Raw genomic sequence first — 72,089 nt, 5'->3', positions numbered from 1 at the left:
TTTTTTATTAATTTGATTTAAAAAAAAAATTGTAATTTGTTTTTAATATTATTTTTATTTATGTGCGCAGCAGGATGTGTGCCGCAGGATGTGCAAGCACAGTTTTTTTATTAATTTGATTTAAAAAAAATTTTTTGTAAAAATGTTTTAATATTATTTTGATTTATGTGCGCAGCAGGATGTGCGCCGCAGGATGTGCGCCCCACATAATTTGTCCCCCACAGGATGTGCAAGGACAGTTTTTTTATTAATTTGATTTAAAAAAAAAAAATTGTAATTTGTTTTTAATATTATTTTTATTTATGTGCGCAGCAGGATGTGCGCCGCAGGATGTGCGCCCCACAGGATGTGCAAGGACAGTTTTTTTATTAATTTGATTTTAAAAAAAAATTGTAATTTGTTTTTAATATTATTTTCATTTATGTGCGCAGCAGGATGTGCGCCGCAGGATGTGCGCCCCACAGAATTTGCGCCCCACAGGATGTGCAAGCACAGTTTTTTTATTAATTTGATTTAAATATTTTTTTTTGTAAAAATGTTTTAATATTATTTTCATTTATGTGCGCAGCAGGATGTGCGCCACAGGATGTGCGCCCCACAGAATTTGTGCCCCACAGGATGTGCAAGCACAGTTGTTTTATTAATTTGATTTAAATATATTTTTTTGTAAAAATGTTTTAATATTATTTTTATTCATGTGCGCAGCAGGATGTGCGCCGCAGGATGTGCGCCCCAAAGGATGTGCAAGCACAGTTTTTTTATTAAGTTGGTTTAAATATTTTTTTTTGTAAAAAAGTTTTAATATTATTTTTATTTATGTGCGCAGCAGGATGTGCGCCGCATGATGTGTTCCCCACAGAATTTGCGCCCCACAGGATGTACAAGCACAGTTTTTTTATTAATTTGATTTAAAAAAAAATAATTGTAAATTGTTGTTAATATTATTTTTATTTATGTGCGCAGCAGGATGTGCGCTGCAGGATGTGCGCCCCACAGAATTTGCGCCCCACAGGATGTGCAAGCACAGTTTTTTTATTAATTTGATTTAAATATTTTTTTTTGTAAAAATGTTTTAATATTATTTTTATTCATGTGCGCAGCAGGATATGCGCCGCAGGATGTGCGCCCCACAGAATTTGCGCCCCACATAATTTGCGCCCCACAGGACGTGCAAGGACAGTTTTTTTATTAATTTGATTTAAAAAAAAAAATTGTATTTTGTTTTTAATATTATTTTTATTTATGTGCGCAGCAGGATGTGCGCCGCAGGATGTGCGCCCCACAGAATTTGCGCCCCACAGGATGTGCAAGCACAGTTTTTTTATTAATTTGATTTAAATATTTTTTTTGTAAAAATGTTTTAATATTATTTTTATTTATGTGCGCAGCAGGATGTGCGCCGCAGGATGTGCGCCCCACATAATTTGCGCCCCACAGGATGTGCAAGGACAGTTTTTTTATTAATTTGATTTAAAAAAAAAAATTGTAATTTGTTTTTAATATTATTTTTATTTATGTGCGCAGCAGGATGTGCGCGGCAGGATGTGCGCCCCACAGAATTTGCGCCCCACAGGATGTGCAAGCACAGTTTTTTTATTAATTTGATTTAAAAAAAAAATTGTAAATTGTTTTTAATATTATTTTTATTTATGTGCGCAGCAGGATGTGCGCCCCACAGAATTTGCGCCCCACAGGATGTTCAAGCACAGTTTTTTTATTAATTTGATTTAAAAAAAAATAATTGTAAATTGTTTTTAATATTATTTTTATTTATGTGCGCAGCAGGAAGTGCGCCACAGGATGTGCGCCCCACATAATTTGCGCCCCACAGGATGTGCAAGCACAGTTTTTTTATTAATTTGATTTAAATATTTTTTTTTGTAAAAATGTTTTAATATTATTTTTATTTATGTGCGCAGCAGGATGTGCGCCGCAGGATGTGCGCCCCACATAATTTGCGCCACACAGGATGTGCAAGGACAGTTTTTTTATTAATTTGATTTAAAAAAAAAAAATTGTAATTTGTTTTTAATATTATTTTTATTTATGTGCGCAGCAGGATGTGCGCCGCAGGATGTGCGCCCCACAGAATTTGCGCCCCACAGGATGTGCAAGGACAGTTTTTTTATTAATTGTTTTAAATATTTTTTTTGTAAAGATGTTTTAATATTATTTTTATTAATGTGCGCAGCTGGATGTGCGCCGCAGTCTGTGCGCCCCACATAATTTGCGCCCCACAGGATGTGCAACCACAGTTTTTTATTAATTTGATTTAAATATTTTTTTCTGTAAAAATGTTTTAATATTATTTTTATTTATGTGCGCAGCAGGATGTGCGCCGCATGATGTGCGCCCCACATAATTTGCGCCCCACAGGATGTGCAAGCACAGTTTTTTTTTTAATTTGATTTAAAAAAAAAATAATTGTAAATTGTTTTTAATATTATTTTTATTTATGTGCGCAGCAGGATGTGCGCCGCAGGATGTGCGCCCCACAGAATTTGCGCCCCACAGGATGTGCAAGGACAGTTTTTTTATTAATTAGATTTTTAAAAAAAAATTGTAATTTGTTTTTAATATTATTTTTATTTATGTGCGCAGCAGGATGTGCGCCCCACATAATTTGCGCCCCACAGGATGTGCAACCACAGTTTTTTATTAATTTGATTTAAATATTTTTTTCTGTAAAAATGTTTTCATATTATTTTTATTTATGTGCGCAGCAGGATGTGCGCCGCATGATGTGCGCCCCACATAATTTGCGCCCCACAGGATGTGCAAGCACAGTTTTTGTATTAATTTGATTTAAATATATTTTTTTGTAAAAATGTTTTAATATTATTTTTATTTATGTGAGCAGCAGGATGTGCGTCGCATGATGTGCGCCCCACATAATTTGCGCCCCAAAGGATGTGCAAGCACAGTTTTTGTATTAATTTGATTTAAATATATTTTTTTGTAAAAATGTTTTAATATTATTATTATTAATGTGCGCAGCAGGATGTGCGCCGCATAATGTGCGCCCCACAGAATTTGCGCCCCACAGGATGTGCAAGGACAGTTTTTTTATTAATTTGATTTTTTTAAAAAAATTGTAATTTGTTTTTAATATTATTATTATTAATGTGCGCAGCTGGATGTGCGCCGCATGATGTGCGCCCCACATAATTTGCGCCCCACAGGATGAGCAAGCACAGTTTTTTTATTAATTGTTTTAAATATTTTTTTTGTAAAGATGTTTTAATATTATTTTTATCTATGTGCGCAGCAGGATGTGCGCCGCAGTCTGTGCGCCCCACATAATTTGCGCCCCACAGGATGTGCAACCACAGTTTTTTATTAATTTGATTTTTAAAAAAAAATTGTAATTTGTTTTTAATATTATTTTTATTTATGTGCGCAGCAGGAATTGTGCCGCAGGATGTGCGCCCCACAGAATTTGCGCCCCACAGGATGTGCAAGGACAGTTTTTTTATTAATTTGATTTAAAAAAAAAAAAATTGTAATTTGTTTTTAATATTATTTTTATTTATGTGCGCAGCAGGATGTGCGCCGCAGGATGTGCGCCCCACAGAATTTGCGCCCCACAGGATGTGCAAGCACAGTTTTTTTATTAATTTGATTTAAATATTTTTTTTGTAAAAATGTTTTAATATTATTTTTATTTATGTGCGCAGCAGGATGTGCGCCGCAGGATGTGCGCCCCACATAATTTGCGCCCCACAGGATGTGCAAGGACAGTTTTTTTATTAATTTGATTTAAAAAAAAAAATTGTAATTTGTTTTTAATATTATTTTTATTTATGTGCGCAGCAGGATGTGCGCGGCAGGATGTGCGCCCCACAGAATTTGCGCCCCACAGGATGTGCAAGCACAGTTTTTTTATTAATTTGATTTAAAAAAAAAATTGTAAATTGTTTTTAATATTATTTTTATTTATGTGCGCAGCAGGATGTGCGCCCCACAGAATTTGCGCCCCACAGGATGTTCAAGCACAGTTTTTTTATTAATTTGATTTAAAAAAAAATAATTGTAAATTGTTTTTAATATTATTTTTATTTATGTGCGCAGCAGGAAGTGCGCCACAGGATGTGCGCCCCACATAATTTGCGCCCCACAGGATGTGCAAGCACAGTTTTTTTATTAATTTGATTTAAATATTTTTTTTTGTAAAAATGTTTTAATATTATTTTTATTTATGTGCGCAGCAGGATGTGCGCCGCAGGATGTGCGCCCCACATAATTTGCGCCACACAGGATGTGCAAGGACAGTTTTTTTATTAATTTGATTTAAAAAAAAAAAATTGTAATTTGTTTTTAATATTATTTTTATTTATGTGCGCAGCAGGATGTGCGCCGCAGGATGTGCGCCCCACAGAATTTGCGCCCCACAGGATGTGCAAGGACAGTTTTTTTATTAATTGTTTTAAATATTTTTTTTGTAAAGATGTTTTAATATTATTTTTATTAATGTGCGCAGCTGGATGTGCGCCGCAGTCTGTGCGCCCCACATAATTTGCGCCCCACAGGATGTGCAACCACAGTTTTTTATTAATTTGATTTAAATATTTTTTTCTGTAAAAATGTTTTAATATTATTTTTATTTATGTGCGCAGCAGGATGTGCGCCGCATGATGTGCGCCCCACATAATTTGCGCCCCACAGGATGTGCAAGCACAGTTTTTTTTTTAATTTGATTTAAAAAAAAAATAATTGTAAATTGTTTTTAATATTATTTTTATTTATGTGCGCAGCAGGATGTGCGCCGCAGGATGTGCGCCCCACAGAATTTGCGCCCCACAGGATGTGCAAGGACAGTTTTTTTATTAATTAGATTTTTAAAAAAAAATTGTAATTTGTTTTTAATATTATTTTTATTTATGTGCGCAGCAGGATGTGCGCCCCACATAATTTGCGCCCCACAGGATGTGCAACCACAGTTTTTTATTAATTTGATTTAAATATTTTTTTCTGTAAAAATGTTTTCATATTATTTTTATTTATGTGCGCAGCAGGATGTGCGCCGCATGATGTGCGCCCCACATAATTTGCGCCCCACAGGATGTGCAAGCACAGTTTTTGTATTAATTTGATTTAAATATATTTTTTTGTAAAAATGTTTTAATATTATTTTTATTTATGTGAGCAGCAGGATGTGCGTCGCATGATGTGCGCCCCACATAATTTGCGCCCCAAAGGATGTGCAAGCACAGTTTTTGTATTAATTTGATTTAAATATATTTTTTTGTAAAAATGTTTTAATATTATTATTATTAATGTGCGCAGCAGGATGTGCGCCGCATAATGTGCGCCCCACAGAATTTGCGCCCCACAGGATGTGCAAGGACAGTTTTTTTATTAATTTGATTTTTTAAAAAAAATTGTAATTTGTTTTTAATATTATTATTATTAATGTGCGCAGCTGGATGTGCGCCGCATGATGTGCGCCCCACATAATTTGCGCCCCACAGGATGAGCAAGCACAGTTTTTTTATTAATTGTTTTAAATATTTTTTTTGTAAAGATGTTTTAATATTATTTTTATCTATGTGCGCAGCAGGATGTGCGCCGCAGTCTGTGCGCCCCACATAATTTGCGCCCCACAGGATGTGCAACCACAGTTTTTTATTAATTTGATTTTTAAAAAAAAATTGTAATTTGTTTTTAATATTATTTTTATTTATGTGCGCAGCAGGAATTGTGCCGCAGGATGTGCGCCCCACAGAATTTGCGCCCCACAGGATGTGCAAGGACAGTTTTTTTATTAATTTGATTTAAAAAAAAAAAAATTGTAATTTGTTTTTAATATTATTTTTATTTATGTGCGCAGCAGGATGTGCGCCGCATGATGTGCGCCCCACATAATTTGCGCCCCACAGGATGTGCAAGCACAGTTTTTTTTTTAATTTGATTTAAAAAAAAAATAATTGTAAATTGTTTTTAATATTATTTTTATTTATGTGCGCAGCAGGATGTGCGCCGCAGGATGTGCGCCCCACAGAATTTGCGCCCCACAGGATGTGCAAGGACAGTTTTTTTATTAATTTGATTTTAATATATTTTTTTGTAAAAATGTTTTAATATTATTTTTATTTATGTGCGCAGCAGGATGTGCGCCGCAGGATGTGCGCCCCACATAATTTGCGCCCCACAGGATGTGCAAGCACATTTTTTTTATTAGTTATATTTAAATATTTTTTTTTGTAAAAATGTTTTAATATTATTTTTATTTATGTGCGCAGCAGGATGTGCGCCCCACAGAATTTGCGCCCCACAGGATGTTCAAGCACAGTTTTTTTATTAATTTGATTTAAAAAAAAATAATTGTAAATTGTTTTTAATATTATTTTTATTTATGTGCGCAGCAGGAAGTGCGCCGCAGGATGTGCGCCCCACATAATTTGCGCCCCACAGGATGTGCAAGCACAGTTTTTTTATTAATTTGATTTAAATATTTTTTTGTAAAGATGTTTTAATATTATTATTATTAATGTGCGCAGCTGGATGTGCGCCGCAGTCTGTGCGCCCCACATAATTTGCGCCCCACAGGATGTGCAACCACAGTTTTTTATTAATTTGATTTTTAAAAAAAAATTGTAATTTGTTTTTAATATTATTTTTATTTATGTGCGCAGCAGGATGTGTGCCGCAGGATGTGCGCCCCACAGAATTTGCGCCCCACAGGATGTGCAAGGACAGTTTTTTTATTAATTTGATTTAAAAAAAAAAAAATTGTAATTTGTTTTTAATATTATTTTTATTTATGTGCGCAGCAGGACGTGCACCGCTTGATGTGCGCCCCACATAATTTGCGCCCCACAGGATGTGCAAGCACAGTTTTTTTATTAATTTGATTTTAATATATTTTTTTGTAAAGATGTTTTAATATTATTTTTATCTATGTGCGCAGCAGGATGTGCGCCGCAGTCTGTGCGCCCCACATAATTTGCGCCCCACAGGATGTGCAACCACAGTTTTTTATTAATTTGATTTAAATATTTTTTTCTGTAAAAATGTATTAATATTATTTTTATTTATGTGCGCAGCAGGATGTGCGCCGCATGATGTGCGCCCCACATAATTTGCGCCCCACAGGATGTGCAAGCACAGTTTTTGTATTAATTTGATTTAAATATATTTTTTTGTAAAAATGTTTTAATATTATTTTTATTTATGTGCGCAGCAGGATGTGCGCCGCATGATGTGCGCCCCACATAATTTGCGCCCCACAGGATGTGCAAGCACAGTTTTTGTATTAATTTGATTTAAAAAAAAAAAATTGTAAATTTGTTTCAATATTATTTTTATATATGTGCGCAGCAGGATGTGTGCCGCAGGATGTGCGCCCCACAGAATTTGCGCCCCACAGGATGTGCAAGCACAGTTTTTTTATTAATTTGATTTTAATATATTTTTTTGTAAAAATGTTTTAATATTATTTTTATTCATGTGCGCAGCAGGATTTGCGCCAAAGGATGTGCGCCCCACAGAATTTGCGCCCCACAGGATGTGCAAGCACATTTTTTTTATTAATTTGATTTAAAAAAAAAAAATTGTAAATTTTTTTTAATTTCATTGTTATTCATGTGCGCAGCAGGATGTGCGCCCCACAGAATTTGCGCCCCACAGGATGTGCAAGGACAGTTTTTTTATTAATTTGATTTAAAAAAAAAAAATTGTAATTTGTTTTTAATATTGTTTTTATTTATGTGCGCAGAAGGATGTGCGCCGCAGGATGTGCGCCCCACAGAATTTGTGCCCCACAGGATGTGCAAGCACAGTTTTTTTATTAATTTGATTTAAATATTTTTTTTGTAAAAATGTTTTAATATTATTATTATTATTAATGTGCGAAGCTGGATGTGCGCCGCATGATGTGCGCCCCACATAATTTGCGCCCCACAGGATGAGCAAGCACAGTTTTTTTATTAATTGTTTTAAATATTTTTTTTGTAAAGATGTTTTAATATTATTTTTATCTATGTGCGCAGCAGGATGTGCGCCGCAGTCTGTGCGCCCCACATAATTTGCGCCCCACAGGATGTGCAAGCACAGTTTTTGTATTAATTTGATTTAAATATATTTTTTTGTAAAAATGTTTTAACATTATTTGTATTAATGTGCGCAGCTGGATGTGCGCCGCAGGATGTGCGCCCCACATAATTTGCGCCCCACAGGATGTGCAAGCACAGTTTTTTTATTAATTTGATTTAAATATTTTTTTTTGTAAAAATGTTTTAACATTATTTTTATTTATATGCGCAGCAGGATGTGCGCCGCAAGATGTGCGCCCCACAGAATTTGCGCCCCACAGGATGTGCAAGCACAGTTTTTTTATTAATTTGATTTAAAAAAAAATAATTGTAAATTGTTTTTAATATTATTTTTATTTATGTGTGCAGCAGGATGTGCGCCGCAGGATGTGCGCCCCACATAATTTGCGCCCCACAGGATGTGCAATAACAGTTTTTTTATTAATTTGATTTTAATATATTTTTTTGTAAAAATGTTTTAATATTATTTTTATTTATGTGCGCAGCAGGATGTGCGCCGCAGGATGTGCGCCCCACATAATTTGCGCCCCACAGGATGTGCAAGCACATTTTTTTTATTAGTTATATTTAAATATTTTTTTTTGTAAAAATGTTTTAATATTATTTTTATTTATGTGCGCAGCAGGATGTGCGCCCCACAGAATTTGCGCCCCACAGGATGTTCAAGCACAGTTTTTTTATTAATTTGATTTAAAAAAAAATAATTGTAAATTGTTTTTAATATTATTTTTATTTATGTGCGCAGCAGGAAGTGCGCCGCAGGATGTGCGCCCCACATAATTTGCGCCCCACAGGATGTGCAAGCACAGTTTTTTTATTAATTTGATTTAAATATTTTTTTTGTAAAGATGTTTTAATATTATTATTATTAATGTGCGCAGCTGGATGTGCGCCGCAGTCTGTGCGCCCCACATAATTTGCGCCCCACAGGATGTGCAACCACAGTTTTTTATTAATTTGATTTTTAAAAAAAAATTGTAATTTGTTTTTAATATTATTTTTATTTATGTGCGCAGCAGGATGTGTGCCGCAGGATGTGCGCCCCACAGAATTTGCGCCCCACAGGATGTGCAAGGACAGTTTTTTTATTAATTTGATTTAAAAAAAAAAAAATTGTAATTTGTTTTTAATATTATTTTTATTTATGTGCGCAGCAGGACGTGCACCGCTTGATGTGCGCCCCACATAATTTGCGCCCCACAGGATGTGCAAGCACAGTTTTTTTATTAATTTGATTTTAATATATTTTTTTGTAAAGATGTTTTAATATTATTTTTATCTATGTGCGCAGCAGGATGTGCGCCGCAGTCTGTGCGCCCCACATAATTTGCGCCCCACAGGATGTGCAACCACAGTTTTTTATTAATTTGATTTAAATATTTTTTTCTGTAAAAATGTATTAATATTATTTTTATTTATGTGCGCAGCAGGATGTGCGCCGCATGATGTGCGCCCCACATAATTTGCGCCCCACAGGATGTGCAAGCACAGTTTTTGTATTAATTTGATTTAAATATATTTTTTTGTAAAAATGTTTTAATATTATTTTTATTTATGTGCGCAGCAGGATGTGCGCCGCATGATGTGCGCCCCACATAATTTGCGCCCCACAGGATGTGCAAGCACAGTTTTTGTATTAATTTGATTTAAATATATTTTTTTGTAAAAATGTTTTAATATTATTTTTATTTATGTGCGCAGCAGGATGTGCGCCGCAGGATGTGCGCCCCACAGAATTTGCGCCCCACAGGATGTGCAAGCACAGTATTTTTATTAATTTGATTTAAAAAAAAATAATCGTAAATTGTTTTTAATATTATTTTTATTTATCTGCGCAGCAGGATGTGCGCCACAGGATGTGCAAGCACAGTTTTTTTATTAATATGATTTAAAAAAAAAAATAATTGTAAATTGTTTTTAATTTCATTGTTATTCATGTGCGCAGCAGGATGTGCGCCCCACAGAATTTGCGCCCCACAGGATGTGCAAGGACAGTTTTTTTATTAATTTGATTTAAAAAAAAAAAATTGTAATTTGTTTTTAATATTATTTTTATTTTTTTCGCGCAGCAGGATATGCGCCGCAGGATGTGCGCCCCACAGAATTTGCGCCCCACAGGATGTGCATGGACAGTTTTTTTATTAATTTGATTTTAATATATTTTTTTGTAAAAATGTTTTAATATTATTTTTATTTATGTGCACAGCAGGATGTGCGCCGCAGGATGTGCGCCCCACATAATTTGCGCCCCACAGGATGTGCAAGCACAGTATTTTTATTAATTTGATTTAAAAAAAAATAATCGTAAATTGTTTTTAATATTATTTTTATTTATCTGCGCAGCAGGATGTGCGCCACAGGATGTGCAAGCACAGTTTTTTTATTAATATGATTTAAAAAAAAAAATAATTGTAAATTGTTTTTAATTTCATTGTTATTCATGTGCGCAGCAGGATGTGCGCCCCACAGAATTTGCGCCCCACAGGATGTGCAAGGACAGTTTTTTTATTAATTTGATTTTAAAAAAAAAATTGTAATTTGTTTTTAATATTATTTTTATTTTTTTCGCGCAGCAGGATATGCGCCGCAGGATGTGCGCCCCACAGAATTTGCGCCCCACAGGATGTGCATGGACAGTTTTTTTATTAATTTGATTTTAATATATTTTTTGTAAAAATGTTTTAATATTATTTTTATTTATGTGCACAGCAGGATGTGCGCCGCAGGATGTGCGCCCCACATAATTTGCGCCCCACAGGATGTTCAAGCACAGTTTTTTTAATAATTTGATTTAAATATTTTTTTTTGTAAAAATGTTTTAATATTATTTTTATTTATGTGCGCAGCAGGATGTGCGCCGCAGGATGTGCGCCCCACAGAATTTACGCCCCACATAATTTGCGCCCCACAGGACGTGCAAGGACAGTTTTTTTATTAATTTGATTTAAAAAAAAAAATTGTAATTTGTTTTTAATATTATTTTTATTTATGTGCGCAGCAGGATGTGCGCCGCAGGATGTGCGCCCCACAGAATTTGCGCCCCACAGGATGTGCAAGGACAGTTTTTTTATTAATTTGATTTAAATATTTTTTTTGTAAAAATGTTTTAATATTATTTTTATTTATGTGCGCAGCAGGATGTGCGCCGCAGGATGTGCGCCCCACATAATTTGCGCCCCACAGGATGTGCAAGCACAGTTTTTTTATTAATTTGATTTAAATTTTTTTTTTTGTAAAAATGTTTTAATATTATTTTTATTCATGTGCGCCCCACAGAATTTGCGCCCCACAGGATGTGCAAGGACAGTTTTTTTATTAATTTAATTTAAAAAAAAAAATTGTAATTTGTTTTTAATATTATTTTTATTTATGTGCGCAGCAGGATGTGCGCCGCAGGATGTGCGCCCCACAGAATTTGCGCCCCACAGGATGTGCAAGCACAGTTTTTTTATTAATTTGATTTAAATATTTTTTTTTGTAATAATGTTTTAATATTATTTTTATTTATGTGCGCAGCAGGATGTGCACCGCAGGATGTGCGCCCCACAGAATTTGCGCCCCACAGGATGTGCAAGCACAGTTTTTTTATTAATTTGATTTAAATATTTGTTTTTGTAAAAATGTTTTATTTTATTTTTATTTATGTGCGCAGCAGGATGTGCGCCGCAGGATGTGCGCCCCACAGAATTTGCGCCCCACATAATTTGCGCCCCACAGGACGTGCAAGGACAGTTTTTTTATTAATTTGATTTAAAAAAAAAAATTGTAATTTGTTTTTAATATTATTTTTATTTATGTGCGCAGCAGGATGTGCGCCGCAGGATGTGCGCCCCACAGAATCTGCGCCCCACAGGATGTTCAAGCACAGTTTTTTTAATAATTTGATTTAAGTATTTTTTTTTGTAAAAATGTTTTAATATTATTTTTATTTATGTGCGCAGCAGGATGTGCGCCGCAGGATGTGCGCCCCACAGAATTCGCGCCCCACAGGATGTGCAACCACAGTTTTTTTATTAATTTGATTTAAAAAAAAAAATTGTAATTTGTTTTTAATATTATTTTTATTTATGTGCGCAGCAGGATGTGCGCCGCAGGATGTGCGCCCCACAGAATTTGCGCCCCACAGGATGTGCAAGCACAGTTTTTTTATTAATTTGATTTTTAAAAAAAAATTGTAATTTGTTTTTAATATTATTTTTATTTATGTGCGCAGCAGGATGTGTGCCGCAGGATGTGCGCCCCACAGAATTTGCGCCCCACAGGATGTGCAACGACAGTTTTTTTATTAATTTGATTTAAAAAAAAAAAATTGTAGTTTGTTTTAATATTATTTTTATTTATGTGCGCAGCAGGATGTGCGCCGCATGATGTGCGATCCACAGAATTTGCGCCCCACAGGATGTGCAAGCAAGGTTTTTTATTAGTTATATTTAAATATTTTTTTCTGTAAAAATGTTTTAATATTATTTTTATTTATGTGCACAGCAGGATGTGCGCCGCATGATGTGCGCCCCACATAATTTGCGCCCCACAGGATGTGCAAGCACAGTTTTTTTTTTAATTTGATTTAAAAAAAAAATAATTGTTTTTAATATTATTTTTATTTATGTGCGCAGCAGGATGTGCGCGGCAGGATGTGCGCCCCACATAATTTGCGCCCCACAGGATGTGCAAGGACAGTTTTTTTATTAATTTGATTTTTAAAAAAAAATTGTAATTTGTTTTTAATATTATTTTTATTTATGTGCGCAGCAGGATGTGCGCCGCAGGATGTGCGCCCCACAGAATTTGCGCCCCACAGGATGTGCAAGCACAGTTTTTTTATTAATTTGATTTTTAAAAAAAAATTGTAATTTGTTTTTAATATTATTTTTATTTATGTGCGCAGCAGGATGTGTGCCGCAGGATGTGCGCCCCACAGAATTTGCGCCCCACAGGATGTGCAACGACAGTTTTTTTATTAATTTGATTTAAAAAAAAAAAATTGTAGTTTGTTTTAATATTATTTTTATTTATGTGCGCAGCAGGATGTGCGCCGCATGATGTGCGATCCACAGAATTTGCGCCCCACAGGATGTGCAAGCAAGGTTTTTTATTAGTTATATTTAAATATTTTTTTCTGTAAAAATGTTTTAATATTATTTTTATTTATGTGCACAGCAGGATGTGCGCCGCATGATGTGCGCCCCACATAATTTGCGCCCCACAGGATGTGCAAGCACAGTTTTTTTTTTAATTTGATTTAAAAAAAAAATAATTGTTTTTAATATTATTTTTATTTATGTGCGCAGCAGGATGTGCGCGGCAGGATGTGCGCCCCACATAATTTGCGCCCCACAGGATGTGCAAGGACAGTTTTTTTATTAATTTGATTTTTAAAAAAAAATTGTAATTTGTTTTTAATATTATTTTTATTTATGTGCGCAGCAGGATGTTAGCCGCAGGATGTGCGCCCCACAGAATTTGCGCCCCACAGAATGTGCAAGCACAGTTTTTTTATTAATTTGATTTTAATATATTTTTTTGTAAAAATGTTTTAATATTATTTTTATTTATGTGCACAGCAGGATGTGCGCCGCAGGATGTGCGCCCCACATAATTTGCGCCCTACAGGATGTGCAAGCACAGTTTTTTTATTAATTTGATTTAAAAAAAAAATTGTAATTTGTTTTTAATATTATTTTTATTTATGTGCGCAGCAGGATGTGCGCCCCACAGAATTTGCGCCCCACAGGATGTGCAAGGACAGTTTTTTTATTAATTTGATTTAAAAAAAAAAAAATTCTAATTTGTTTTTAATATTATTTTTATTTATGTGCGCAGCAGGATGTGCGCCGCATGATGTGCGCCCCACATAATTTGCGCCCCACAGGATGTGCAAGCACAGTTTTTTTATTAATTTGATTTAAATATTTGTTTTTGTAAAAATGTTTTATTTTATTTTTATTTATGTGCGCAGCAGGATGTGCGCCGCAGGATATGCGCCCCACAGAATTTGCGCCCCACATAATTTGCGCCCCACAGGACGTGCAAGGACAGTTTTTTTATTAATTTGATTTAAAAAAAAAAATTGTAATTTGTTTTTAATATTATTTTTATTTATGTGCGCAGCAGGATGTGCGCCGCAGGATGTGCGCCCCACAGAATCTGCGCCCCACAGGATGTTCAAGCACAGTTTTTTTAATAATTTGATTTAAGTATTTTTTTTTGTAAAAATGTTTTAATATTATTTTTATTTATGTGCGCAGCAGGATGTGCGCCGCAGGATGTGCGCCCCACAGAATTCGCGCCCCACAGGATGTGCAACCACAGTTTTTTTATTAATTTGATTTAAAAAAAAAAATTGTAATTTGTTTTTAATATTATTTTTATTTATGTGCGCAGCAGGATGTGCGCCCCACAGAATTTGCGCCCCACAGGATGTGCAAGCACAGTTTTTTTATTAATTTGATTTAAATATTTTTTTTTGTAATAATGTTTTAATATTATTTTTATTTATGTGCGCAGCAGGATGTGCACCGCAGGATGTGCGCCCCACAGAATTTGCGCCCCACAGGATGTGCAAGCACAGTTTTTTTATTAATTTTATTTAAAAAAAAAAAATTGTAAATTGTTTTTAATATTATTTTTATTTATTTGCGCAGCAGGATGTGCGCCGCAGGATGTGCGCCCCACAGAATTTGCGCCCCACAGGATGTGTAAGCACAGTTTTTTTATTTATTTGATTTAAAAAAAAAAAATTTTAAATTGTTTTTAATATTATTTTTATTTATGTGCGCCCCAGAGAATTTGCGCCCCACAGGATGTGCAAGGACAGTTTTTTTATTAATTTGATTTAAAAAAAAAAATTGTAATTTGTTTTTAATATTATTTTTATTTTTTTCGCGCAGCAGGATATGCGCCGCAGGATGTGCGCCCCACATAATTTGCGCCCCACAGGATGTGCATGGACAGTTTTTTCATTAATTTGATTTTAATATATTTTTTTGTAAAAATGTTTTAATATTATTTTTATTTATGTGCACAGCAGGATGTGCGCGGCAGGATGTGCGCCCCACAGAATTTGCGCCCCACAGGATGTGCAAGGACATTTTTTTTATTAATTTGATTTAAATATTTTTTTTGTAAAAATGTTTTAATATTATTTTTATTTATGTGCGCCGCAGGATGTGCGCCCCACAGAATTTGCGCCCCACAGGATGTGCAAGCATAGTTTTTTTAATAATTTGATTTAAATATTTTTTTTTGTAAAAATGTTTTAATATTATTTTTATTTTTGTGCGCAGCAGGATGTGCGCCGCAGGATGTGTGCCCCACATAATTTGCGCCCCACAGGATGTTCAAGCACAGTTTTTTTAATAATTTGATTTAAATATTTTTTTTTGTAAAAATGTTTTAATATTATTTTTATTTTTGTGCGCAGCAGGATGTGCGCCGCAGGATGTGTGCCCCACATAATTTGCGCCCCACAGGATGTTCAAGCACAGTTTTTTTAATAATTTGATTTAAATATTTTTTTTTGTAAAAATGTTTTAATATTATTTTTATTTATGTGCGCAGCAGGATGTGCGCCGCAGGATGTGCGCCCCACAGAATTTGCGCCCCACAGAATTTGCGCCCCACAGGATGTGCAAGCACAGTTTTTTTATTAATTTGATTTAAAAAAAAAAATAAATTGTATATTGTTTTTAATATTATTTGTATTAATGTGCGCAGCTGAATGTGCGCCCCACAGAATTCGCGCCCCACAGGATGTGCAAGCACAGTTTTTTTATTAATTTGATGTATATATTTTTTTTTGTAAAAATGTTTTAACATTATTTTTATTTGTATGCGCAGCAGGATGTGCGCCGCAGGATTTGCGCCCCACATAATTTGCGCCCCACAGGATGTGCAAGCAAGGTTTTTTTTTAGTTATATTTAAATATTTTTTTTTGTAAAAATGTTTTAATATTATTTTTATTTATGTGCGCAGCAGGATGTGCGCCGCAGGATGTGCGCCCCACAGAATTTGCGCCCCACAGGATGTGCAAGGACAGTTTTTTTATTAATTGTTTTAAATATTTTTTTTGTAAAGATGTTTTAATATCATTTTTATCTATGTGCGCAGCAGGATGTGCGCCGCAGTCTGTGCGCCCCACATAATTTGCGCCCCACAGGATGTGCAACCACAGTTTTTTTATTAATTTGATTTAAATATTTTTTTTTGTAAAAATGTTTTAATATTATTATTATTAATGTGCGCAGCTGGATGTGCGCCGCAGTCTGTGCGCCCCACATAATTTGCGCCCCACAGGATGTGCAACCACAGTTTTTTATTAATTTGATTTTTAAAAAAAAATTGTAATTTGTTTTTAATATTATTTTTATTTATGTGCGCAGCAGGATGTGTGCCGCAGGATGTGCGCCCCACAGAATTTGCGCCCCACAGGATGTGCAAGGACAGTTTTTTTATTAATTTGATTTAAAAAAAAAAAAATTGTAATTTGTTTTTAATATTATTTTTATTTATGTGCGCAGCAGGATGTGCACCGCTTGATGTGCGCCCCACATAATTTGCGCCCCACAGGATGTGCAAGCACAGTTTTTTTATTAATTTGATTTAAAAAAAAAAAATTGTAAATTTGTTTTAATATTATTTTTATTTATCTGCGCAGCAGGATGTGCGCCGCAGGATGTGCGCCCCACAGAATTTGCGCCCCACAGGATGTGCAAGCACAGTTTTTTTATTAATTTGATTTAAATATTTTTTTTTGTAAAAATGTTTTAACATTATTTTTATTTATATGCGCAGCAGGATGTGCGCCGCAAGATGTGCGCCCCACAGAATTTGCGCCCCACAGGATGTGCAAGCACAGTTTTTTTATTAATTTGATTTAAAAAAAAAAATTGTAATTTGTTTTTAATATTATTTTTATTTATGTGCACAGCAGGATGTGCGCCGCAGGATGTGCGCCCCACAGAATTTGCGCCCCACAGGATGTGCAAGGACAGTTTTTTTATTAATTTGATTTTTAAAAAAAAATTGTAATTTGTTTTTAATATTATTTTTATTTATGTGCGCAGCAGGATGTGCGCCGCAGGATGTGCGCCCAACAGAATTTGCGCCCCACAGGATTTGCAAGGACAGTTTTTTTATTAATTTGATTTAAAAAAAAAAAATTGTAATTTGTTTTTAATATTATTTTTATTTATGTGCGCAGCAGGATGTGCGCCGCAGGATGTGCGCCCCACATAATTTGCGCCCCAGAGGATGAGCAAGCACAGTTTTTTTATTAATTGTTTTAAATATTTTTTTTGTAAAGATGTTTTAATATTATTTTTATCTATGTGCGCAGCAGGATGTGCGCCGCAGTCTGTGCGCCCCACATAATTTGCGCCCCACAGGATGTGCAACCACAGTTTTTTATTAATTTGATTTAAATATTTTTTTCTGTAAAAATGTTTTCATATTATTTTTATTTATGTGCGCAGCAGGATGTGCGCCGCATGATGTGCGCCCCACATAATTTGCGCCCCACAGGATGTGCAAGCAAGGTTTTTTATTAGTTATATTTAAATATTTTTTTCTGTAAAAATGTTTTAATATTATTTTTATTTATGTGCGCAGCAGGATGTGCGCCCCACAGAATTTGCGCCCCACAGGATGTGCAAGGACAGTTTTTTTATTAATTTGATTTAAAAAAAAAAAAATTGTAATTTGTTTTTAATATTATTTTTATTTATGTGCGCAGCAGGATGTGCGCCGCAGGATGTGCGCCCCACATAATTTGCGCCCCACAGGACGTGCAAGGACAGTTTTTTTATTAATTTGATTTAAAAAAAAAAATTGTAATTTGTTTTTAATATTATTTTTATTTATGTGCGCAGCAGGATGTGCGCCGCAGGATGTGCGCCCCACAGAATTTTGCGCCCCACAGGATGTGCAAGGACAGTTTTTTTATTAATTTGATTTAAATATTTTTTTTGTAAAAATGTTTTAATATTATTTTTATTTATGTGCGCAGCAGGATGTGCGCCGCAGGATGTGCGCCCCACAGAATTTGCGCCCCACAGGATGTGTAAGCACAGTGTTTTTATTTATTTGATTTAAAAAAAAAAAATTGTAAATTGTTTTTAATATTATTTTTATTTATGTGCGCAGCAGGATGTGCGCCGCAGGATGTGCGCCCCACAGAATTTTGCGCCCCACAGGATGTGCAAGCACAGTTTTTGTATTAATTTGATTTAAATATATTTTTTTGTAAAAATGTTTTAATATTATTTTTATTTATGTGCGCAGCAGGATGTGCGCCGCATGATGTGCGCCCCACATAATTTGCGCCCCACAGGATGTGCAAGCACAGTTTTTGTATTAATTTGATTTAAATATATTTTTTTGTAAAAATGTTTTAATATTATTTTTATTTATGTGCGCAGCAGGATGTGCGCCGCAGGATGTGCGCCCCACAGAATTTGCGCCCCACAGGATGTGCAAGCACAGTATTTTTATTAATTTGATTTAAAAAAAAATAATCGTAAATTGTTTTTAATATTATTTTTATTTATGTGCGCAGCAGGATGTGCGCCGCAGGATGTGCGCCCCACAGAATTTGCGCCCCACAGGATGTGCAAGCACAGTTTTTTTATTAATTTGATTTAAATATTTTTTTTTGTAAAAATGTTTTAATATTATTTGTATTAATGTGCGCAGCTGGATGTGCGCCGCAGGATGTGCGCCCCACATAATTTGCGCCCCACAGGATGTGCAAGCACAGTTTTTTTATTAATTTGATTTAAATATTTTTTTTTGTAAAAATGTTTTAACATTATTTTTATTTATATGCGCAGCAGGATGTGCGCCGCAAGATGTGCGCCCCACAGAATTTGCGCCCCACAGGATGTGCAAGCACAGTTTTTTTATTAATTTGATTTAAAAAAAAATAATTGTAAATTGTTTTTAATATTATTTTTATTTATGTGTGCAGCAGGATGTGCGCCGCAGGATGTGCGCCCCACATAATTTGCGCCCCACAGGATGTGCAATAACAGTTTTTTTATTAATTTGATTTTAATATATTTTTTTGTAAAAATGTTTTAATATTATTTTTATTTATGTGCGCAGCAGGATGTGCGCCGCAGGATGTGCGCCCCACATAATTTGCGCCCCACAGGATGTGCAAGCACATTTTTTTTATTAGTTATATTTAAATATTTTTTTTTGTAAAAATGTTTTAATATTATTTTTATTTATGTGCGCAGCAGGATGTGCGCCCCACAGAATTTGCGCCCCACAGGATGTTCAAGCACAGTTTTTTTATTAATTTGATTTAAAAAAAAAAATTGTAATTTGTTTTTAATATTATTTTTATTTATGTGCGCAGCAGGATGTGCGCCACAGGATGTGCGCCCCACATAATTTGCGCCCCACAGGATGTGCAAGCACAGTTTTTTTATTAATTTGATTTAAAAAAAAAATAATTGTAAATTGTTTTTAATATTATTTTTATTTTTGTGCGCAGCAGGATGTGCGCCGCAGGATGTGCGCCCCACATAATTTGCGCCCCACAGGATGTGCAAGCACAGTTTTTTTATTAATTTGATTTAAATATTTTTTTTTGTAAAAATGTTTTAATATTATTTTTATTTTATGTGCGCAGCAGGATGTGCGCTTCAGGATGTGCGCCCCACAGAATTTGCGCCCTACAGGATGTGCAAGCACAGTTTTTTTATTAATTTGATTTAAATATTTTTTTTGTAAAAATGTTTTAATATTATTATTATTAATGTGCGCAGCTGGATGTGCGCCGCATGATGTGCGCCCCACATAATTTGCGCCCCACAGGATGAGCAAGCACAGTTTTTTATTAATTTGATTTAAAAAAGAAAAATTGTAATTTGTTTTTAATATTATTTTTATTCATGTGCGCAGCAGGATGTGCGCCGCAGGATTAGCGCCCCACAGAATTTGCGCCCCACAGGATGTGCAAGGACAGTTTTTTTATTAATTGTTTTAAATATTTTTTTTGTAAAGATGTTTTAATATCATTTTTATCTATGTGCGCAGCAGGATGTGCGCCGCAGTCTGTGCGCCCCACATAATTTGCGCCCCACAGGATGTGCAACCACAGTTTTTTTATTAATTTGATTTAAATATTTTTTTTTGTAAAAATGTTTTAATATTATTATTATTAATGTGCGCAGCTGGATGTGCGCCGCAGTCTGTGCGCCCCACATAATTTGCGCCCCACAGGATGTGCAACCACAGTTTTTTATTAATTTGATTTTTAAAAAAAAATTGTAATTTGTTTTTAATATTATTTTTATTTATGTGCGCAGCAGGATGTGTGCCGCAGGATGTGCGCCCCACAGAATTTGCGCCCCACAGGATGTGCAAGGACAGTTTTTTTATTAATTTGATTTAAAAAAAAAAAAATTGTAATTTGTTTTTAATATTATTTTTATTTATGTGCGCAGCAGGATGTGCACCGCTTGATGTGCGCCCCACATAATTTGCGCCCCACAGGATGTGCAAGCACAGTTTTTGTATTAATTTGATTTAAATATATTTTTTTGTAAAAATGTTTTAATATTATTTTTATTTATGTGCGCAGCAGGATGTGCGCCGCATGATGTGCGCCCCACATAATTTGCGCCCCACAGGATGTGCAAGCACAGTTTTTGTATTAATTTGATTTAAATATATTTTTTTGTAAAAATGTTTTAATATTATTTTTATTTATGTGCGCAGCAGGATGTGCGCCGCAGGATGTGCGCCCCACAGAATTTGCGCCCCACTGGATGTGCAAGGACAGTTTTTTTATTAATTTGATTTAAATATTTTTTTTGTAAAAATGTTTTAATATTATTTTTATTTATGTGCGCAGCAGGATGTGCGCCGCAGGATGTGCGCCCCACAGAATTTGCGCCCCACAGGATGTGCAAGCACAGTATTTTTATTAATTTGATTTAAAAAAAAATAATTGTTTTTAATATTATTTTTATTTATCTGCGCAGCAGGATGTGCGCCACAGGATGTGCAAGCACAGTTTTTTTATTAATATGATTTAAAAAAAAAAATAATTGTAAATTGTTTTTAATTTCATTGTTATTCATGTGCGCAGCAGGATGTGCGCCCCACAGAATTTGCGCCCCACAGGATGTGCAAGGACAGTTTTTTTATTAATTTGATTTAAAAAAAAAAAATTGTAATTTGTTTTTAATATTATTTTTATTTTTTTCGCGCAGCAGGATATGCGCCGCAGGATGTGCGCCCCACAGAATTTGCGCCCCACAGGATGTGCAAGCACAGTTTTTGTATTAATTTGATTTAAATATATTTTTTTGTAAAAATGTTTTAATATTATTTTTATTTATGTGCGCAGCAGGATGTGCGCCGCATGATGTGCGCCCCACATAATTTGCGCCCCACAGGATGTGCAAGCACAGTTTTTGTATTAATTTGATTTAAATATATTTTTTTGTAAAAATGTTTTAATATTATTTTTATTTATGTGCGCAGCAGGATGTGCGCCGCAGGATGTGCGCCCCACAGAATTTGCGCCCCACTGGATGTGCAAGGACAGTTTTTTTATTAATTTGATTTAAATATTTTTTTTGTAAAAATGTTTTAATATTATTTTTATTTATGTGCGCAGCAGGATGTGCGCCGCAGGATGTGCGCCCCACAGAATTTGCGCCCCACAGGATGTGCAAGCACAGTATTTTTATTAATTTGATTTAAAAAAAAATAATCGTAAATTGTTTTTAATATTATTTTTATTTATCTGCGCAGCAGGATGTGCGCCACAGGATGTGCAAGCACAGTTTTTTTATTAATATGATTTAAAAAAAAAAATAATTGTAAATTGTTTTTAATTTCATTGTTATTCATGTGCGCAGCAGGATGTGCGCCCCACAGAATTTGCGCCCCACAGGATGTGCAAGGACAGTTTTTTTATTAATTTGATTTAAAAAAAAAAAATTGTAATTTGTTTTTAATATTATTTTTATTTTTTTCGCGCAGCAGGATATGCGCCGCAGGATGTGCGCCCCACAGAATTTGCGCCCCACAGGATGTGCATGGACAGTTTTTTTATTAATTTGATTTTAATATATTTTTTTGTAAAAATGTTTTAATATTATTTTTATTTATGTGCACAGCAGGATGTGCGCCGCAGGATGTGCGCCCCACATAATTTGCGCCCCACAGGATGTGCAAGCACAGTATTTTTATTAATTTGATTTAAAAAAAAAATAATCGTAAATTGTTTTTAATATTATTTTTATTTATCTGCGCAGCAGGATGTGCGCCACAGGATGTGCAAGCACAGTTTTTTTATTAATATGATTTAAAAAAAAAAATAATTGTAAATTGTTTTTAATTTCATTGTTATTCATGTGCGCAGCAGGATGTGCGCCCCACAGAATTTGCGCCCCACAGGATGTGCAAGGACAGTTTTTTTATTAATTTGATTTAAAAAAAAAAATTGTAATTTGTTTTTAATATTATTTTTATTTTTTTCGCGCAGCAGGATATGCGCCGCAGGATGTGCGCCCCACAGAATTTGCGCCCCACAGGATGTGCATGGACAGTTTTTTTATTAATTTGATTTTAATATATTTTTTGTAAAAATGTTTTAATATTATTTTTATTTATGTGCACAGCAGGATGTGCGCCGCAGGATGTGCGCCCCACATAATTTGCGCCCCACAGGATGTTCAAGCACAGTTTTTTTAATAATTTGATTTAAATATTTTTTTTTGTAAAAATGTTTTAATATTATTTTTATTTATGTGCGCAGCAGGATGTGCGCCGCAGGATGTGCGCCCCACAGAATTTGCGCCCCACATAATTTGCGCCCCACAGGACGTGCAAGGACAGTTTTTTTATTAATTTGATTTAAAAAAAAAAATTGTAATTTGTTTTTAATATTATTTTTATTTATGTGCGCAGCAGGATGTGCGCCGCAGGATGTGCGCCCCACAGAATTTGCGCCCCACAGGATGTGCAAGGACAGTTTTTTTATTAATTTGATTTAAATATTTTTTTTGTAAAAATGTTTTAATATTATTTTTATTTATGTGCGCAGCAGGATGTGCGCCGCAGGATGTGCGCCCCACATAATTTGCGCCCCACAGGATGTGCAAGCACAGTTTTTTTATTAATTTGATTTAAATTTTTTTTTTTGTAAAAATGTTTTAATATTATTTTTATTCATGTGCGCCCCACAGAATTCGCGCCCCACAGGATGTGCAACCACAGTTTTTTTATTAATTTGATTTAAAAAAAAAAATTGTAATTTGTTTTTAATATTATTTTTATTTATGTGCGCAGCAGGATGTGCGCCGCAGGATGTGCGCCCCACAGAATTTGCGCCCCACAGGATGTGCAAGCACAGTTTTTTTATTAATTTGATTTTTAAAAAAAAATTGTAATTTGTTTTTAATATTATTTTTATTTATGTGCGCAGCAGGATGTGTGCCGCAGGATGTGCGCCCCACAGAATTTGCGCCCCACAGGATGTGCAACGACAGTTTTTTTATTAATTTGATTTAAAAAAAAAAAATTGTAGTTTGTTTTAATATTATTTTTATTTATGTGCGCAGCAGGATGTGCGCCGCATGATGTGCGATCCACAGAATTTGCGCCCCACAGGATGTGCAAGCAAGGTTTTTTATTAGTTATATTTAAATATTTTTTTCTGTAAAAATGTTTTAATATTATTTTTATTTATGTGCACAGCAGGATGTGCGCCGCATGATGTGCGCCCCACATAATTTGCGCCCCACAGGATGTGCAAGCACAGTTTTTTTTTTAATTTGATTTAAAAAAAAAATAATTGTTTTTAATATTATTTTTATTTATGTGCGCAGCAGGATGTGCGCGGCAGGATGTGCGCCCCACATAATTTGCGCCCCACAGGATGTGCAAGGACAGTTTTTTTATTAATTTGATTTTTAAAAAAAAATTGTAATTTGTTTTTAATATTATTTTTATTTATGTGCGCAGCAGGATGTTAGCCGCAGGATGTGCGCCCCACAGAATTTGCGCCCCACAGAATGTGCAAGCACAGTTTTTTTATTAATTTGATTTTAATATATTTTTTTGTAAAAATGTTTTAATATTATTTTTATTTATGTGCACAGCAGGATGTGCGCCGCAGGATGTGCGCCCCACATAATTTGCGCCCTACAGGATGTGCAAGCACAGTTTTTTTATTAATTTGATTTAAAAAAAAAATTGTAATTTGTTTTTAATATTATTTTTATTTATGTGCGCAGCAGGATGTGCGCCCCACAGAATTTGCGCCCCACAGGATGTGCAAGGACAGTTTTTTTATTAATTTGATTTAAAAAAAAAAAAATTCTAATTTGTTTTTAATATTATTTTTATTTATGTGCGCAGCAGGATGTGCGCCGCATGATGTGCGCCCCACATAATTTGCGCCCCACAGGATGTGCAAGCACAGTTTTTTTATTAATTTGATTTAAATATTTGTTTTTGTAAAAATGTTTTATTTTATTTTTATTTATGTGCGCAGCAGGATGTGCGCCGCAGGATGTGCGCCCCACAGAATTTGCGCCCCACATAATTTGCGCCCCACAGGACGTGCAAGGACAGTTTTTTTATTAATTTGATTTAAAAAAAAAAATTGTAATTTGTTTTTAATATTATTTTTATTTATGTGCGCAGCAGGATGTGCGCCGCAGGATGTGCGCCCCACAGAATCTGCGCCCCACAGGATGTTCAAGCACAGTTTTTTTAATAATTTGATTTAAGTATTTTTTTTTGTAAAAATGTTTTAATATTATTTTTATTTATGTGCGCAGCAGGATGTGCGCCGCAGGATGTGCGCCCCACAGAATTCGCGCCCCACAGGATGTGCAACCACAGTTTTTTTATTAATTTGATTTAAAAAAAAAAATTGTAATTTGTTTTTAATATTATTTTTATTTATGTGCGCAGCAGGATGTGCGCCGCATGATGTGCGCCCCACATAATTTGCGCCCCACAGGATGTGCAAGCACAGTTTTTTTTTTAATTTGATTTAAAAAAAAAATAATTGTTTTTAATATTATTTTTATTTATGTGCGCAGCAGGATGTGCGCGGCAGGATGTGCGCCCCACATAATTTGCGCCCCACAGGATGTGCAAGGACAGTTTTTTTATTAATTTGATTTTTAAAAAAAAATTGTAATTTGTTTTTAATATTATTTTTATTTATTTGCGCAGCAGGATGTTAGCCGCAGGATGTGCACCCCACAGAATTTGCGCCCCACAGAATGTGCAAGCACAGTTTTTTTATTAATTTGATTTTAATATATTTTTTTGTAAAAATGTTTTAATATTATTTTTATTTATGTGCACAGCAGGATGTGCGCCGCAGGATGTGCGCCCCACATAATTTGCGCCCTACAGGATGTGCAAGCACAGTTTTTTTATTAATTTGATTTAAAAAAAAAATTGTAATTTGTTTTTAATATTATTTTTATTTATGTGCGCAGCAGGATGTGCGCCCCACAGAATTTGCGCCCCACAGGATGTGCAAGGACAGTTTTTTTATTAATTTGATTTAAAAAAAAAAAAATTGTAATTTGTTTTTAATATTATTTTTATTTATGTGCGCAGCAGGATGTGCGCCGCATGATGTGCGCCCCACATAATTTGCGCCCCACAGGATGTGCAAGCACAGTTTTTTTATTAATTTGATTTAAAAAAAAAAAATTGTAAATTTGTTTCAATATTATTTTTATTTATGTGCGCAGCAGGATGTGTGCCGCAGGATGTGCGCCCCACAGAATTTGCGCCCCACAGGATGTGCAAGCACAGTTTTTTTATTAATTTGATTTAAATATTTGTTTTTGTAAAAATGTTTTATTTTATTTTTATTTATGTGCGCAGCAGGATGTGCGCCGCAGGATGTGCGCCCCACAGAATTTGCGCCCCACATAATTTGCGCCCCACAGGACGTGCAAGGACAGTTTTTTTATTAATTTGATTTAAAAAAAAAAATTGTAATTTGTTTTTAATATTATTTTTATTTATGTGCGCAGCAGGATGTGCGCCGCAGGATGTGCGCCCCACAGAATCTGCGCCCCACAGGATGTTCAAGCACAGTTTTTTTAATAATTTGATTTAAGTATTTTTTTTTGTAAAAATGTTTTAATATTATTTTTATTTATGTGCGCAGCAGGATGTGCGCCGCAGGATGTGCGCCCCACAGAATTCGCGCCCCACAGGATGTGCAACCACAGTTTTTTTATTAATTTGATTTAAAAAAAAAAATTGTAATTTGTTTTTAATATTATTTTTATTTATGTGCGCAGCAGGATGTGCGCCGCATGATGTGCGCCCCACATAATTTGCGCCCCACAGGATGTGCAAGCACAGTTTTTTTTTTAATTTGATTTAAAAAAAAAATAATTGTTTTTAATATTATTTTTATTTATGTGCGCAGCAGGATGTGCGCGGCAGGATGTGCGCCCCACATAATTTGCGCCCCACAGGATGTGCAAGGACAGTTTTTTTATTAATTTGATTTTTAAAAAAAAATTGTAATTTGTTTTTAATATTATTTTTATTTATGTGCGCAGCAGGATGTTAGCCGCAGGATGTGCACCCCACAGAATTTGCGCCCCACAGAATGTGCAAGCACAGTTTTTTTATTAATTTGATTTTAATATATTTTTTTGTAAAAATGTTTTAATATTATTTTTATTTATGTGCACAGCAGGATGTGCGCCGCAGGATGTGCGCCCCACATAATTTGCGCCCTACAGGATGTGCAAGCACAGTTTTTTTATTAATTTGATTTAAAAAAAAAATTGTAATTTGTTTTTAATATTATTTTTATTTATGTGCGCAGCAGGATGTGCGCCCCACAGAATTTGCGCCCCACAGGATGTGCAAGGACAGTTTTTTTATTAATTTGATTTAAAAAAAAAAAAATTGTAATTTGTTTTTAATATTATTTTTATTTATGTGCGCAGCAGGATGTGCGCCGCATGATGTGCGCCCCACATAATTTGCGCCCCACAGGATGTGCAAGCACAGTTTTTTTATTAATTTGATTTAAAAAAAAAAAATTGTAAATTTGTTTCAATATTATTTTTATTTATGTGCGCCGCAGGATGTGCGCCCCACAGAATTTGCGCCCCACAGGATGTGCAAGCACAGTTTTTTTATTAATTTGATTTAAATATTTTTTTTTGTAAAAATGTTTTATTTTATTTTTATTTATGTGCGCAGCAGGATGTGCGCCGCAGGATGTGCGCCCCACAGAATTTGCGCCCCACAGGATGTGCAAGGACAGTTTTTTTATTAATTTGATTTAAATATTTTTTTTGTAAAAATGTTTTAATATTATTTTTATTTATGTGCGCAGCAGGATGTGCGCCGCAGGATGTGCGCCCCACAGAATTTGCGCCCCACAGGATGTGTAAGCACAGTGTTTTTATTTATTTGATTTAAAAAAAAAAAATTGTAAATTGTTTTTAATATTATTTTTATTTATGTGCGCAGCAGGATGTGCGCCGCAGGATGTGCGCCCCACATAATTTGCGCCCCACAGGATGTGCAAGCACATTTTTTTATTAATTTGATTTAAATATTTTTTTTTTTTTAAAATGTTTTAATATTATTTTTATTTATATGCGCAGCAGGATGTGCGCCGCAGGATGTGCGCCCCACAGAATTTGCGCCCCACAGGATGTGCAAGCACAGTTTTTTTATTAATTTGATTTAAATATTTTTTTTTGTAATAATGTTTTAATATTATTTTTATTTATGTGCGCAGCAGGATGTGCACCGCAGGATGTGCGCCCCACAGAATTTGCGCCCCACAGGATGTGCAAGCACAGTTTTTTTATTAATTTTATTTAAAAAAAAAAAATTGTAAATTGTTTTTAATATTATTTTTATTTATGTGCGCAGCAGGATGTGCGCCGCAGGATGTGCGCCCCACAGAATTTGCGCCCCACAGGATGTGTAAGCACAGTTTTTTTATTTATTTGATTTAAAAAAAAAAATTTTTAAATTGTTTTTAATATTATTTTTATTTATGTGCGCCCCAGAGAATTTGCGCCCCACAGGATGTGCAAGGACAGTTTTTTTATTAATTTGATTTAAAAAAAAAAATTGTAATTTGTTTTTAATATTATTTTTATTTATGTGCGCAGCAGGATGTTAGCCGCAGGATGTGCACCCCACAGAATTTGCGCCCCACAGAATGTGCAAGCACAGTTTTTTTATTAATTTGATTTTAATATATTTTTTTGTAAAAATGTTTTAATATTATTTTTATTTATGTGCACAGCAGGATGTGCGCCGCAGGATGTGCGCCCCACATAATTTGCGCCCTACAGGATGTGCAAGCACAGTTTTTTTATTAATTTGATTTAAAAAAAAAATTGTAATTTGTTTTTAATATTATTTTTATTTATGTGCGCAGCAGGATGTGCGCCCCACAGAATTTGCGCCCCACAGGATGTGCAAGGACAGTTTTTTTATTAATTTGATTTAAAAAAAAAAAAATTGTAATTTGTTTTTAATATTATTTTTATTTATGTGCGCAGCAGGATGTGCGCCGCATGATGTGCGCCCCACATAATTTGCGCCCCACAGGATGTGCAAGCACAGTTTTTTTATTAATTTGATTTAAAAAAAAAAAATTGTAAATTTGTTTCAATATTATTTTTATTTATGTGCGCAGCAGGATGTGTGCCGCAGGATGTGCGCCCCACAGAATTTGCGCCCCACAGGATGTGCAAGCACAGTTTTTTTATTAATTTGATTTAAATATTTGTTTTTGTAAAAATGTTTTATTTTATTTTTATTTATGTGCGCAGCAGGATGTGCGCCGCAGGATGTGCGCCCCACAGAATTTGCGCCCCACATAATTTGCGCCCCACAGGACGTGCAAGGACAGTTTTTTTATTAATTTGATTTAAAAAAAAAAATTGTAATTTGTTTTTAATATTATTTTTATTTATGTGCGCAGCAGGATGTGCGCCGCAGGATGTGCGCCCCACAGAATCTGCGCCCCACAGGATGTTCAAGCACAGTTTTTTTAATAATTTGATTTAAGTATTTTTTTTTGTAAAAATGTTTTAATATTATTTTTATTTATGTGCGCAGCAGGATGTGCGCCGCAGGATGTGCGCCCCACAGAATTCGCGCCCCACAGGATGTGCAACCACAGTTTTTTTATTAATTTGATTTAAAAAAAAAAATTGTAATTTGTTTTTAATATTATTTTTATTTATGTGCGCAGCAGGATGTGCGCCGCATGATGTGCGCCCCACATAATTTGCGCCCCACAGGATGTGCAAGCACAGTTTTTTTTTTAATTTGATTTAAAAAAAAAATAATTGTTTTTAATATTATTTTTATTTATGTGCGCAGCAGGATGTGCGCGGCAGGATGTGCGCCCCACATAATTTGCGCCCCACAGGATGTGCAAGGACAGTTTTTTTATTAATTTGATTTTTAAAAAAAAATTGTAATTTGTTTTTAATATTATTTTTATTTATGTGCGCAGCAGGATGTTAGCCGCAGGATGTGCACCCCACAGAATTTGCGCCCCACAGAATGTGCAAGCACAGTTTTTTTATTAATTTGATTTTAATATATTTTTTTGTAAAAATGTTTTAATATTATTTTTATTTATGTGCACAGCAGGATGTGCGCCGCAGGATGTGCGCCCCACATAATTTGCGCCCTACAGGATGTGCAAGCACAGTTTTTTTATTAATTTGATTTAAAAAAAAAATTGTAATTTGTTTTTAATATTATTTTTATTTATGTGCGCAGCAGGATGTGCGCCCCACAGAATTTGCGCCCCACAGGATGTGCAAGGACAGTTTTTTTATTAATTTGATTTAAAAAAAAAAAAATTGTAATTTGTTTTTAATATTATTTTTATTTATGTGCGCAGCAGGATGTGCGCCGCATGATGTGCGCCCCACATAATTTGCGCCCCACAGGATGTGCAAGCACAGTTTTTTTATTAATTTGATTTAAAAAAAAAAAATTGTAAATTTGTTTCAATATTATTTTTATTTATGTGCGCAGCAGGATGTGCGCCGCAGGATGTGCGCCCCACAGAATTTGCGCCCCACAGGATGTGCAAGCACAGTTTTTTTATTAATTTGATTTAAATATTTTTTTTTGTAAAAATGTTTTATTTTATTTTTATTTATGTGCGCAGCAGGATGTGCGCCGCAGGATGTGCGCCCCACAGAATTTGCGCCCCACATAATTTGCGCCCCACAGGACGTGCAAGGACAGTTTTTTTATTAATTTGATTTAAAAAAAAAATTGTAATTTGTTTTTAATATTATTTTTATTTATGTGCGCAGCAGGATGTGCGCCGCAGGATGTGCGCCCCACAGAATTTGCGCCCCACAGGATGTGCAAGCACAGTTTTTTTATTAATTTGATTTAAATATTTTTTTTTTTTTAAAATGTTTTAATATTATTTTTATTTATATGCGCAGCAGGATGTGCGCCGCAGGATGTGCGCCCCACAGAATTTGCGCCCCACAGGATGTGCAAGCACAGTTTTTTTATTAATTTGATTTAAATATTTTTTTTTGTAATAATGTTTTAATATTATTTTTATTTATGTGCGCAGCAGGATGTGCACCGCAGGATGTGCGCCCCACAGAATTTGCGCCCCACAGGATGTGCAAGCACAGTTTTTTTATTAATTTTATTTAAAAAAAAAAAATTGTAAATTGTTTTTAATATTATTTTTATTTATGTGCGCAGCAGGATGTGCGCCGCAGGATGTGCGCCCCACAGAATTTGCGCCCCACAGGATGTGTAAGCACAGTTTTTTTATTTATTTGATTTAAAAAAAAAAAATTTTAAATTGTTTTTAATATTATTTTTATTTATGTGCGCCCCAGAGAATTTGCGCCCCACAGGATGTGCAAGGACAGTTTTTTTATTAATTTGATTTAAAAAAAAAAATTGTAATTTGTTTTTAATATTATTTTTATTTTTTTCGCGCAGCAGGATATGCGCCGCAGGATGTGCGCCCCACATAATTTGCGCCCCACAGGATGTGCATGGACAGTTTTTTCATTAATTTGATTTTAATATATTTTTTTGTAAAAATGTTTTAATATTATTTTTATTCATGTGCACAGCAGGATGTGCGCCGCAGGATGTGCGCCCCACAGAATTTGCGCCCCACAGGATGTGTAAGCACAGTTTTTTTATTTATTTGATTTAAAAAAAAAAAATTTTAAATTGTTTTTAATATTATTTTTATTTATGTGCGCCCCACAGAATTTGCGCCCCACAGGATGTGCAAGGACAGTTTTTTTATTAATTTGATTTAAAAAAAAAAATTGTAATTTGTTTTTAATATTATTTTTATTTATGTGCGCAGCAGGATGTGCGCCGCATGATGTGCGCCCCACATAATTTGCGCCCCACAGGATGTGCAAGCACAGTTTTTTTTTTAATTTGATTTAAAAAAAAAATAATTGTTTTTAATATTATTTTTATTTATGTGCGCAGCAGGATGTGCGCGGCAGGATGTGCGCCCCACATAATTTGCGCCCCACAGGATGTGCAAGGACAGTTTTTTTATTAATTTGATTTTTAAAAAAAAATTGTAATTTGTTTTTAATATTATTTTTATTTATGTGCGCAGCAGGATGTTAGCCGCAGGATGTGCACCCCACAGAATTTGCGCCCCACAGAATGTGCAAGCACAGTTTTTTTATTAATTTGATTTTAATATATTTTTTTGTAAAAATGTTTTAATATTATTTTTATTTATGTGCACAGCAGGATGTGCGCCGCAGGATGTGCGCCCCACATAATTTGCGCCCTACAGGATGTGCAAGCACAGTTTTTTTATTAATTTGATTTAAAAAAAAAATTGTAATTTGTTTTTAATATTATTTTTATTTATGTGCGCAGCAGGATGTGCGCCCCACAGAATTTGCGCCCCACAGGATGTGCAAGGACAGTTTTTTTATTAATTTGATTTAAAAAAAAAAAAATTGTAATTTGTTTTTAATATTATTTTTATTTATGTGCGCAGCAGGATGTGCGCCGCATGATGTGCGCCCCACATAATTTGCGCCCCACAGGATGTGCAAGCACAGTTTTTTTATTAATTTGATTTAAAAAAAAAAAATTGTAAATTTGTTTCAATATTATTTTTATTTATGTGCGCAGCAGGATGTGCGCCGCAGGATGTGCGCCCCACAGAATTTGCGCCCCACAGGATGTGCAAGCACAGTTTTTTTATTAATTTGATTTAAATATTTTTTTTTGTAAAAATGTTTTATTTTATTTTTATTTATGTGCGCAGCAGGATGTGCGCCGCAGGATGTGCGCCCCACAGAATTTGCGCCCCACATAATTTGCGCCCCACAGGACGTGCAAGGACAGTTTTTTTATTAATTTGATTTAAAAAAAAAATTGTAATTTGTTTTTAATATTATTTTTATTTATGTGCGCAGCAGGATGTGCGCCGCAGGATGTGCGCCCCACAGAATTTTGCGCCCCACAGGATGTGCAAGGACAGTTTTTTTATTAATTTGATTTAAATATTTTTTTTGTAAAAATGTTTTAATATTATTTTTATTTATGTGCGCAGCAGGATGTGCGCCGCAGGATGTGCGCCCCACAGAATTTGCGCCCCACAGGATGTGTAAGCACAGTGTTTTTATTTATTTGATTTAAAAAAAAAAAATTGTAAATTGTTTTTAATATTATTTTTATTTATGTGCGCAGCAGGATGTGCGCCGCAGGATGTGCGCCCCACATAATTTGCGCCCCACAGGATGTGCAAGCACATTTTTTTATTAATTTGATTTAAATATTTTTTTTTTTTTAAAATGTTTTAATATTATTTTTATTTATATGCGCAGCAGGATGTGCGCCGCAGGATGTGCGCCCCACAGAATTTGCGCCCCACAGGATGTGCAAGGACAGTTTTTTTATTAATTTGATTTAAAAAAAAAAAAATTGTAATTTGTTTTTAATATTATTTTTATTTATGTGCGCAGCAGGATGTGCGCCGCATGATGTGCGCCCCACATAATTTGCGCCCCACAGGATGTGCAAGCACAGTTTTTTTATTAATTTGATTTAAAAAAAAAAAATTGTAAATTTGTTTCAATATTATTTTTATTTATGTGCGCAGCAGGATGTGTGCCGCAGGATGTGCGCCCCACAGAATTTGCGCCCCACAGGATGTGCAAGCACAGTTTTTTTATTAATTTGATTTAAATATTTGTTTTTGTAAAAATGTTTTATTTTATTTTTATTTATGTGCGCAGCAGGATGTGCGCCGCAGGATGTGCGCCCCACAGAATTTGCGCCCCACATAATTTGCGCCCCACAGGACGTGCAAGGACAGTTTTTTTATTAATTTGATTTAAAAAAAAAAATTGTAATTTGTTTTTAATATTATTTTTATTTATGTGCGCAGCAGGATGTGCGCCGCAGGATGTGCGCCCCACAGAATCTGCGCCCCACAGGATGTTCAAGCACAGTTTTTTTAATAATTTGATTTAAGTATTTTTTTTTGTAAAAATGTTTTAATATTATTTTTATTTATGTGCGCCGCAGGATGTGCGCCCCACAGAATTTGCGCCCCACAGGATGTGCAAGTACAGTTTTTTTATTAATTTGATTTAAATATTTTTTTTGTAAAAATGTTTTAATATTATTTTTATTTATGTGCACAGCAGGATGTGCGCGGCAGGATGTGCGCCCCACAGAATTTGCGCCCCACAGGATGTGCAAGGACATTTTTTTTATTAATTTGATTTAAATATTTTTTTTGTAAAAATGTTTTAATATTATTTTTATTTATGTGCGCCGCAGGATGTGCGCCCCACAGAATTTGCGCCCCACAGGATGTGCAAGCACAGTTTTTTTAATAATTTGATTTAAATATTTTTTTTTGTAAAAATGTTTTAATATTATTTTTATTTTTGTGCGCAGCAGGATGTGCGCCGCAGGATGTGTGCCCCACATAATTTGCGCCCCACAGGATGTTCAAGCACAGTTTTTTTAATAATTTGATTTAAATATTTTTTTTTGTAAAAATGTTTTAATATTATTTTTATTTTTGTGCGCAGCAGGATGTGCGCCGCAGGATGTGTGCCCCACATAATTTGCGCCCCACAGGATGTTCAAGCACAGTTTTTTTAATAATTTGATTTAAATATTTTTTTTTGTAAAAATGTTTTAATATTATTTTTATTTATGTGCGCAGCAGGATGTGCGCCGCAGGATGTGCGCCCCACAGAATTTGCGCCCCACAGAATTTGCGCCCCACAGGATGTGCAAGCACAGTTTTTTTATTAATTTGATTTAAAAAAAAAATAAATTGTATATTGTTTTTAATATTATTTGTATTAATGTGCGCAGCTGAATGTGCGCCCCACAGAATTCGCGCCCCACAGGATGTGCAAGCACAGTTTTTTTATTAATTTGATGTATATATTTTTTTTTGTAAAAATGTTTTAACATTATTTTTATTTGTATGCGCAGCAGGATGTGCTCCGCAGGATTTGCGCCCCACATAATTTGCGCCCCACAGGATGTGCAAGCAAGGTTTTTTTTTAGTTATATTTAAATATTTTTTTTTGTAAAAATGTTTTAATATTATTTTTATTTATGTGCGCAGCAGGATGTGCGCCGCAGGATGTGCGCCCCACAGAATTTGCGCCCCACAGGATGTGCAAGGACAGTTTTTTTATTAATTGTTTTAAATATTTTTTTTGTAAAGATGTTTTAATATCATTTTTATCTATGTGCGCAGCAGGATGTGCGCCGCAGTCTGTGCGCCCCACATAATTTGCGCCCCACAGGATGTGCAACCACAGTTTTTTTATTAATTTGATTTAAATATTTTTTTTTGTAAAAATGTTTTAATATTATTATTATTAATGTGCGCAGCTGGATGTGCGCCGCAGTCTGTGCGCCCCACATAATTTGCGCCCCACAGGATGTGCAACCACAGTTTTTTATTAATTTGATTTTTAAAAAAAAATTGTAATTTGTTTTTAATATTATTTTTATTTATGTGCGCAGCAGGATGTGTGCCGCAGGATGTGCGCCCCACAGAATTTGCGCCCCACAGGATGTGCAAGGACAGTTTTTTTATTAATTTGATTTAAAAAAAAAAAAATTGTAATTTGTTTTTAATATTATTTTTATTTATGTGCGCAGCAGGATGTGCACCGCTTGATGTGCGCCCCACATAATTTGCGCCCCACAGGATGTGCAAGCACAGTTTTTTTATTAATTTGATTTAAAAAAAAAAAATTGTAAATTTGTTTTAATATTATTTTTATTTATCTGCGCAGCAGGATGTGCGCCGCAAGATGTGCGCCCCACAGAATTTGCGCCCCACAGGATGTGCAAGCACAGTTTTTTTATTAATTTGATTTAAAAAAAAAAATAAATTGTATATTGTTTTTAATATTATTTGTATTAATGTGCGCAGCTGAATGTGCGCCCCACAGAATTCGCGCCCCACAGGATGTGCAAGCACAGTTTTTTTATTAATTTGATATATATATTTTTTTTTGTAAAAATGTTTTAACATTATTTTTATTTGTATGCGCAGCAGGATGTGCGCCGCAGGATTTGCGCCCCACATAATTTGCGCCCCACAGGATGTGCAAGCAAGGTTTTTTTTTAGTTATATTTAAATATTTTTTTTTGTAAAAATGTTTTAATATTATTTTTATTTATGTGCGCAGCAGGATGTGCGCCGCAGGATGTGCGCCCCACAGAATTTGCGCCCCACAGGATGTGCAAGGACAGTTTTTTTATTAATTGTTTTAAATATTTTTTTTGTAAAGATGTTTTAATATCATTTTTATCTATGTGCGCAGCAGGATGTGCGCCGCAGTCTGTGCGCCCCACATAATTTGCGCCCCACAGGATTTGCAACCACAGTTTTTTTATTAATTTGATTTAAATATTTTTTTTTGTAAAAATGTTTTAATATTATTATTATTAATGTGCGCAGCTGGATGTGCGCCGCAGTCTGTGCGCCCCACATAATTTGCGCCCCACAGGATGTGCAACCACAGTTTTTTATTAATTTGATTTTTAAAAAAAAATTGTAATTTGTTTTTAATATTATTTTTATTTATGTGCGCAGCAGGATGTGTGCCGCAGGATGTGCGCCCCACAGAATTTGCGCCCCACAGGATGTGCAAGGACAGTTTTTTTATTAATTTGATTTAAAAAAAAAAAAATTGTAATTTGTTTTTAATATTATTTTTATTTATGTGCGCAGCAGGATGTGCACCGCTTGATGTGCGCCCCACATAATTTGCGCCCCACAGGATGTGCAAGCACAGTTTTTTTATTAATTTGATTTAAAAAAAAAAAATTGTAAATTTGTTTTAATATTATTTTTATTTATCTGCGCAGCAGGATGTGCGCCGCAGGATGTGCGCCCCACAGAATTTGCGCCCCACAGGATGTGCAAGCACAGTTTTTTTATTAATTTGATTTAAATATTTTTTTTTGTAAAAATGTTTTAACATTATTTTTATTTATATGCGCAGCAGGATGTGCGCCGCAAGATGTGCGCCCCACAGAATTTGCGCCCCACAGGATGTGCAAGCACAGTTTTTTTATTAATTTGATTTAAAAAAAAAAATTGTAATTTGTTTTTAATATTATTTTTATTTATGTGCACAGCAGGATGTGCGCCGCAGGATGTGCGCCCCACAGAATTTGCGCCCCACAGGATGTGCAAGGACAGTTTTTTTATTAATTTGATTTTTAAAAAAAAATTGTAATTTGTTTTTAATATTATTTTTATTTATGTGCGCAGCAGGATGTGCGCCGCAGGATGTGCGCCCAACAGAATTTGCGCCCCACAGGATTTGCAAGGACAGTTTTTTTATTAATTTGATTTAAAAAAAAAAAATTGTAATTTGTTTTTAATATTATTTTTATTTATGTGCGCAGCAGGATGTGCGCCGCAGGATGTGCGCCCCACATAATTTGCGCCCCAGAGGATGAGCAAGCACAGTTTTTTTATTAATTGTTTTAAATATTTTTTTTGTAAAGATGTTTTAATATTATTTTTATCTATGTGCGCAGCAGGATGTGCGCCGCAGTCTGTGCGCCCCACATAATTTGCGCCCCACAGGATGTGCAAGCAAGGTTTTTTATTAGTTATATTTAAATATTTTTTTCTGTAAAAATGTTTTAATATTATTTTTATTTATGTGCACAGCAGGATGTGCGCCGCATGATGTGCGCCCCACATAATTTGCGCCCCACAGGATGTGCAAGGACAGTTTTTTTATTAATTTGATTTTTAAAAAAAAATTGTAATTTGTTTTTAATATTATTTTTATTTATGTGCGCAGCAGGATGTTAGCCGCAGGATGTGCGCCCCACAGAATTTGCGCCCCACAGAATGTGCAAGCACAGTTTTTTTATTAATTTGATTTAAAAAAAAAATTGTAATTTGTTTTTAATATTATTTTTATTTATGTGCGCAGCAGGATGTGCGCCCCACAGAATTTGCGCCCCACAGGATGTGCAAGGACAGTTTTTTTATTAATTTGATTTAAAAAAAAAAAAATTGTAATTTGTTTTTAATATTATTTTTATTTATGTGCGCAGCAGGATGTGCGCCGCAGGATGTGCGCCCCACATAATTTGCGCCCCACAGGACGTGCAAGGACAGTTTTTTTATTAATTTGATTTAAAAAAAAAAATTGTAATTTGTTTTTAATATTATTTTTATTTATGTGCGCAGCAGGATGTGCGCCGCAGGATGTGCGCCCCACAGAATTTTGCGCCCCACAGGATGTGCAAGGACAGTTTTTTTATTAATTTGATTTAAATATTTTTTTTGTAAAAATGTTTTAATATTATTTTTATTTATGTGCGCAGCAGGATGTGCGCCGCAGGATGTGCGCCCCACAGAATTTGCGCCCCACAGGATGTGTAAGCACAGTGTTTTTATTTATTTGATTTAAAAAAAAAAAATTGTAAATTGTTTTTAATATTATTTTTATTTATGTGCGCAGCAGGATGTGCGCCGCAGGATGTGCGCCCCACATAATTTGCGCCCCACAGGATGTGCAAGCACATTTTTTTATTAATTTGATTTAAATATTTTTTTTTGTAAAAATGTTTTAATATTATTTTTATTTATATGCGCAGCAGGATGTGCGCCGCAGGATGTGCGCCCCACAGAATTTGCGCCCCACAGGATGTGCAAGCACAGTTTTTTTATTAATTTGATTTAAATATTTTTTTTTGTAATAATGTTTTAATATTATTTTTATTTATGTGCGCAGCAGGATGTGCACCGCAGGATGTGCGCCCCACAGAATTTGCGCCCCACAGGATGTGCAAGCACAGTTTTTTTAATAATTTGATTTAAATATTTTTTTTTGTAAAAATGTTTTAATATTATTTTTATTTTTGTGCGCAGCAGGATGTGCGCCGCAGGATGTGTGCCCCACATAATTTGCGCCCCACAGGATGTTCAAGCACAGTTTTTTTAATAATTTGATTTAAATATTTTTTTTTGTAAAAATGTTTTAATATTATTTTTATTTTTGTGCGCAGCAGGATGTGCGCCGCAGGATGTGTGCCCCACATAATTTGCGCCCCACAGGATGTTCAAGCACAGTTTTTTTAATAATTTGATTTAAATATTTTTTTTTGTAAAAATGTTTTAATATTATTTTTATTTATGTGCGCAGCAGGATGTGCGCCGCAGGATGTGCGCCCCACAGAATTTGCGCCCCACAGAATTTGCGCCCCACAGGATGTGCAAGCACAGTTTTTTTATTAATTTGATTTAAAAAAAAAATAAATTGTATATTGTTTTTAATATTATTTGTATTAATGTGCGCAGCTGAATGTGCGCCCCACAGAATTCGCGCCCCACAGGATGTGCAAGCACAGTTTTTTTATTAATTTGATGTATATATTTTTTTTTGTAAAAATGTTTTAACATTATTTTTATTTGTATGCGCAGCAGGATGTGCGCCGCAGGATTTGCGCCCCACATAATTTGCGCCCCACAGGATGTGCAAGCAAGGTTTTTTTTTAGTTATATTTAAATATTTTTTTTTGTAAAAATGTTTTAATATTATTTTTATTTATGTGCGCAGCAGGATGTGCGCCGCAGGATGTGCGCCCCACAGAATTTGCGCCCCACAGGATGTGCAAGGACAGTTTTTTTATTAATTGTTTTAAATATTTTTTTTGTAAAGATGTTTTAATATCATTTTTATCTATGTGCGCAGCAGGATGTGCGCCGCAGTCTGTGCGCCCCACATAATTTGCGCCCCACAGGATGTGCAACCACAGTTTTTTTATTAATTTGATTTAAATATTTTTTTTTGTAAAAATGTTTTAATATTATTATTATTAATGTGCGCAGCTGGATGTGCGCCGCAGTCTGTGCGCCCCACATAATTTGCGCCCCACAGGATGTGCAACCACAGTTTTTTATTAATTTGATTTTTAAAAAAAAATTGTAATTTGTTTTTAATATTATTTTTATTTATGTGCGCAGCAGGATGTGTGCCGCAGGATGTGCGCCCCACAGAATTTGCGCCCCACAGGATGTGCAAGGACAGTTTTTTTATTAATTTGATTTAAAAAAAAAAAAATTGTAATTTGTTTTTAATATTATTTTTATTTATGTGCGCAGCAGGATGTGCACCGCTTGATGTGCGCCCCACATAATTTGCGCCCCACAGGATGTGCAAGCACAGTTTTTTTATTAATTTGATTTAAAAAAAAAAAATTGTAAATTTGTTTTAATATTATTTTTATTTATCTGCGCAGCAGGATGTGCGCCGCAGGATGTGCGCCCCACAGAATTTGCGCCCCACAGGATGTGCAAGCACAGTTTTTTTATTAATTTGATTTAAATATTTTTTTTTGTAAAAATGTTTTAACATTATTTTTATTTATATGCGCAGCAGGATGTGCGCCGCAAGATGTGCGCCCCACAGAATTTGCGCCCCACAGGATGTGCAAGCACAGTTTTTTTATTAATTTGATTTAAAAAAAAATAATTGTAAATTGTTTTTAATATTATTTTTATTTATGTGTGCAGCAGGATGTGCGCCGCAGGATGTGCGCCCCACATAATTTGCGCCCCACAGGATGTGCAATAACAGTTTTTTTATTAATTTGATTTTAATATATTTTTTTGTAAAAATGTTTTAATATTATTTTTATTTATGTGCGCAGCAGGATGTGCGCCCCACAGAATTTGCGCCCCACAGGATGTTCAAGCACAGTTTTTTTATTAATTTGATTTAAAAAAAAAAATTGTAATTTGTTTTTAATATTATTTTTATTTATGTGCACAGCAGGATGTGCGCCGCAGGATGTGCGCCCCACAGAATTTGCGCCCCACAGGATGTGCAAGGACAGTTTTTTTATTAATTTGATTTTTAAAAAAAAATTGTAATTTGTTTTTAATATTATTTTTATTTATGTGCGCAGCAGGATGTGCGCCGCAGGATGTGCGCCCAACAGAATTTGCGCCCCACAGGATTTGCAAGGACAGTTTTTTTATTAATTTGATTTAAAAAAAAAAAATTGTAATTTGTTTTTAATATTATTTTTATTTATGTGCGCAGCAGGATGTGCGCCGCAGGATGTGCGCCCCACATAATTTGCGCCCCAGAGGATGAGCAAGCACAGTTTTTTTATTAATTGTTTTAAATATTTTTTTTGTAAAGATGTTTTAATATTATTTTTATCTATGTGCGCAGCAGGATGTGCGCCGCAGTCTGTGCGCCCCACATAATTTGCGCCCCACAGGATGTGCAACCACAGTTTTTTATTAATTTGATTTAAATATTTTTTTCTGTAAAAATGTTTTCATATTATTTTTATTTATGTGCGCAGCAGGATGTGCGCCGCATGATGTGCGCCCCACATAATTTGCGCCCCACAGGATGTGCAAGCACAGTTTTTGTATTAATTTGATTTAAATATATTTTTTTGTAAAAATGTTTTAATATTATTTTTATTTATGTGCGCAGCAGGATGTGCGCCGCATGATGTGCGCCCCACATAATTTGCGCCCCACAGGATGTGCAAGCACAGTTTTTGTATTAATTTGATTTAAATATATTTTTTTGTAAAAATGTTTTAATATTATTTTTATTTATGTGCGCAGCAGGATGTGCGCCGCAGGATGTGCGCCCCACAGAATTTGCGCCCCACAGGATGTGCAAGCACAGTATTTTTATTAATTTGATTTAAAAAAAAATAATCGTAAATTGTTTTTAATATTATTTTTATTTATGTGCGCAGCAGGATGTGCGCCGCAGGATGTGCGCCCCACAGAATTTGCGCCCCACAGGATGTGCAAGCACAGTTTTTTTATTAATTTGATTTAAATATTTTTTTTTGTAAAAATGTTTTAATATTATTTGTATTAATGTGCGCAGCTGGATGTGCGCCGCAGGATGTGCGCCCCACATAATTTGCGCCCCACAGGATGTGCAAGCACAGTTTTTTTATTAATTTGATTTAAAAAAAAAATAAATTGTATATTGTTTTTAATATTATTTGTATTAATGTGCGCAGCTGAATGTGCGCCCCACAGAATTCGCGCCCCACAGGATGTGCAAGCACAGTTTTTTTATTAATTTGATGTATATATTTTTTTTTGTAAAAATGTTTTAACATTATTTTTATTTGTATGCGCAGCAGGATGTGCTCCGCAGGATTTGCGCCCCACATAATTTGCGCCCCACAGGATGTGCAAGCAAGGTTTTTTTTTAGTTATATTTAAATATTTTTTTTTGTAAAAATGTTTTAATATTATTTTTATTTATGTGCGCAGCAGGATGTGCGCCGCAGGATGTGCGCCCCACAGAATTTGCGCCCCACAGGATGTGCAAGGACAGTTTTTTTATTAATTGTTTTAAATATTTTTTTTGTAAAGATGTTTTAATATCATTTTTATCTATGTGCGCAGCAGGATGTGCGCCGCAGTCTGTGCGCCCCACATAATTTGCGCCCCACAGGATGTGCAACCACAGTTTTTTTATTAATTTGATTTAAATATTTTTTTTTGTAAAAATGTTTTAATATTATTATTATTAATGTGCGCAGCTGGATGTGCGCCGCAGTCTGTGCGCCCCACATAATTTGCGCCCCACAGGATGTGCAACCACAGTTTTTTATTAATTTGATTTTTAAAAAAAAATTGTAATTTGTTTTTAATATTATTTTTATTTATGTGCGCAGCAGGATGTGTGCCGCAGGATGTGCGCCCCACAGAATTTGCGCCCCACAGGATGTGCAAGGACAGTTTTTTTATTAATTTGATTTAAAAAAAAAAAAATTGTAATTTGTTTTTAATATTATTTTTATTTATGTGCGCAGCAGGATGTGCACCGCTTGATGTGCGCCCCACATAATTTGCGCCCCACAGGATGTGCAAGCACAGTTTTTTTATTAATTTGATTTAAAAAAAAAAAATTGTAAATTTGTTTTAATATTATTTTTATTTATCTGCGCAGCAGGATGTGCGCCGCAGGATGTGCGCCCCACAGAATTTGCGCCCCACAGGATGTGCAAGCACAGTTTTTGTATTAATTTGATTTAAATACATTTTTTTGTAAAAATGTTTTAATATTATTTTTATTTATGTGCGCAGCAGGATGTGCGCCGCAGGATGTGCGCCCCACATAATTTGCGCCCCACAGGATTTGCAAGCAAGGTTTTTTATTAGTTATATTTAAATATTTTTTTCTGTAAAAATGTTTTAATATTATTTTTATTTATGTGCGCAGCAGGATGTGCGCCGCAGGATGTGCGCCCCACAGAATTTGCGCCCCACAGGATGTGCAAGGACAGTTTTTTTATTAATTTGATTTTTAAAAACAAATTGTAATTTGTTTCAATATTATTTTTATTTATGTGCGCAGCAGGATGTGTGCCGCAGGATGTGCGCCCCACAGGATGTGCAAGGACAGTTTTTTTATTAATTTGATTTAAAAAAAAAAAATTGTAATTTGTTTTTAATATTATTTTTATTTATGTGCGCAGAAGGATGTGCGCCGCAGGATGTGCGCCCCACAGAATTTGCGCCCCACAGGATGTGCAAGCACAGTTTTTTTATTAATTTGATTTAAAAACAAAAAAATGTAATTTGTTTTTAATATTATTTGTATTTATGTGCGCAGCAGGATGTGCGCCGCAGGATGTGTGCCCCACAGAATTTGCGCCCCACAGGATGTGCAAGCACAGTTTTTTTATTAATTTGATTTAAATATTTTTTTTTGTAAAGATGTTTTAATATTATTTTTATTTATGTGCGCAGCAGGATGTGCGCCCCACAGAATTTGCGCCCCACAGGATGTGCAAGGACAGTTTTTTTATTAATTTGATTTAAATATTTTTTTTTGTAAAAATGTTTTAATATTATTTGTATTTATGTGCGCAGCAGGATGTGCGCCGCATGATGTGCGCCCCACATAATTTGCGCCCCACAGGATGTGCAAGCACAGTTTTTTTATTAATTTGATTTAAAAAAAAAAAATTGTAAATTTGTTTCAATATTATTTTTATTTATGTGCGCAGCAGGATGTGTGCCGCAGGATGTGCGCCCCACAGAATTTGCGCCCCACAGGATGTGCAAGCACAGTTTTTTTATTAATTTGATTGAAATATTTTTTTTTGTAAAAATGTTTTAATATTATTCGTATTAATGTGCGCAGCTGGATGTGCGCCGCAGGATGTGCGCCCCACAGAATTTGCGCCCCACAGGATGTGCAAGCACAGTTTTTTTATTAATTTGATTTAAATATTTTTTTTTGTAAAAATGTTTTAATATTATTTTTATTTATGTGCACAGCAGGATGTGCGCCGCAGGATGTGCGCCCCACAGAATTTGCGCCCCACAGGATGTGCAAGGACAGTTTTTTTATTAATTTGATTAAAAAAAAAAAAAATTGTAAATTTGTTTTAATATTATTTTTATTAATGTGCGCAGCTGGATATGCTTCGCAGGATGTGCGCCCCACATAATTTGCGCCCCACAGGATGTGCAAGCACAGTTTTTTTATTAATTTGATTTAAATATTTTTTTTTGTAAAAATGTTTTAATATTATTTTTATTTATGTGCGCAGCAGGATGTGCGCCGCAGGATGTGCGCCCCACAGAATTTGCGCCCCACAGGATGTGCAAGCACATTTTTTTTATTAATTTGATTTAAAAAAAAAAAATTGTAAATTTTTTTTAATTTCATTTTTATTCATGTGCGCAGCAGGATGTGCGCCCCACAGGATGTGCAAGGACAGTTTTTTTATTAATTTGATTTAAAAAAAAAAATTGTAATATGTTTTTAATATTATTTTTATTTATGTGCGCAGAAGGATGTGCGCCGCAGGATGTGCGCCCCACAGAATTTGCGCACCACAGGATGTGCAAGCACAGTTTTTTATTAATTTGATTTAAAAAAAAAAAAATGTAATTTGTTTTTAATATTATTTTTATTTATGTGCGCAGCAGGATGTGCGCCCCACAGAATTTGCGCCCCACAGGATGTGCAAGCACAGTTTTTTTATTAATTTGATTTAAATATTTTTTTTTGTAAAAATGTTTTAATATTATTTTTATTTATGTGCGCAGCAGGATGTGCGCCGCAGGATGTGCGCCCCACAGAATTCACAGGATGTGCAAGCACAGTTTTTTTATTAATTTGATTTAAATATTTTTTTTTGTAAAAATGTTTTAATATAATTTGTATTTATGTGCGCAGCAGGATGTGCGCCGCAGGATGTGCGCCCCACAAAATTTGCGCCCCACAGGATGTGCATGGACAGTTTTTTTATTAATTTGATTTAAAAAAAAAATATTGTAAATTTTTTTTAATTTTATTTTTATTTATTTGCGCAGCAGGATGTGCGCTGCAGGATGTGCGCCCCACAGAATTTGCGCCCCACAGGATGTGCAAGCACATTTTTTTTATTAATTTGATTTAAATATTTTTTTTGTAAAAATGTTTTATTTTATTTTTATTTATGTGCGCAGTAGGATGAGCGCCGCAGGATGTGCGCCCCACAGAATTTGCGCCCCACATAATTTGCGCCCCACAGGACGTGAAAGGACAGTTTTTTTATTAATTTGATTTAAAAAAAAAAATTGTAATTTGTTTTTAATATTATTTTTATTTATGTGCGCAGCAGGATGTGCGCCCCACAGAATTTGCGCCCCACAGAATTTGCGCCCCACAGGATGTGCAAGCACAGTTTTTTTATTAATTTGATTTAAATATATTTTTTTGTAAAAATGTTTTAATATTATTTTTATTTATGTGCGCAGCAGGATGTGCGCCGCAGGATGTGCGCCCCACATAATTTGCGCCCCACAGGATGTGCAAGCACATTTTTTTATTAATTTGATTTAAATATTTTTTTTTGTAAAAATGTTTTAATATTATTTTTATTTATGTGTGCAGCAGGATGTGCGCCGCAGGATGTGCGCCCCACAGAATTTGCGCCCCACATAATTTGCGCCCCACAGGACGTGCAAGGACAGTTTTTTTATTAATTTGATTTAAAAAAAAAAATTGTAATTTGTTTTTAATATTATTTTTATTTATGTGCGCAGCAGGATGTGCGCCTATTGGATGTGCGCCCCACATAATTTGCGCCACACAGGATGTTCAAGCACAGTTTTTTTATTAATTTGATTTAAATATTTTTTTTGTAAAAATGTTTTAATATTATTTTTATTTATGTGCGCAGCAGGATGTGCGCCGCAGGATGTGCGCCCCACAGAATTTGCGCCCCACAGGATGTGTAAGCACAGTTTTTTTATTTATTTGATTTAAAAAAAAAAAATTGTAAATTGTTTTTAATATTATTTTTATTTATGTGCGCAGCAGGATGTGCGCCGCAGGATGTGCGCCCCACATAATTTGCGCCCCACAGGATGTGCAAGCACATTTTTTTATTAATTTGATTTAAATATTTTTTTTTGTAAAAATGTTTTAATATTATTTTTATTTATTTGCGCAGCAGGATGTGCGCCGCAGGATGTGCGCCCCACAGAATTTGCGCCCCACAGGATGTGCAAGGACAGTTTTTTTATTAATTTGATTTTTAAAAAAAAATTGTAATTTTTTTTTAATATTATTTTTATTTATGTGCGCAGCAGGATGTGCGCCGCAGCATGTGCGCCCCACATAATTTGCGCCCCACAGGATGTGCAAGGACAGTTTTTTTATTAATTTGATTTAAAAAAAAAAATTGTAATTTATTTTTAATATTATTTTTATTTATGTGCGCAGCAGGATGTGCGCCTATTGGATGTGCGCCCCACATAATTTGCGCCACACAGGATGTTCAAGCACAGTTTTTTTAATAATTTGATTTAAATATTTTTTTTTGTAAAAATGTTTTAATATTATTTTTATTAATGTGCGCAGCTGAATGTGCGCCCCACAGAATTCGCGCCCCACAGGATGTGCAAGCACAGTTTTTTTATTTACTTGATTTAAAAAAAAAAAATTGTAAATTGTTTTTAATATTATTTTTATTTATGTGCGCAGCAGGATGTGCGCCGCAGGATGTGCGCCCCACATAATTTGCGCCCCACAGGATGTGCAAGCACATTTTTTTATTAATTTGATTTAAATATTTTTTTTTGTAAAAATGTTTTAATATTATTTTTATTTATTTGCACAGCAGGATGTGCGCCGCAGGATGTGCGCCCCACAGAATTTGCGCCACACAGGATGTTCAAGCACAGTTTTTTTAATAATTTGATTTAAATATTTTTTTTTGTAAAAATGTTTTAATATCATTTTTATTAATGTGCGCCGCAGGATGTGCGCCCCACAGAATTTGCGCCACACAGGATGTTCAAGCACAGTTTTTTTAATAATTTGATTTAAATATTTTTTTTTGTAAAAATGTTTTAATATCATTTTTATTAATGTGCGCAGCTGAATGTGCGCCCCACAGAATTCGCGCCCCACAGGATGTGCAAGGACAGTTTTTTTATTAATTTGATTTAAATATTTTTTTTGTAAAAATGTTTTAATATTATTTTTATTTATGTGCGCAGCAGGATGTGCGCCGCAGGATGTGCGCCCCACAGAATTTGCGCCCCACAGGATGTGGAAGCACAGTTTTTTTATTTATTTGATTTAAAAAAAAAAAATTGTAAATTGTTTTTAATATTATTTTTATTTATGTGCGCAGCAGGATGTGCGCCCCACAGAATTTGCGCCCCACAGGATGTGCAAGGACAGTTTTTTTATTAATTTGATTTAAATATTTTTTTTGTAAAAATGTTTTAATATTATTTTTATTTATGTGCGCAGCAGGATGTGCGCCGCAGGATGTGCGCCCCACAGAATTTGCGCCCCACAGGATGTGCAAGGACAGTTTTTTATTAATTTGATTTAAATAAAAAAAATTGTAACTTGTTTTTAATATTATTTTTATTCATGTGCGCAGCAGGATGTGCGCCGCAGGATGTGCGCCCCACATAATTTGCGCCCCACAGGATGTGCAAGGACAGTTTTTTATTAATTTGATTTTTAAAAAAAAATTGTAATTTGTTTTTAATATTATTTTTATTTATGTGCGCAGCAGGATGTGCGCCGCAGGATGTGCGCCCCACAGAATTTGCGCCCCACAGGATGTGCATGGACAGTTTTTTTAAAAATTTGATTTAAAAAAAAAAATTGTAATTTGTTTTTAATATTATTTTTATTTATGTGCGCAGCAGGATGTGCGCCGCAAGATGTGCGCCCCACAGAATTTGCGCCCCACAGGATGTGCAAGCACAGTTTTTTTATTAATTTGATTTAAATATTTTTTTTGTAAAAATGTTTTAATATTATTTTTATTTATGTGCGCAGCAGGATGTGCGCCGCAGGATGTGCGCCCCACAGAATTTGCGCCCCACAGGATGTGCAAGCACATTTTTTTTATTAATTTGTTTTAAATATTTTTTTTTGTAAAAATGTTTTATTTTATTTTTATTTATGTGCGCAGCAGGATGTGCGCCGCAGGATGTGCGCCCCACAGAATTTGCGCCCCACAGGATGTGCAAGGACAGTTTTTTTTTATTAATTTGATTTAAATATTTTTTTTGTAAAAATGTTTTAATATTATTTTTATTTATGTGCGCAGCAGGATGTGCGCCGCAGGATGTGCGCCCCACAGAATTTGCGCCCCACATAATTTGCAACCCACAGGACGTGAAAGGACAGTTTTTTTATTAATTTGATTTAAAAAAAAAAATTGTAATTTGTTTTTAATATTATTTTTATTTATGTTCGCAGCAGGATGTGCGCCGCAGGATGTGCGCCCCACAGGATGTGCAAGGACAGTTTTTTTATTAATTTGATTTAAAAAAAAAAATTGTAATTTGTTTTTAATATTATTTTTATTTATGTGTGCAGCAGGATGTGCGCCGCAGCATGTGCGCCCCACAGAATTTGCGCCCCACAGGATGTGCAAGCACAGTTTTTTTATTAATTTGATTTAAATATTTTTTTTTGTAAAAATGTTTTAATATTATTTTTATTTATGTGCGCAGCAGGATGTGCGCCCCACAGAATTTGCGCCCCACAGGATGTGCAAGCACAGTTTTTTTATTAATTTGATTTAAATATTTTTTTTTGTAAAAATGTTTTAATATTATTTTTATTTATGTGCGCAGCAGGATGTGCGCAGCAGGATGTGCGCCCCACAGAATTTGCGCCCCACAGGATGTGCAAGCACAGTTTGATTATTAATTTGATTTAAATATTTTTTTTTGTAAAAATGTTTTAATATTATTTTTATTTATGTGCGCAGCAGGATGTGCGCCGCAGGATGTGCGCCCCACAGAATTTGCGCCCCACAGGATGTGCAAGCACAGTTTGTTTATTAATTTGATTTAAAAAAAAAAATTGTAATTTGTTTTTAATATTATTTTTATTTATGTGCGCAGCAGGATGTGCGCCCCACAGAATTTGCGCCCCACAGGATGTGCAAGGACAGTTTTTTTATTAATTTGATTTAAATATTTTTTTTTTTTAATTTTTTTAATATTATTTTTATTTATGTTCGCAGCAGGATGTGTGCCCCACAGAATTTCCGCCCCACAGGATGTGCAAGGACAGTTTTTTTATTAATTTGATTTAAAAAAAAAATTGTAATTTGTTTTTAATATTATTTTTATTTATGTGCGCAGCAGGATGTGCGCCAAAGGATGTGCGCCCCACATAATTTGCGCCCCACAGGATGTGCAAGCACAGTTTGTTTATTAATTTAATTTAAATATTTTTTTTTGTAAAAATGTTTTAATATTATATTTATTTATGTGCGCAGCTGGATGTGCGCCGCAGGATGTGCGCCCCACAGAATTTGCGCCCCACAGGATGTGCAAGCACAGTTTTTTTATTAATTTGATTTAAATATTTTTTTTTGTAAAAATGTTTTAATATTATTTTTATTTATGTGCGCAGCAGGATGTGTGCAGCAGGATGTGCGCCCCACAGAATTTGCGCCCCACAGGATGTGCAAGAACAGTTTGTTTATTAATTTGATTTAAATATATTTTTTTGTAAAAATGTTTTAATATTATTTGTATTAATGTGCGCAGCTGGATGTGCGCCGCAGGATGTGCGCCCCACAGAATTTGCGCCCCACAGGATGTGCAAGCACAGTTTTTTTATTAATTTGACTTAAAAAAAAAATTGAAATTTGTTTTTAATATTATTTTTATTTATGTGCGCAGCAGGATGTGCGCCGCAGGATGTGCGCCCCACAGAATTTGCGCCCCACAGGATGTGCAAGCACAGTTTGTTTATTAATTTGATTTAAAAAAAAAAATTGTAATTTGTTTTTAATATTATTTTTATTTATGTGCGCAGCAGGATGTCCGCCGCAGGATGTGCGCCCCACAGAATTTGCGCCCCACAGGATGTGCAAGCACAGTTTTTTTATTAATTTGATTTAAATATTTTTTTTGTAAAAATGTTTTAATATTATTTTTATTCATGTGCGCAGCAGGATTTGCGCCGCAGGATGTGTGCCCCACAGAATTTGCGCCCCACAGGATGTGCAAGCACAGTTTTTTTATTAATTTGATTTAAATATTTTTTTTGTAAAAATGTTTTAATATTATTTTTATTCATGTGTGCAGCAGGATTTGCGCCGCAGGATGTGTGTCCCACAGAATTTGCGCCCCACAGGATGTGCAAGGACAGTTTTTTTATTAATTTGATTTAAAAAAAAAATTGTAATTTGTTTTTAATATTATTTTTATTTATGTGCGCAGCAGGATGTGCGCCGCAGGATGTGCGCCCCACAGAATTTGCGCCCCACAGGATGTGCAAGGACAGTTTTTTTATTAATTTGATTTAAAAAAAAAATTTTAATTTGTTTTTAATATTATTTTAATTTATGTGCGCAGCAGGATGTGCGCCCCACATAATTTGCGCCCCACAGGATGTGCAAGGACAGTTTTTTTATTAATTTGATTTAAAAAAAATTTTTTAATTTGTTTTTAATATTATTTTAATTTATGTGCGCAGCAGGATGTGCGCCCCACATAATTTGCGCCCCACAGGATGTGCAAGGACAGTTTTTTTATTAATTTTATTTTAAAAAAAAAATTGTAATTTGTTTTTAATATTATTTTTATTTATGTGCGCAGCAGGATGTGCGCAGCAGGATGTGCGCCCCACAGAATTTGCGCCCCACAGGATGTGCAAGAACAGTTTGTTTATTAATTTGATTTAAATATTTTTTTTTGTAAAAATGTTTTAATATTATTTGTATTAATGTGCGCAGCTGGATGTGCGCCGCAGGATGTGCGCCCCACAGAATTTGCGCCCCACAGGATGTGCAAGCACAGTTTTTTTATTAAATTGATTTAAATATTTTTTTTGTAAAAATGTTTTAATATTATTTTTATTTATGTGCGCAGCAGGATGTGCGCCGCAGGATGTGCGCCCCACAGAATTTGCGCCCCACAGGATGTGCAAGCACAGTTTTTTTATTAATTTGACTTAAAAAAAAAATTGAAATTTGTTTTTAATATTATTTTTATTTATGTGCGCAGCAGGATGTGTGCCGCAGGATGTGCGCCCCACAGAATTTGCGCCCCACAGGATGTGCAAGCACAGTTTTTTTATTAATTTGATTTAAATATTTTTTTTGTAAAAATGTTTTAATATTATTTTTATTCATGTGCGCAGCAGGATTTGCGCCGCAGGATGTGTGCCCCACAGAATTTGCGCCCCACAGGATGTGCAAGGACAGTTTTTTTATTAATTTGATTTAAAAAAAAAATTGTAATTTGTTTTTAATATTATTTTTATTTATGTGCGCAGCAGGATGTGCGCCGCAGGATGTGCGCCCCACAGAATTTGCGCCCCACAGGATGTGCAAGCACAGTTTGTTTATTAATTTGATTTAAAAAAAAAAATTGTAATTTGTTTTTAATATTATTTTTATTTATGTGCGCAGCAGGATGTCCGCCGCAGGATGTGCGCCCCACAGAATTTGCGCCCCACAGGATGTGCAAGCACAGTTTTTTTATTAATTTGATTTAAATATTTTTTTTGTAAAAATGTTTTAATATTATTTTTATTCATGTGCGCAGCAGGATTTGCGCCGCAGGATGTGTGCCCCACAGAATTTGCGCCCCACAGGATGTGCAAGCACAGTTTTTTTATTAATTTGATTTAAATATTTTTTTTGTAAAAATGTTTTAATATTATTTTTATTCATGTGCGCAGCAGGATTTGCGCCGCAGGATGTGTGCCCCACAGAATTTGCGCCCCACAGGATGTGCAAGGACAGTTTTTTTATTAATTTGATTTAAAAAAAAAATTGTAATTTGTTTTTAATATTATTTTTATTTATGTGCGCAGCAGGATGTGCGCCGCAGGATGTGCGCCCCACAGAATTTGCGCCCCACAGGATGTGCAAGGACAGTTTTTTTATTAATTTGATTTAAAAAAAAAATTTTAATTTGTTTTTAATATTATTTTAATTTATGTGCGCAGCAGGATGTGCGCCCCACATAATTTGCGCCCCACAGGATGTGCAAGGACAGTTTTTTTATTAATTTGATTTAAAAAAAAAATTTTAATTTGTTTTTAATATTATTTTAATTTATGTGCGCAGCAGGATGTGCGCCGCAGGATGTGCGCCCCACAGAATTTGCGCCCCACAGGATGTGCAAGCACAGTTTGTTTATTAATTTGATTTAAAAAAAAAAATTGTAATTTGTTTTTAATATTATTTTTATTTATGTGCGCAGCAGGATGTGCGCCCCACAGAATTTGCACCCCACAGGATGTGCAAGCACAGTTTTTTTATTAATTTGATTTAAATATTTTTTTTTGTAAAAATGTTTTAATATTATTTTTATTTATGTGCGCAGCAGGATGTGCGCCGCAGGATGTGCGCCCCACAGGATGTGCAAGGACAGTTTTTTTATTAATTTGATTTAAAAAAAAAAAAAATTGTAAATTGTTTTTAATATTATTTTTATTAATGTGCGCAGCTGGATGTGCGCCCCACAGAATTTGCGCCCCACAGAATGTGCAAGCACAGTTTTTTTATTACTTTGATTTTAATATATTTTTTTGTAAAAATGTTTTAATATTATTTTTATTTATGTGCGCAGCAGGATGTGCACCGCAGGATGTGCGCCCCACAGAATTTGCGCCCCACAGGATGTGCAAGCACAGTTTGTTTATTAATTTGATTTAAAAAAAAAATTGTAATTTGTTTTCAATATTATTTTTATTTATTTGCACAGCAGGATGTGCGCCCCACATAATTTTTGCCCCACAGGATGTGCAAGCACAGTTTTTTATTAGTTATATTTAAATATTTTTTTTTTGTAATAATGTTTTCATATTATTTTTATTTATGTGCGCAGCAGGATGTGCGCCGCAGGATGTGCGCCCCACAGAATTTGCGCCCCACTGGATGTGCAAGCACAGTTTGTTTATTAATTTGATTTAAAAAAAAAAAATTGTAATTTGTTTTTAATATTATTTTTATTTATGTGCGCAGCAGGATGTGCGCCGCAGGATGTGGGCCCCACAGAATTTGCGCCCCACAGGATGTGCAAGCACAGTTTTTTTATTAATTGGATTTAAATATTTTTTTTTGTAAAAATGTTTTAATATTATTTTTATTTATGTGCGCAGCAGGATGTGCGCCCCACAGAATTTGCGCCCCACAGGATGTGTAAGCACAGTTTTTTTATTAATTGGATTTAAATATTTTTTTTTGTAAAAATGTTTTAATATTATTTTTATTTATGTGCGCCGCAGGATGTGCGCCCCACAGAATTTGCGCCCCACAGGATGTGCAAGGACAGTTTTTTTATTGATTTGATTTTTAAAAAAAAATTGTAATTTGTTTTTAATATTATTTTTATGTATGTGCGCAGCAGGATGTGCGCCGCAGGATGTGCGCCCCACAGAATTTGCGCCCCACAGAATTTGCGCCCCACAGGATGTGCAAGCACAGTTTTTTTATTAATTTGATTTAAATATTTTTTTTGTAAAAATGTTTTAATATTATTCTTATTTATGTGCGCAGCAGGATGTGCGCCGCAGGATGTGCGCCCCACAGAATTTGCGCCCCACATAATTTGTGCCCCACAGGATGTGCAAGGACAGTTTTTTTATTAATTTGATTTAAAAAAAAAATTGTAATTTGTTTTTAATATTATTTTTATTTATGTGCGCAGCAGGATGTGCGCCGCATGATGTGCGCCCCACATAATTTGCGCCCCACAGGATGTGCAAGCACAGTTTTTTTATTAATTTGATTTAAATATATTTTTTTGTAAAAATGTTTTAATATTATTTTTATTTATGTGCGCTGCAGGATGTGCGCCCCACATACATTGCGCCCCACAGGATGTGCAAGCACAGTTTTTTTATTAATTTGATTTTTTTTTAAAAATTGTAATTTGTTTTTAATATTATTTTTATTTATGTGCGCAGCAGGATGTGCGCCGCAGGATGTGCGCCCCACAGAATTTGCGCCCCACAGGATGTGCAAGCACAGTTTTTTTATTAATTTGATTTAAATATTTTTTTTTGTAAAAATGTTTTAATATTATTTTTATTCATGTGCACAGCAGGATGTGCGCCGCAGGATGTGCGCCCCACATACATTGCGCCCCACAGGGTGTGCAAGCACAGTTTTTTTATTAATTTGATTTTTTTTTAAAAATTGTAATTTGTTTTTAATATTATTTTTATTTATGTGCGCAGCAGGATGTGCGCCGCAGGATGTGCGCCCCACAGAATTTGCGCCCCACAGGATGTGCAAGCACAGTTTTTTTATTAATTTGATTTAAATATTTTTTTTTGTAAAAATGTTTTAATATTATTTTTATTCATGTGCACAGCAGGATGTGCGCCGCAGGATGTGCGCCCCACATACATTGCGCCCCACAGGGTGTGCAAGCACAGTTTTTTTATTAATTTGATTTTTTTTTAAAAATTGTAATTTGTTTTTAATATTATTTTTATTTATGTGCGCAGCAGGATGTGCGCCGCAGCATGTGCGCCCCACATAATTAGCGCCCCACAGGATGTGCAAGCAAGGTTTTTTATTAATTTGATTTAAATCTTTTTTTTTGTAAAAATGTTTTAATATTATTTTTATTCATGTGCGCCCCACAGGATGTGCAAGGACAGTTTTTTTATTAATTTGATTTAAAAAAAAAATTGTAATTTGTTTTTAATATTATTTTTATTTATGTGCGCAGCAGGATGTGCGCCGCAGGATGTGCGCCCCACAGAATTTGCGCCCCACAGGATGTGCAAGCATAGTTTGTTTATTAATTTGATTTAAATATTTTTTTTTGTAAAAATGTTTTAATATTATTTTTATTTATGTGCGCAGCAGGATGTGCGCCGCAGGATGTGCGCCCCACAGAATTTGCGCCCCACAGGATGTGCAAGGACAGTTTTTTTATTAATTTGATTTAAATATTTTTTTTGTAAAAATGTTTTAATATTATTTTTATTCATGTGCGCAGCAGGATGTGCGCCGCAGGATGTGCGCCCCACATCATTTGCGCCCCAAAGGATGTGCAAGCACAGTTTTTTTATAAATTTGATTTAAAAAAAAAAAATTGTAAATTTTTTTTTATTTTATTTTTATTTATTTGCGCAGCAGGATGTGCGCCGCAGGATGTGCGCCCCACAGAATTTGCGCCCCACAGGATGTGCAAGGACAGTTTTTTTATTAATTTGATTTTAAAAAAAAAATTTAATTTGTTTTTAATATTATTTTTATTTATGTGCGCAGCAGGATGTGCGCCGCAGCATGTGCGCCCCACATAATTAGCGCCCCACAGGATGTGCAAGCAAGGTTTTTTATTAATTTGATTTAAATCTTTTTTTTTGTAAAAATGTTTTAATATTATTTTTATTCATGTGCGCCCCACAGGATGTGCAAGGACAGTTTTTTTATTAATTTGATTTAAAAAAAAAATTGTAATTTGTTTTTAATATTATTTTTATTTATGTGCGCAGCAGGATGTGCGCCGCAGGATGTGCGCCCCAAAGAATTTGCGCCCCACAGGATGTGCAAGCACAGTTTTTTTATTAATTTGATTTAAATATTTTTTTTTGTAAAAATGTTTTAATATTATTTTTATTTATGTGCGCAGCAGGATGTGCGCCCCACATAATTTGCGCCCCACAGGATGTGCAAGCACAGTTTTTTTAATAATTTGATTTAAATATTTTTTTTTGTAAAAATGTTTTAATATTATTTGTATTAATGTGCGCAGCAGGATGTGCGCTGCAGGATGTGCGCCCCACAGGATGTGCAAGCACAGTTTTTTTAATAATTTGATTTAAATATTTTTTTTTGTAAAAATGTTTTAATATTATTTGTATTAATGTGCGCAGCAGGATGTGCGCCGCAGGATGTGCAAGGACAGTTTTTTTATTAATTTGATTTAAAAAAAAAAATTGTAGTTTGTTTTTAATATTATTTTTATTTATGTGCGCAGCAGGATGTGTGCCGCAGGATTTGCGGCCCACAGAATTTGCGCCCCACAGAATGTGCAAGCAAAGTTTTTGTTTTAATATGATTTAAATATTTTTTTTTGTAAAAATGTGTTATTACTATTTTTATTCATGTGCGCAGCAGGATTTGCGCCGCAGGATGTGCGCCCCCCAAAGTTTGCGCTCCACAGGATGTGCAAGGACAGTTTTTTTATTAATTTGATTGAAAAAAAAAAATTGTAAATATTATTTTTATTTATGTGCGCAGCAGGATGTGCGCCGCAGGATGTGCGCCCCACAGAATTTGCGCTCCACAGAATTTGCGCCCCACAGGATGTGCAAGGACAGTTTTTTTATTAATTTGATTGAAAAAAAAAAATTGTAATTTGTTTTTAATATTATTTTTATTTATGTGCGCAGCAGGATGTGCGCCGCAGGATGTGCGCCCCACAGAATTTGCGCCCCACAGGATGTGCAAGCACAGTTTGTTTATTAATTTGATTTAAATATTTTTTTTTGTAAAAATGTTTTAATATTATTTTTATTTATGTGCGCAGCAGGATGTGCGCCGCAGGATGTGCGCCCCACAGAATTTGCGCCCCACAGGATGTGCAAGCACAGTTTGTTTATTAATTTGATTTAAATATTTTTTTTTGTAAAAATGTTTTAATATTATTTTTATTTATGTGCGCAGCAGGATGTGCGCCGCAGGATGTGCGCCCCACAGAATTTGCGCCCCACAGGATGTGCAAGCACAGTTTTTTTATTAATTTGATTTAAATATTTTTTTTTGTAAAAATGTTTTAATATTATTTTTATTTATGTGCGCAGCAGGATGTGCGCCGCAGGATGTGCGCCCCACAGAATTTGCGCCCCACAGGATGTGCAAGCACAGTTTGTTTATTAATTTGATTTAAAAAAAAAAAATTGTAAATTGTTTTTAATATTATTTTTATTTATGTGCACAGCAGGATGTGCGCCGCAGGATGTGCGCCCCACAGAATTTGCGCCCCACAGGATGTGCAAGGACAGTCTTTTTATTAATTTGATTTAAATATTTTTTTTTGTAAAAATGTTTTAATATTATTTTTATTTATGTGCGCAGCAGGATGTGCGCCGCAGGATGTGCGCCCCACAGAATTTGCGCCCCACAGGATGTGCAAGCACAGTTTTTTTATTAATTTGATTTAAAAAAAAAAAATTGTAAATTTGTTTCAATATTATTTTTATTTATGTGCGCAGCAGGATGTGTGCCGCGGGATGTGCGCCCCACAGAATTTTCGCCCCACAGGATGTGCAAGCACATTTTTTTTATTAATTTGATTTAAAAAAAAAAAAATTGTAAATTTTTTTTAATTTTATTTGTATTTATTTGCGCAGCAGGATGTGCGCTGCAGGATGTGCGCCCCACATAATTTGCGCCCCACAGGATGTGCAAGCACAGTTTTTTTATTAGTTATATTTAAATTTTTTTTTTTGTAAAAATGTTTTAATATTATTTTTATTCATGTGCGCCCCACAGAATTTGCGCCCCACAGGATGTGCAAGGACAGTTTTTTTATTAATTTGATTTAAAAAAAAAATTGTAATTTGTTTTTAATATTATTTTTATTTATGTGCGCAGCAGGATGTGCGCCGCAGGATGTGCGCCCCGCAGAATTTGCGCCCCACAGGATGTGCAAGCACAGTTTTTTTATTAATTTGATTTAAATATTTTTTTTTGTAAAAATGTTTTAATATTATTTTTATTTATGTGCGCAGCAGGGTGTGCGCCGCAGGATGTGCGCCCCACATAATTTGCGCCCCACAGGATGTGCAAGGACAGTTTTCTTATTAATTTGATTTTTAAAAAAAAATTGTAATTTGTTTTTAATATTATTTTTATTTATGTGCGCAACAGGATGTGCGCCGCAGGATGTGCGCCCCACAGAATTTGCGCCCCACAGGATGTGCAAGCACAGTTTTTCTATTAATTTGATTTAAATATTTTTTTTTGTAAAAATGTTTTAATATTATTTTTATTTATCTGCGCAGCAGGATGTGCGCCGCAGGATGTGCGCCCCACAGAATTTGCGCCCCACAGGATGTGCAAGCACAGTTTTTTTATTAATTTGATTTAAATATTTTTTTTTTTAAAAATGTTTTAATATTATTTTTATTTATGTGCGCAGCAGGATGTGCGCCGCAGGATGTGCGCCCCACAGAATTTGCGCCCCACAGGATGTGCAAGGACAGTTTTTTTATTAATTTGATTGAAAAAAAAAAATTGTAATTTGTTTTTAATATTATTTTTATTTATGTGCGCCGCAGGATTTGCGGCCCACAGAATTTGCGCCCCACAGAATGTGCAAGCACAGTTTTTTTATTAATTTGATTTAAATATTTTTTTTTGTAAAAATGTTTTAATATTATTTTTATTTATGTGCGCAGCAGGATGTGCGCCGCAGGATGTGCGCCCCACAGAATTTGCGCCCCACAGGATGTGCAAGGACAGTTTTTTTATTAATTTGACTTAAAAAAAAAAAATTGTAATTTGTTTTTAATATTATTTTTGTTCATGTGCGCAGCAGGATGTGCGCCGCAGGATGTGCGCCCCACAGAATTTGCGCCCCACAGGATGTGCAAGAACAGTTTTTTTATTAATTTGATTTAAATATTTTTTTTTGTAAAAATGTTTTAATATTATTTTTATTTATGTGCGCAGCAGGATGTGCGCCGCAGGATGTGCGCCCCACATAATTTACGCCCCACAGGAGGTTCAAGCACAGTTTTTTTAATAATTTGATTTAAATATATTTTTGTAAAAATGTTTTAATATTATTTTTATTCATGTGCGCAGCAGGATGTGCGCCCCACAGAATTTGCGCCCCACAGGATGTGCAAGCACAGTTTTTTTATTAATTTGATTTAAATATTTTTTTTTGTAAATTTGTTTCAATATTATTTTTATTTATGTGCGCAGCAGGATGTGCGCCGCAGGATGTGCGCCCCACAGAATTTGCGCCCCACAGAATTTGCGCCCCACAGGATGTGCAAGCACAGTTTTTTTATTAATTTGATTTAAAAAAAAAAAATTGTAAATTGTTTTTAATATTATTTTTATTTATGTGCGCAGCAGGATGTGCGCCGCAGGATGTGCGCCCCACAGAATTTGCGCCACACAGGATGTGCAAGCACAGTTTTTTTATTAATTTGATTTAAATATTTTTTTTTGTAAAAATTTTTTAATATTATTTTTATTTATGTGCGCAGCAGGATGTGCGCCGCAGGATGTGCGCCCCACAGAATTTGCGCCCCACAGGATGTGCAAGCACAGTTTTTTTATTAATTTGATTTAAAAAAAAAAAATTGTAAATTGTTTTTAATATTATTTTTATTTATGTGCGCAGCATTGCGTCGCAGGATGTGCGCCCCACATAATTTGCGCCCCACAGGATGTGCAAGGACAATTTTTTTATTAATTTGATTTAAAAAAAAAAATTGTAATTTGTTTTTAATATTATTTTTATTTATGTGCGCAGCAGGATGTGCGCCAAAGGATGTGCGCCCCACAGAATTTGCGCCCCACAGGATGTGCAAGCACAGTTTTTTTATTAATTTGATTTAAATATTTTTTTTTGTAAAAATGTTTTAATATTATTTTTATTTATGTGCGCAGCAGGATGTGCGCCGCAGGATGTGCGCCCCACAGAATTTGCGCCCCACAGGATGTGCAAGGACAGTTTTTTTATTATTTTGATTTAAATATTTTTTTTGTAAAAATGTTTTAATATTATTTTTATTTATGTGCGCAGCAGGATTTGCGCCACAGGATGTGCGCCCCACAGAATTTGCGCCCCACAGGATGTGCAAGCACAGTTTTTTTATTAATTTGATTTAAATATTTTTTTTTGTAAAAATGTTTTAATATTATTTTTATTTATGTGCGCAGCAGGATGTGTGCCGCAGGATGTGCGCCCCACAGAATTTGCGCCCCACAGGATGTGCAAGCACAGTTTTTTTATTAATTTGATTTAAAAAAAAAAACTTGTAAATTTGTTTCAATATTATTTTTATTTATATGCGCAGCAGGATGTGTGCCGCAGGATATGCGCCCCACAGAATTTGCGCCCCACAGGATGTGCAAGCACAGTTTTTTTATTAATTTGATTTAAACATTTTTTTGTAAAAATGTTTTAATATTATTTTTATTTATGTGCGCAGCAGGATGTGCGCCGCAGGATGTGCGCCCCACAGAATTTGCGCCCCACAGGATGTGCAAGCACAGTTTTTTTATTAATTTGATTTAAAAAAAAAAAATGTAAATTGTTTTTAATATTATTTTTATTAATGTGCGCAGCTGGATGTGCCCCACAGAATTTGCGCCCGACAGGATGAGCAAGCACAGTTTTTTTATTAATTTGATTTAAATATTTTTTTTTGTAAAAATGTTTTAATATTATTTTTATTTATGTGCGCAGCAGGATGTGTGCCGCAGGATGTGCGCCCCACAGAATTTGCGCCCCACAGGATGTGCAAGCAAGGTTTTTTATTAGTTATTTTTAAATATTTTTTTTTGTAAAAATGTTTTAATATTATTTGTATTAATGTGCGCAGCTGGATGTGCGCCGCAGGATGTGCGCCCCACAGAATTTGCGCCCCACAGGATGTGCAAGCACAGTTTTTTTATTAATTTGATTTTAATCTTTTTTTTTTTTAAATTTTTTAATATTTTTTTATGTATGTGCGCAGCAGGATGTGCGCTGGTGGATGTGCGCCCCACATAATTTGCGCCCCACAGGATGTGCAAGGACAGTTTTTTTATTAATTTGATTTAAATATTTTTTTTTGTAAAAATGTTTTAATATTATTTTTATTTATGTGCGCAGCAGGATGTGTGCCGCAGGATGTGCGCCCCACAGAATTTGCGCCCCACAGGATGTGCAAGGACAGTTTTTTTATTAATTTGATTTAAATATTTTTTTGTAAAAATGTTTTAATATTATTTTTATTTATGTGCGCAGCAGGATGTGCGCCGCAGGATGTGCGCCCCACAGAATTTGTGCCCCACAGGATGTGCAAGCACAGTTTTTTTATTAATTTGATTTAAATATTTTTTTTTGTAAAAATTTTTAATATTTTTTTTATTTATGTGCGCAGCAGGATGTGCGCCGCAGGATGTGCGCCCCACAGGATGTGCAAGCACAGTTTTTTTATTAATTTGATTTAAAAAAAAAAACTTGTAAATTTGTTTCAATATTATTTTTATTTATATGCGCAGCAGGATGTGTGCCGCAGGATGTGCGCCCCACAGAATTTGCGTTCCACAGAATTTTCGCCCCACAGGATGTGCAAGGTCAGTTTTTTTATTAATTTGATTTAAAAAAAAAAATTGTAAATTGTTTTTAATATTATTTTTATTTATGTGCGCAGCAGGATGTGCGCAGCAGGATGTGCGCCGCAGGATGTGCGCCCCACATAATTTGCGCCCCACAGGAGGTTCAAGCACAGTTTTTTTATTAATTTGATTTAAATATTTTTTTTTGTAAATTTGTTTCAATATTATTTTTATTTATGTGCGAAACAGGATGTGCGCCCCACAGAATTTGCGCCCCACAGGATGTGCAAGCACAGTTTTTTTATTAATTTGATTTAAAAAAAAAAACTTGTAAATTTGTTTCAATATTATTTTTATTTATATGCGCAGCAGGATGTGTGCCGCAGGATGTGCGCCCCACAGAATTTGCGCCCCACAGGATGTGCAAGCACAGTTTTTTTATTAATTTGATTTAAATATTTTTTTTTGTAAAAATGTTTTATTATTATTTTTATTTATGTGCGCAGCAGGATGTGCGCCGCAGGATTTGCGGCCCACAGAATTTGCGCCCCACAGGATGTGCAAGGACAGTTTTTTTATTAATTTGATTTAAATATTTTTTTGTAAAAATGTTTTAATATTATTTTTATTTATGTGCGCAGCAGGATGTGCGCCGCAGGATGTGCGCCCCACAGAATTTTCGCCCCACAGGATGTGCAAGCACAGTTTTTTTATTAATTTGATTTAAATATTTTTTTTTGTAAAAATGTTTTAATATTATTTTTATTTATGTGCGCAGCAGGATGTGCACCGCAGGATGTGCGCCCCACAGAATTTGCGCCCCACAGGATGTGCAAGGACAGTTTTTTTATTAATTTGATTTAAAAAAAAAAATTGTAGTTTGTTTTTAATATCATTTTTATTTATGTGCGCAGCAGGATGTGCGCCGCAGGATTTGCGGCCCACATAATTTGCGCCCCACAGAATGTGCAAGCACAGTTTTTTTATTAATTTAATTTAAATATTTTTTTTGTAAAAATGTTTTAATATTATTTTTATTAATGTGCGCAGCAGGATGTGCGCCGCAGGATGTGCGCCCCACAGAATTTGCGCCCCACAGGATGTGCAAGGACAGTTTTTTTATTAATTTGACTTAAAAAAAAAAAATTGTAATTTGTTTTTAATATAATTTTTATTTATGTGCGCAGCAGGATGTGCGCCGCAGGATGTGCGCCCCACATAATTTGCGCCCCACAGGAGGTTCAAGCACAGTTTTTTTAATAATTTGATTTAAATATTTTTTTTTGTAAAAATGTTTTCATATTATTTGTATTAATGTGCGCAGCTGGATGTGCGCCGCAGGATGTGCGCCCCACAGAATTTGCGCCCCACAGGATGTGCAAGCACAGTTTTTTTATTAATTTGATTTAAAAAAAAAATTGTAATTTGTTTTTAATATTATTTTTATTTATGTGTGCAGCAGGATGTGCGCCCCACAGAATTTGCGCCCCACAGGATGTGCAAGCACAGTTTTTTTATTAATTTGATTTAAAAAAAAAAATTGTAATTTGTTTTTAATATTATTTTTATTTATGTGCGCAGCAGGATGTGCGCCGCAGGATGTGCGCCCCACATAATTTACGCCCCACAGGAGGTTCAAGCACAGTTTTTTTAATAATTTGATTTAAATATATTTTTGTAAAAATGTTTTAATATTATTTTTATTCATGTGCGCAGCAGGATGTGCGCCCCACAGAATTTGCGCCCCACAGGATGTGCAAGCACAGTTTTTTTATTAATTTGATTTAAATATTTTTTTTTGTAAATTTGTTTCAATATTATTTTTATTTATGTGCGCAGCAGGATGTGCGCCGCAGGATGTGCGCCCCACAGAATTTGCGCCCCACAGGATGTGCAAGGACAATTTTTTTTATTAATTTGATTGAAAAAAAAAAATTGTAATTTGTTTTTAATATTATTTTTATTTATGTGCGCCGCAGGATTTGCGGCCCACAGAATTTGCGCCCCACAGGATGTGCAAGGACAGTTTTTTTATTAATTTGATTTAAATATTTTTTTTGTAAAAATGTTTTAATATTATTTTTATTTATGTGCGCAGCAGGATGTGCGCCGCAGGATGTGCGCCCCACATAATTTGCGCCCCACAGGATGTGCAAGAACAGTTTTTTTATTAATTTGATTTAAATATTTTTTTTTGTAAAAATGTTTTAATATTATTTTTATTTATGTGCGCAGCAGGATGTGCGCCGCAGGATGTGCGCCCCACATAATTTGCGCCCCACAGGAGGTTCAAGCACAGTTTTTTTAATAATTTGATTTAAATATTTTTTTTTGTAAAAATGTTTTAATATTATTTTTATTCATGTGCGCAGCAGGATGTGTGCCGCAGGATGTGCGCCCCACAGAATTTGCGCCCCACAGGATGTGCAAGCACAGTTTTTTATTAATTTGATTTAAATATTTTTTTTTGTAAATTTGTTTCAATATTATTTTTATTTATGTGCGCAGCAGGATGTGCGCCGCAGGATGTGCGCCCCACATAATTTGCGCCCCACAGGAGGTTCAAGCACAGTTTTTTTAATAATTTGATTTAAATATTTTTTTTTGTAAAAATGTTTTAATATTATTTTTATTCATGTGCGCAGCAGGATGTGTGCCGCAGGATGTGCGCCCCACAGAATTTGCGCCCCACAGGAGGTTCAAGCACAGTTTTTTTAATAATTTGATTTAAATATTTTTTTTTGTAAAAATGTTTTAATATTATTTTTATTCATGTGCGCAGCAGGATGTGTGCCGCAGGATGTGCGCCCCACAGAATTTGCGCCCCACAGGATGTGCAAGCACAGTTTTTTATTAATTTGATTTAAATATTTTTTTTTGTAAATTTGTTTCAATATTATTTTTATTTATGTGCGCAGCAGGATGTGCGCCGCAGGATGTGCGCCCCACATAATTTGCGCCCCACAGGAGGTTCAAGCACAGTTTTTTTAATAATTTGATTTAAATATTTTTTTTTGTAAAAATGTTTTAATATTATTTTTATTCATGTGCGCAGCAGGATGTGTGCCGCAGGATGTGCGCCCCACAGAATTTGCGCCCCACAGGAGGTTCAAGCACAGTTTTTTTAATAATTTGATTTAAATATTTTTTTTTGTAAAAATGTTTTAATATTATTTTTATTCATGTGCGCAGCAGGATGTGTGCCGCAGGATGTGCGCCCCACAGAATTTGCGCCCCACAGGATGTGCAAGCACAGTTTTTTTATTAATTTGATTTAAATATTTTTTTTTGTAAAAATGTTTTATTATTATTTTTATTTATGTGCGCAGCAGGATGTGCGCCGCAGGATTTGCGGCCCACAGAATTTGCGCCCCACAGGATGTGCAAGGACAGTTTTTTTATTAATTTGATTTAAATATTTTTTTGTAAAAATGTTTTAATATTATTTTTATTTATGTGCGCAGCAGGATGTGCGCCGCAGGATGTGCGCCCCACAGAATTTTCGCCCCACAGGATGTGCAAGCACAGTTTTTTTATTAATTTGATTTAAATATTTTTTTTTGTAAAAATGTTTTAATATTATTTTTATTTATGTGCGCAGCAGGATGTGCACCGCAGGATGTGCGCCCCACAGAATTTGCGCCCCACAGGATGTGCAAGGACAGTTTTTTTATTAATTTGATTGAAAAAAAAAAATTGTAATTTGTTTTTAATATTATTTTTATTTATGTGCGCAGCAGGATGTGCGCCCCACAGAATTTGCGCCCCACAGGATGTGCAAGGACAGTTTTTTTATTAATTTTATTTAAAAAAAAAATTGTAATTTGATTTTAATATTATTTTTATTTATGTGCGCAGCAGGATGTGCGACGCAGGATGTGCGCCCCACAGAATTTGCGCCCCACAGGATGTGCAAGCACAGTTTTTTTATTAATTTGATTTAAAAAAAAAAAATGTAAATTGTTTTTAATATTATTTTTATTAATGTGCGCAGCTGGATGTGCGCCACAGGATGTGCGCCCCACAGAATTTGCGCCCCACAGGATGTGCAAGCAAGGTTTTTTATTAGTTATTTTTAAATATTTTTTTTTGTAAAAATGTTTTAATATTATTTGTATTAATGTGCGCAGCTGGATGTGCGCCGCAGGATTTGCGCCCCACAGAATTTGCGCCCCACAGGATGTGCAAGCACAGTTTTTTTATTAATTTGATTTAAAAAAAAAATTGTAGTTTGTTTTTAATATTATTTTTAATTATGTGCTCAGCAGGATGTGCGCCCCACAGAATTTGCACCCCACAGGATGTGCAAGCACAGTTTTTTTATTTATTTGATTTTTAAAAAAAAATTGTAATTTGTTTTTAATATTATTTTTATTTTTGTGCGCAGCAGGATGTGCGCCGCAGCATGTGCGCCCCACAGAATTTGCGCCCCACAGGATGTGCAAGCACAGTTTTTTTATTAATTTGATTTAAATATTTTTTTTTGTAAAAATGTTTTAATAGTATTTTTATTTATGTGCGCAGCAGGATGTGCGCCCCACAGAATTTGCGCCCCACAGGATGTGCAAGGACAGTTTTTTTATTAATTTGATTGAAATATTTTTTTTGTAAAAATGTTTTAATATTATTTTTATTTATGTGCGCAGCAGGATGTGCGCCGCAGGATGTGCGCCCCACAGGATGTGCAAGGACAGTTTTTTTTATTAATTTGATTTAAATATTTTTTTTTTAAAATGTTTTAATATTATTTTTATTTATGTGCGCAGCAGGATGTGCGCCGCAGGATGTGCGCCCCACAGAATTTGCGCCCCACAGGATGTGCAAGCACAGTTTTTTTATTAATTTGATTTAAATATTTTTTTTTGTAAAAATGTTTTATTTTATTTGTATTTATGTGCGCAGCAGGATGTGCGCCGCAGGATGTGCGCCGCAGGATGTGCGCCCCACAGAATTTGCGCCCCACAGGATGTGCAAGCACAGTTTTTTTATTAATTTGATTTAAATATTTTTTTTTGTAAAAATGTTTTAATATTATTTTTATTCATGTGCGCCCCACAGAATTTGCGCCCCACAGGATGTGCAAGGACAGTTTTTTTATTAATTTGATTTAAAAAAAAAAATTGTAATTTGTTTTTAATATTATTTTTATTTATGTGCGCAGCAGGATGTGCGCCGCAGGATGTGCGCCGCAGAATGTGCGCCCCACAGAATTTGCGCCCCACAGGATGTGCATGGACAGTTTTTTATTAATTTGATTTAAAAAAAAAAAATTGTAATTTGTTTTTAATATTATTTTTATTTATGTGCGCAGCAGGATGTGCGCCGCAGGATGTGCGCCCCACAGAATTTGCGCCCCACAGGATGTGCAAGCACAGTTTTTTTATTAATTTGATTTAAATATTTTTTTTTGTAAAAATGTTTTAATATTATTTTTATTTATGTGCGCAGCAGGATGTGCGCCCCACAGAATTTGCGCCCCACAGGATGTGCAAGCAAAGTTTTTTTATTAATTTGATTTAAATATATTTTTTTGTAAAAATGTTTTAATATTATTTTTATTTATGTGCGCAGCAGGATGTGCGCCGCAGGATGTGCGCCCCACAGAATTTGCGCCCCACAGGATGTGCAAGCACAGTTTTTTTATTAATTTGATTTAAATATTTTTTTTTGTAAAAATGTTTTATTTCATTTTTATTTATGTGCGCAGCAGGATATGCGCCACAGGATGTGCGCCCCACAGAATTTGCGCCCCACAGGATGTGCAAGCACAGTTTTTTTATTAATTTGATTTAAATATTTTTTTTTTTTTAATTTTTTAATATTTTTTTATGTATGTGCGCAGCAGGATGTGCGCTGGTGGATGTGCGCCCCACATAATTTGCGCCCCACAGGATGTGCAAGCACAGTTTTTTTATTAATTTGATTTAAAAAAAAAATTGTAGTTTGTTTTTAATATTATTTTTAATTATGTAGGCAGCAGGATGTGCGCCCCACAGAATTTGCGCCCCACAGGATGTGCAAGCACAGTTTTTTTATTTATTTGATTTTTAAAAAAAAATTGTAATTTGTTTTTAATATTATTTTTATTTTTGTGCGCAGCAGGATGTGCGCCGCAGCATGTGCGCCCCACAGAATTTGCGCCCCACAGGATGTGCAAGCACAGTTTTTTTATTAATTTGATTTAAATATTTTTTTTTGTAAAAATGTTTTAATATTATTTTTATTTATGTGCGCAGCAGGATGTGCGCCCCACAGAATTTGCGCCCCACAGGATGTGCAAGCAAAGTTTTTTTATTAATTTGATTTAAATATTTGTTTTTGTAAAAATGTTTTAATATTATTTTTATTTATGTGCGCAGCAGGATGTGCGCCGCAGGATGTTCGCCCCACAGAATTTGCGCCCCACAGGATGTGCATGGACAGTTTTTTTATTAATTTGATTTAAAAAAAAAAAAATGTAATTTGATTTTAATATTATTTTTATTTATGTGCGCAGCAGGATGTGCGCCGCAGGATGTGCGCTCCACAGAATTTGCGCCCCACAGGATGTGCAAGCACAGTTTTTTTATTAATTTGATTTAAATATTTTTTTTTGTAAAAATGTTTTAATATTATTTTTATTTATGTGCGCAGCAGGATGTGCGCCGCAGGATGTGCGCCCCACAGAATTTGCGCCCCACAGGATGTGCAAGCACAGTTTTTTTATTAATTTGATTTAAAAAAAAAAAATTGTAAATATTATTTTTATTTATGTGCGCAGCAGGATGTGCGCCGCAGGATGTGCGCCCCACAGAATTTGCGCTCCACAGAATTTGCGCCCCACAGGATGTGCAAGGACAGTTTTTTTATTAATTTGATTAAAAAAAAAAAATTGTAATTTGTTTTTAATATTATTTTTATTCATGTGCGCAGCAGGGTGTGCGCCCCACAGAATTTGCGCCCCACAGGATGTGCAAGCAAGGTTTTTTATTAATTTGATTTAAATCTTTTTTTTTGTAAAAATGTTTTAATATTATTTTTATTCATGTGCGCCCCACAGAATTTGCGCCCCACAGGATGTGCAAGGACAGTTTTTTTATTAATTTGATTTAAAAAAAAAAAATTGTAAATATTATTTTTATTTATGTGCGCAGCAGGATGTGCGCCGCAGGATGTGCGCCCCACAGAATTTGCGCTCCACAGAATTTGCGCCCCACAGGATGTGCAAGGACAGTTTTTTTATTAATTTGATTGAAAAAAAAAAATTGTAAATATTATTTTTATTTATGTGCGCAGCAGGATGTGCGCCGCAGGATGTGCGCCCCACAGAATTTGCGCTCCACAGAATTTGCGCCCCACAGGATGTGCAAGGACAGTTTTTTTATTAATTTGATTGAAAAAAAAAAATTGTAATTTGTTTTTAATATTATTTTTATTTATGTGCGCAGCAGGATGTGCGCCGCAGGATGTGCGCCCCACAGAATTTGCGCCCCACAGGATGTGCAAGCAAAGTTTTTTTATTAATTTGATTTAAATATTTTTTTTTGTAAAAATGTTTTAATATTATTTTTATTTATGTGCGCAGCAGGATGTGCGCCGCAGGATGTGCGCCCCACAGAATTTGCGCCCCACAGGATGTGCAAGCACAGTTTTTTTATTAATTTGATTTAAAAAAAAAAATTGTAAATTGTTTTTAATATTATTTTTATTTATGTGCGCAGCAGGATGTGCGCCGCAGGATGTGCGCCCCACATAATTTGCGCCCCACAGGATGTGCAAGGACAGTTTTTTTATTAATTTGATTGAAAAAAAAAAATTGTAATTTGTTTTTAATATTATTTTTATTCATGTGCGCAGCAGGATGTGCGCCGCAGGATGTGCGCCGCAGGATGTGCGCCCCACATAATTTGCGCCCCACAGGATGTGCAAGGACAGTTTTTTTATTAATTTGATTTAAAAAAAAAATTGTAATTTGTTTTTAATATTATTTTTATTTATATGCGCAGCAGGATGTGCCCCACTGAATTTGCGCCCCACAGAATTTGCGCCCGACAGGATGTGCATGGACAGTTTTTTTATTAATTTGATTTAAAAAAAAAAAATTGTAATTTGTTTTTAATATTATTTTTATTTATGTGCGCAGCAGGATGTGCGCCCCACAGAATTTGCGCCCCACAGGATGTGCAAGCACAGTTTTTTTATTAATTTGATTTAAATATTTTTTTTTGTAAAAATGTTTTAATATTATTTTTATTCATGTGCGCAGCAGGATGTGCGCCGCAGGATGTAAGCCCCACAGAATTTGCGCCCCACAGGATGTGCAAGCACAGTTTTTTTATTAATTTGATTTTAATCTTTTTTTTTTTTAATTTTTTAATCTTTTTTTATGTATGTGCGCAGCAGGATGTGCGCCCCACAGAATTTTCGCCCCACAGGATGTGCAAGCACAGTTTTTTTATTAATTTGATTTAAATATTTTTTTTTGTAAAAATGTTTTAATATTATTTTTATTCATGTGCGCAGCAGGATGTGTGCCGCAGGATGTGCGCCCCACAGAATTTGCGACCCACAGGATGTGCAAGCACAGTTTTTTTATTAATTTGATTTAAAAAAAAAAATTGTTAATTTTTTATAATTTTATTTTTATTTATTTGCGCAGCAGGATGTGCGCTGCAGGATGTGCGCCCCACAGAATTTGCGCCCCACAGGATGTGCAAGCAAGGTTTTTTATTAGTTATATTTAAATATTTTTTTTTGTAAAAATGTTTTAATATTATTTGTATTAATGTGCGCAGCTGGACGTGCGCCGCAGGATGTGCGCCCCACAGAATTTGCGCCCCACAGGATGTGCAAGCACAGTTTTTTTATTAATTTGATTTAAATATTTTTTTTTGTAAAAATGTTTTAATATTATTTTTATTCATGTGCGCAGCAGGATTTGCGCCGCAGGATGTGCGCCCCACAGAATTTGCGCCCCACAGGATGTGCAAGGACAGTTTTTTTATTAATTTGATTTAAAAAAAAAAATTGTAGTTTGTTTTTAATATTATTTTTATTTATGTGCGCAGCAGGATGTGCGCCGCAGGATTTGCGGCCCACAGAATTTGCGCCCCACAGGATGTGCAAGGACAGTTTTTCTATTAATTTGACTTAAAAAAAAAAAATTGTAATTTGTTTTTAATATTATTTTTATTTATGTGCGAAACAGGATGTGCGCCCCACAGAATTTGCGCCCCACAGGATGTGCAAGCACAGTTTTTTTATTAATTTGATTTAAAAAAAAAAACTTGTAAATTTGTTTCAATATTATTTTTATTTATATGCGCAGCAGGATGTGTGCCGCAGGATGTGCGCCCCACAGAATTTGCGCCCCACAGGATGTGCAAGCACAGTTTTTTTATTAATTTGATTTAAATATTTTTTTTTGTAAAAATGTTTTATTATTATTTTTTTTTATGTGCGCAGCAGGATGTGCGCCGCAGGATTTGCGGCCCACAGAATTTGCGCCCCACAGGATGTGCAAGGACAGTTTTTTTATTAATTTGATTTAAATATTTTTTTTTGTAAAAATGTTTTAATATTATTTTTATTTATGTGCGCAGCAGGATGTGCACCGCAGGATGTGCGCCCCACAGAATTTGCGCCCCACAGGATGTGCAAGCACAGTTTTTTTATTAATTTGATTTAAAAAAAAAACTTGTAAATTTGTTTCAATATTATTTTTATTTATATGCGCAGCAGGATGTGTGCCGCAGGATATGCGCCCCACAGAATTTGCGCCCCACAGGATGTGCAAGCACAGTTTTTTTTTTAATTTGATTTAAATATTTTTTTGTAAAAATGTTTTAATATTATTTTTATTTATGTGCGCAGCAGGATGTGCGCCGCAGGATGTGCGCCCCACAGAATTTGCGCCCCACAGGATGTGCAAGCACAGTTTTTTTATTAATTTGATTTAAAAAAAAAAAATGTAAATTGTTTTTAATATTATTTTTATTAATGTGCGCAGCTGGATGTGCGCCACAGGATGTGCGCCCCACAGAATTTGCGCCCGACAGGATGAGCAAGCACAGTTTTTTTATTAATTGTTTTAAATATTTTTTTTTGTAAAGATGTTTTAATATTATTTTTATCTATGTGCGCAGCAGGATGTGCGCCACAGGATGTGCGCCCCACAGAATTTGCGCCCCACAGGATGTGCAAGCAAGGTTTTTTATTAGTTATTTTTAAATATTTTTTTTTGTAAAAATGTTTTAATATTATTTGTATTAATGTGCGCAGCAGGATGTGTGCCGCAGGATGTGCGCCCCACAGAATTTGCGCCCCACAGGATGTGCAAGCACAGTTTTTTTATTAATTTGATTTTAATCTTTTTTTTTTTTTAATTTTTTAATATTTTTTTATGTATGTGCGCAGCAGGATGTGCGCTGGTGGATGTGCGCCCCACATAATTTGCGCCCCACAGGATGTGCAAGCACAGTTTTTTTATTAATTTGATTTAAATATTTTTTTTTGTAAAAATGTTTTAATATTATTTTTATTTATGTGCGCAGCAGGATGTGTGCCGCAGGATGTGCGCCCCACAGAATTTGCGCCCCACAGGATGTGCAAGGACAGATTTTTTATTAATTTGATTTAAATATTTTTTTGTAAAAATGTTTTAATATTATTTTTATTTATGTGCGCAGCAGGATGTGCGCCGCAGGATGTGCGCCCCACAGAATTTG

The sequence above is a fragment of the Pleuronectes platessa genome, unplaced genomic scaffold (genome assembly GCF_947347685.1).
Source record: "Pleuronectes platessa unplaced genomic scaffold, fPlePla1.1 scaffold_41, whole genome shotgun sequence".
Taxonomy (NCBI): domain Eukaryota; kingdom Metazoa; phylum Chordata; class Actinopteri; order Pleuronectiformes; family Pleuronectidae; genus Pleuronectes; species Pleuronectes platessa.
This window is presented reverse-complemented; position numbering follows the sequence as displayed.